General features: G+C 32.0%; 8 protein-coding genes across 10 annotated transcripts; 2 read left to right on the forward strand and 6 right to left on the reverse strand.

The window, feature by feature from the left end:
* Window positions 1-368: 368 nt before the first annotated feature.
* LOC100798881 (UDP-N-acetylglucosamine diphosphorylase 1) lies at window positions 369-9,385 on the reverse strand. Its single transcript, XM_003524763.4, has 15 exons — window positions 8,994-9,385; window positions 8,757-8,811; window positions 8,478-8,629; window positions 6,224-6,263; window positions 4,899-4,991; window positions 4,713-4,825; window positions 4,554-4,628; window positions 3,548-3,587; window positions 3,328-3,410; window positions 3,151-3,228; window positions 2,661-2,804; window positions 1,838-1,905; window positions 1,295-1,409; window positions 924-1,080; window positions 369-731 (listed from the first exon to the last, which is right to left on the reverse strand). The coding sequence occupies exons 1-15, from the start codon at window positions 9,153-9,155 to the stop codon at window positions 634-636; spliced, it is 1,473 nt and encodes a 490-aa protein (XP_003524811.1). The 5' UTR covers window positions 9,156-9,385; the 3' UTR covers window positions 369-633.
* A 2,079-nt stretch (window positions 9,386-11,464) lies between these two features.
* Window positions 11,465-16,193, reverse strand: LOC100796038 (SAL1 phosphatase). 2 transcript variants are annotated; one of them, XM_006579992.4, is made up of 8 exons: window positions 15,943-16,193; window positions 15,617-15,692; window positions 14,382-14,455; window positions 14,083-14,288; window positions 13,032-13,242; window positions 12,844-12,942; window positions 12,571-12,724; window positions 11,465-11,887 (listed from the first exon to the last, which is right to left on the reverse strand). In XM_006579992.4, exons 1-8 carry the CDS (start codon window positions 16,006-16,008, stop codon window positions 11,724-11,726), a joined length of 1,050 nt encoding a protein of 349 aa, XP_006580055.1. In that variant the 5' UTR covers window positions 16,009-16,193; the 3' UTR covers window positions 11,465-11,723. The 2 variants fall into 2 exon arrangements, with proteins under 2 accessions (XP_006580055.1, XP_006580054.1); XM_006579991.4 differs by having other exon boundaries at window positions 12,841-12,942; window positions 15,943-16,181.
* A 3,968-nt stretch (window positions 16,194-20,161) lies between these two features.
* On the reverse strand, window positions 20,162-25,434 carry LOC100796559 (protein RGF1 INDUCIBLE TRANSCRIPTION FACTOR 1). Its single transcript, XM_006579993.4, has 4 exons — window positions 25,098-25,434; window positions 22,676-22,750; window positions 21,923-22,063; window positions 20,162-20,792 (listed from the first exon to the last, which is right to left on the reverse strand). Exons 1-4 carry the CDS (start codon window positions 25,302-25,304, stop codon window positions 20,616-20,618), a joined length of 600 nt encoding a protein of 199 aa, XP_006580056.1. The 5' UTR covers window positions 25,305-25,434; the 3' UTR covers window positions 20,162-20,615.
* Window positions 25,435-40,174: 14,740 nt separating this feature from the next.
* On the reverse strand, window positions 40,175-41,342 carry LOC100797637 (protein ALP1-like). Its single transcript, XM_014775645.3, has 4 exons — window positions 41,262-41,342; window positions 40,958-41,183; window positions 40,717-40,879; window positions 40,175-40,187 (listed from the first exon to the last, which is right to left on the reverse strand). Exons 1-4 carry the CDS (start codon window positions 41,340-41,342, stop codon window positions 40,175-40,177), a joined length of 483 nt encoding a protein of 160 aa, XP_014631131.2.
* A 6,502-nt stretch (window positions 41,343-47,844) lies between these two features.
* On the reverse strand, window positions 47,845-49,793 carry LOC100800463 (60S ribosomal protein L35a-1-like). The gene is made up of 5 exons (NM_001254440.1): window positions 49,727-49,793; window positions 49,261-49,296; window positions 48,876-49,104; window positions 48,753-48,795; window positions 47,845-48,055 (listed from the first exon to the last, which is right to left on the reverse strand). Exons 1-4 carry the CDS (start codon window positions 49,756-49,758, stop codon window positions 48,754-48,756), a joined length of 339 nt encoding a protein of 112 aa, NP_001241369.1. The 5' UTR covers window positions 49,759-49,793; the 3' UTR covers window positions 47,845-48,055; window position 48,753.
* Window positions 49,794-51,164: 1,371 nt separating this feature from the next.
* On the forward strand, window positions 51,165-54,306 carry LOC100799935 (thioredoxin O1, mitochondrial). 2 transcript variants are annotated; one of them, XM_003524765.4, is made up of 7 exons: window positions 51,169-51,416; window positions 51,511-51,576; window positions 51,747-51,797; window positions 52,276-52,355; window positions 52,597-52,641; window positions 53,553-53,647; window positions 54,105-54,306. In XM_003524765.4, exons 1-7 carry the CDS (start codon window positions 51,215-51,217, stop codon window positions 54,112-54,114), a joined length of 549 nt encoding a protein of 182 aa, XP_003524813.1. In that variant the 5' UTR covers window positions 51,169-51,214; the 3' UTR covers window positions 54,115-54,306. The 2 variants fall into 2 exon arrangements, with proteins under 2 accessions (XP_006580058.1, XP_003524813.1); XM_006579995.3 differs by lacking the exon at window positions 54,105-54,306 and having other exon boundaries at window positions 51,165-51,416; window positions 53,553-53,651.
* Window positions 54,307-57,913: 3,607 nt separating this feature from the next.
* Window positions 57,914-60,142, forward strand: LOC102664984 (pentatricopeptide repeat-containing protein At3g16610). The gene has a single exon (XM_006579996.2). The coding sequence runs from the start codon at window positions 57,914-57,916 to the stop codon at window positions 60,140-60,142; it is 2,229 nt and encodes a 742-aa protein (XP_006580059.1).
* A 1,175-nt stretch (window positions 60,143-61,317) lies between these two features.
* Window positions 61,318-62,080, reverse strand: LOC100527246 (putative ribosomal L27e protein family). Its single transcript, NM_001250022.3, has one exon. It carries the CDS (start codon window positions 62,011-62,013, stop codon window positions 61,606-61,608), a length of 408 nt encoding a protein of 135 aa, NP_001236951.1. The 5' UTR covers window positions 62,014-62,080; the 3' UTR covers window positions 61,318-61,605.
* Between the last annotated feature and the right edge of the window lie 9,115 nt (window positions 62,081-71,195).

Below are 71,195 nucleotides of genomic sequence, written 5' to 3' on the forward strand. Positions count from 1 at the left end.
TTGGTGATTCACATAGGACTTGCACTCAGTAAATTGTATAACCAAATATGAAATTTTGGATATTTCTCATCTTATTGTTTCAACCCAGGTGATAATGAAATTAATTTTACAATACGTGGATATGTAGAATATGACTTTCAACAAAAGAATTAGTAGTTAATGAAATATGTAAAATTTAATTTTCCAAACATATAATAAAGCACTTAATCCAAATCTTACATGGATAGTGAATTTGCTTAATGGGCAGGGATTTACATCCCCCTGTGCCATTTCCTCACCACCTCTACTTCCCCAACTACCTCAAATAAAGGGTGAAATTACAATAGAAAAAATTATGGACCATGGCGCTAATTAATTTGTTAAATAGGTAAGGAAAAAGGAAAATGGGGCGATATATTGGAGTCTGCATGGGCAAATAAATGCTCAGTAAAATTATGATACATGTACATTCCTCAGCAACACTAAAACAAATCAGTGGCCAAAAAAGAAAAACCAAAAACCAAAAGCCAATCAGAAACAGATTGGAGAAGATAATATACATTGATACATGTGAATTATGGGATACACAAATTAATCTGGCAACATGTATGGGACTGAGATCTCCCTCAAAAAAGCTGCAGAAACAGGGTGGAACTAAAATGAGATCTCACAAGGTGCATGAAATGTTCTTCCTCGACATATAGGTTCCAGGTTTTCACCAGCATACGAACAGAGTGGTGACACTTCAACACCTGAATAAGGGCAGGGACATTTCATGAAAAGAAAAAGAGTTAGATAAGACCATCATTTTTCTAACAAAAAATATACTATCTCTCCATCTATTTATGTCACATATTCTCTCCATGTGTGTATACATATGTCTGGGTAAGAGTCCGGCCGCAACTATATTTCTTCTCCTTGGAAATAAAGAGTAAATAACCTACCTGTTGCATATAAGGGCACTGAATGTGTTAAGAAGCCACCTGCAGCAACTACCCAACGAGTATGGAGTCGAAGAACAAGTAGTTTCGCACTGTCTGGAGTGTCAACATTGGATCCATTTGCATTTTTCACTGGTGCAAATTCCTCCTCCCGTAACACCTGAAAATGGATGCATAAAATATGCAATAATAAGAGTAGCTCACTTTTGCTCTTTATTAGGGACTCAAGAGATCACAAATTAATGATCAAGTGTTGACTGTTTCCAAATTAGGAGACTAAGAAAATCACTTTAAAATTTGAGGGACCTAAAGCAAACTTGGTCCAAATTTGGAGGACCAAAAAGATATTTAATCCAATTTAGAATTATATTCACCTCAAAAAGTGCAGTTGTAGGAGCATATGGAAATGCATCAAATATAAACTGTTCAAGTTTTAATCCCATTGTATATCCATGTATGGAAGGTATTTTCTTCTCTGCAAGATGATAACTGCATATAAAATCAATCCACAGATCAATATTCATAAAACAGCTAAAAGATTGCAGATTATATGATACAAATAAGTCCAAAGTGGTATCAACACCCTTTTTGACTTCATAGAGAATTAAACCTCATTAATTATCAACTACTGATAAATCAGGCCTCAGAAGAATAGTGATTAATTTTCCTGAGTAATCCATGCGATTTGATTAAACTAGTGAAGTGGATGATCTTTTCTCTACCATCAAATTGGTACCACAGCAATGTAACATTTTTAATTCGATATGGTATATGACGGTATACATTAAGACTACAAGGCTGCATGTCTAGCAATAAGTAAATGTCTTCACAGTTGGAATTCAGAAAACAATAAGAAGCAAGATGGAGGATGAATAATGGGGGCAGGGAGGTTGGAGTGAAGAAGGCAACACACATACATGCTGTCTTTTTCAAGGCCATTTGCCACTTGATTCAGAAAATCCAGAGTGAACATGTGTAAGCAGACCTGAAATCACAAGGTTAATAATGAAGCATGAGTAACAAGCCACTATGATGGCAACCACATGGATGCATAAGAAAGAAGACCTGAAGGAGTAATTATATCTTTCTGAAATATTTTAATACAGAACCTGAAAGCATAAGGTATATAAGATAGTAAGAAACAAAACTGGATGATAATTTTCATCATCGAAACACTCCCATAGTCTCTAACGGTGTATGCCTATTTGGTAAGAGATAATATATGATCATATCAAAGAGCAAAAGCTCCTGTCTGAATCTCACCAAGCCATTATCAAAATTTGATACTTTTGGTTTCCACTTAGTTAGGAAGTGTAGTGATTGGGCCAGGGAGTAGATGTAGTTAGTAGGAACAGTTAGGCAGTTGAAGATGTAGAGGTAGGGAATGAGCTGAAACAGTAGAAGGTATAGAGGAGTGGGCATTCTGACATTACCATTAGGGATCTGAGCATTAGCTTTCTTGGAAAAAGGAAAAACCCTTTGTGAAGGGAAACCTTTGGAAATAAACACAGCGAAAGTATTCTCTCTTCCTTTCTTTTCTCTTTTTTTCTCATCTCTTTTTTACTGAAACCTCAACTCATTTCTAGGTTCCTAACATGTAGGGCAAGAACTCTTCAGCCCCTAGCTTTCCATTCTAGAAGATCATAACCAAATTTCAAGGGCAATGATCCTCAAAGCTTATGGCAAACTGAGTGCAGAGAGGAGAAACAATGAGATTATATATAGGAAGAATAGACTAACATTACTCCAACAAAAACGAAGACGGCCAGTTGCTTGATTGACTGCAGAAGCTAGTGACTGGTCCAACTCACTGTATTCCACTACGGTAAGAGGACCACCTTTACCTCGTCTTACAAACACACCAACCTTTTCTTGTGGATATGCCTGTCATATAATGAAAAAATTTAATATGCAAACAAAATTAATTGAATTATTATTTTTATAAAAAAAAAACTACTTATCATATGCCTCGTGCAATTTTCATAAATTACTGATTCTGAATATTACCAACGAGATATAGAACTCTAAACATATTAGAATTGAACTATACCATAGGTATATATATTTAATGCATGCCTCCACTCTTTTCCTAGGCTATCATTTCTTAAACAGATTGGTTTTATTTCTTCGCACAGAGATGGCAAACATAAGCAATAAATAACTTGACCTCTCAAATTCAGAAATTATTCTACAGATTACCTCAATATGAATTACTTAATTGATCTGTTACCTTGCGGACAACTTTTGCAGCAGCAGCAACACCTTTATCAATGAAGTAACCTAAAAAAGTTGGATCGGCAACTCGAACCTGTTTCACAAATCCTAATCAATATTTCTTTAAATAAGAAGTGATAACTGACAAGGAAAACTGATTGAGAGATAAATAGGAAGCAAGAAAATAAATTACTAGTGCATTGTCAACTCCATAGCAATCAATATACTTAATTCCTTTTGAGGCCATATCCTCCAATAATTTGGTAGATTTCAGAGCTGAATAAAAAAAAGATTCCAATATATTTAATTTTGACTAACCAATATGTAAATTGTAATTGAAAAATGCAGTCTATGTCAGCATTTCAAACTGGAATATGAAAAAAGAACTCGTGTATATAAACCCCACAAGGTACCTGAATACACTCCACCATTCCCATCAGGAGCCTTTGCTACCTGGCTTTAAAAGTTTCAAATATTAAACCACCAGACATGTAACCAAAAAATAAAATAAAAACACAATTCAAAATAGGGTCATAAAAAATAAGAGCTAGAGTTCAAAAGTAGCAAGATAGAACTAAAATTAGATAAGTAAAACAAAACCAAAAGTTGTGAAAAAGAATCGTCCCTTCATGTTTTCATTCCCTAATTAGATACTTTAACATTTCACTGACCTTGAAATTTTGAAAAAGGATGAGTGAGAAAATAAAGGCTTTTTTTTAATAGTTTAGTCTTCTATTAATTTTGTTACTTAAATGTCTTAATCATTGGCATATGTTAAAATTTTAAAAATGTCATGCCATAAGGAGCCCTGAGTACTCCCTAACTATTTCAACATATTGGTGAATAAATTTGTCTTTCCAACTAGCAATCCTCAATTTTAAATAGTCTGTCATTTGACACCAAATTATTTACACAATTCAGCACAAAGAGAAGGATCCAGCTCCTCTAAAATGAGAAAATGCAGACTTGTCAATAAGCTTAATGAAAATTGTTCAAGGAATAGATTCAAGACCTATAAATAGGACAAAACTTGAGGCAATGCATATACAGCATTTTAAATTTGAGCTTGAAAAATGTTGTAACTCAATCCGACCTCCCTATGGCCATATTGCACAGGAACTCCAAGTTTTTATTAATATGTATATCCCCAGGATTTATTTTACAAGACACTTCATCTAGAAAAATTGGCACACACCAAGGTGCAGCAGCAGTCAAATTCAAATTTTGAATACTTAAAAAGATGCAGCAATTGTTCCAATTTATGACATGATCAAATAAATAAACCGTTTATCAACAATAATAGGTTGAATGCTAAGTTCTTGGTACCCTCATTTTTCTATGTTTTTAGTTTACATAAATTTAAGAAAGCAAAAAAGAGAAGAAAATATATTTACAGCTCAGTAAAGAATGAGAGTATACCCTGTATGGAGTCTCCATAATAAATCTACCATCCTTGGAAACACAAGGGATTGTTCCTTGCTGGAAAAAGGTAACCTATATCAAAGAGGTGAGTCCATGGTAAGTAAACAATAGTAAAACGAGTACTAATAGTACATGAAAAAGATTTAGACATCTTACCTGTTCTGCCTCGAGACCAAAAAATTTATGACTTTCAAAGAATTTGCGTGTTGCCTCATCAGTGAATGGACTGGTCATGATGTACCAGTGTATTTGCACTGAAGAAGCAGAATCTGCAATACATAAACTGATGAGGATGTAACCGAATAATGCAAGAAAAACTGAACCAAGACAAATGAAACTTACTCTCATTTGTAGCTTGAGCAGCTAGTCTCTGTGCACACAAAATCCTCTCAGCTTGAAGTTGAAAAAGTGATTTTCCAGATGGAAGTCCAATATCTAAAATATAATATAATATAATAATACAATAAAAAAGATGTATTTCATGATTTACCCTCAAAGCACATTAAAATGACAAAAATACCACAACTTACTTAGACATAAATACAATAGATAATGGGAAAATAAATAAAGGAAAGCTTATAAAAAATGTGGACTGCAGCTACTTTGATACAATTAGGAGTCGAGCTTGGCAGGAATTTTGGCAAGATAAAAGGGGATCGGAAGTTGAGAAGATAGGAAATGCACTCAGAATTCCTATTTATACCCAGTAAAAAAGTTAGTAATCCCGGAATCAGAAATTATTAGATACCTTCTACTTTACATGTAAATATCAACTTGCTTGTAACCCATCCATGCTCAACATTCAACAACTGCCTTTCTGCTATCCATGCCAAATATATTTTGCATTCTTTCTTACCAGAAGGATTTTAACTAAAGAATCTATATATAAATAGAAGCTTCCTGGCTTTCATTTCATCCGAAGAAGTTTATTATCTTCCCAAACTTGTTTGTCTAAAGGAAGTTTCTACAATTGGTTCTAATTAGAATGATTTACCATGAAATATAAGGCTGAGTACATCAATATGCAGTGTGTATATTATAAACATCATTAAAAGTCACAACAAATGAAAAATGAACTGAAAGAAAAGACAAATAGGGAACCATTGGTACAATGATTTTAACATTATATGGAATTTTATAAATTTCCCGGTCCAACAATATTGTTATAGCTATAAACTGATAGGAAACTTCCCTATAGTGAAGAGTTGAAGAGGATAAAGGCCAATCGATAGATCAACTGATCAAGTTTGTAATATGCCTAAAACTTGGAAGGTTTACATTAGGAAGAGAAAAGGAACATGAGAAGGGAACCAGGGATGGGAAGGGATGTGAGGTACAATGGGGTGAGTTGGCAAAGTTAGTTATAGAGGGATGGGAAGAGAGACAACGGGGGAGAGAGAATATATTTTGGGTAAATTTCAGCCTCTGTAGCTTGGACTCTCAACTACAGAAACTGCGAACTTTCTTATATTTTTTTCCCATTTTTTCTACTTGTTTTCCCTACTTATCCAAAAGATATCTACTGTTTGTGTGGAATCTCTTATACATATATAAAAGAAGCATTTCAGTAGCATTGTGCCTCTGTTTCTATCAAACTGGTCCAACACGCCAACTAAAGAAATTTGAGCTTCAATAATTTGCTTTCAATATCAAGTGAGAATACTCACTGAAACATCCTTTTGGATCTGAACTTCCAAGTCGAGTCCCCTGCATTTAAAGTTTTGGGACATTCTTAAGTCAGCCAAACAGATAGAGTGATAGACAATTTGAAATTTAACCGTAAAGAATGAAGACTGAATACTACTTAAAAAAGGTCCAGGTGCATCAGGTCCACTAAAAATATAATAGTGATACATAACTAATATTCTGAGGCTGAACACAGTAAGCATCAAAAGAAATCACGGCAAAAAGATTCTTTCCTCTCATATATCATTTGTAAGTTGTAACATCTTTCACGATACAAGTAAATGTTTCTCCAGATTTACTGAAGGTGCTTGAAAGTCATTCACAGTAAATGTTCAGTGTAAAAATTACCAAGAAGATTTTGATTGAATTATCAAGAAAACCATAAGATAATTCATCAGGCTAACATTTCCAGACTTCATGCTGCAATAAGTATTGAGGAAAAAAACAAACAAATCCATAATTTCTAAAATTGAAGATGAACTAAGAATTGGATCAGCATTGAACTCTTATGCAAATGCATAACCATCACCAAAATTAGTCACATTTTTATAGCAAAAAATAATACTTTGTTCGTGATATTATACTTAGTCTCATGATTAGACAAACAATGCCAACTAAGAAGCAGAAAAAGGAGTCTTTCAAATTTGCTAGTGCAGGTGGTTTTTCAAGCCTTCAAGTTAAATGATCTGTTATATATTAAAAAAAAACAACATTTTATTCAAACACATTTTTTTAACACATTGCTATTGATTTTATTTCATGTGGGTATCATTAAAAAATCACACTCTCTTTTTAATGGAACTCATGCTAAATTCATCTAATAATAGGGTGTTGAAAATAATGATACTAGTATTTCTTAAAATAGAAGTAGTCAATACACATCAAGATAATATTTAGAAATTGGTATAGTCTTTAATCTTTTTACATTGTTATAGATGGTATTTAGAAATTAATTTAATGAATAAAATTTATTTTAATGGTAACGTAAAAAGTATAAATATTCACAATTTTCATTTTAAAAATCATTGTTATAATTATATTTTATTGACAATTTACAAATACTGTTATATTTAATGTTGATTGACGAAATTTAAATATTTATTAAATAAATTAAGAAAAGTAAAATTAAATTTTAATTGAGTAATTAAAAAAAAAACATTGATTTTATTAGATTTAATATGAGACAAGGTTTCATGAAAAAGAGAAAAAAAATGAATAATTCTCAGGACGCATGCACATAAAATAAAAAAAGAAATACACATTTCATGAAAAAAAAAAAAAGGGAGTATGATATCACTTTATAAGAATAAAAAATGAGGCATCAAATTTAATAATAGCCAATAGGAATAGATAAATAATAACAATATCAACAGAAATGATTGGGTTCATGTAAAAGTTACTAACAATTAATAATATCTGAATATTTAGGCTGTATTTTAATAAGATGAGCATTTAGAAATTCCATTAGTTATTCGAGCTATGAGGCTACGTCACAAATAAACTAATAAAGAAATATTAAAAATCAGGAATTATTTTTTCTTTTAAAATAGGGAAAAACATTAGAGTTTTAATAAGCGGAAGTATCATGTTTTAATGTTGATGCCGCTAACCATATGCTATGTATTCATTTTGACGGAATCCGATGAGATGAGAGACACGAGGGCAACCCCATAACATAAAGCAACTTTATTGTGCTTAATGATTACAATAAACCAAGTTAAAGCCACTGCTTTTTACACCCTAAGAAATCAATTATACACCATAACACATCAAAGCAGATTAGTAAAGTTAAAAAAGAATAAACAAAAGAGCATCCGCTCTTACTACACTATCAACCTTTGCAGCCAATGATGTTGCTTTTTAGGGACAATCAAAACGGAAGACCCCCGAATTCTACATTTCTACTTTGTCTCAAACGGAGAAGGTTCACCAAAAGGGTAGGCATTATAACAAAATAATTCTAATAGAAAAAGAGAAATCATACTACTTGTTATCTTTATTATCATAGTCATCACATCAATAATGCACTCTCGGTGTAATAAAGTTAGCATAAAACATAACTGAAAGACACCATTACGGCATGCATTCAAAGATTCTTAACACATGTCGCTGGCATCAAACAATATTGAAATAACACATCATTATTATCATTCATCATCTTCTAATCACTAAATTTCTTTTTTAAAAAACAAAAAAGAATATGTATATGTTCATCAAAAACAGATTAAAATATACCTGGCCACCAGATAAAAGCAACACAGCTAATTTGCCATCAGAAATGGCCTTCAATCCCATTTTCCACCATCTCTCTCGATCCTCTTGGCTTCTCTCCTCCACCGTCGACACACTGCTCTCCGGCACAGGCTCAATGGCCGCCGCCGGCAGTCCTGAAAGCAATCGCAATTTAGTTACACGCGGCAAAACACGCAATCGTTAATCAACATACATGCACGTAAAGAGAAGAATTCGATTCGATCAATTAACAAACACGTAATCACTAATTAACATCCAGACCTTGAGATCGCAGCGAGCACCGAATAATCCGGTCAATTCTCGAAAGATCTAAACTCTGCAACATGCAACAGATTAATTAAACAAAACAGAAACAAAAATCACGCAATAAGGAGGTCAAAACGATCCGAAATTGGAAAATGAGACGAATACGATTCGCAAATCTGAAGTTCCGAACTCGAATCGGAGGCGAATTTGGAGGAGAAGAGAGGGAATTGGATAGGAAGGAATAAAACTTACCTCAATGTCCTTGATGAGAAACTCGCGTTCCTCGTAAGAGAGCTCGTACCAGAGGGCGAAAGCGTCTTCTTGACCGTAGTCTTTCAGTCTCTCGAGGAGAGCTTGCGGCGGCGAAGAAACGGCGCCGTTGCCTTCGAATCCCACCGACGATGGCTCCCTCATTTTTTTGTCTCTCTCTTCAGTTTCGGTTTCGATTTCGATTTCAGATCTCGAAATTGTGAAGAGAGCGAGCGAGCGACTGAGTGAGGTTGAGTGTTGGTGTTAATGTATGGTTGGTTGGTTATGGAGACAGGGGAACAGTGGCGAGGAAGACAAGAATCAAATCGGTAACCACCCTCCTTCGGTCACTCTCACAATGACCTAAATACCCCTCCCTCTTTCACATCTGGATTATGCTGCCGTCATTATCAATTTCGCTGCTAATCTAGTAATTTCACTCACCAAACCAAAATATAAAAAATTAAAATTAAAAAAAGTTTGGAGAAATTTGTCTTTTTTTTTCTTTCTTCAATAGCACTTTACTAAAGTGATTCTTAAGTCAAGATTTGTCACATTCATTAAACCCAAAGTGAACCTAACATATGATATTCTTACACCCAGGGCATCTTGTAACAGATTAGCCAAACAAGAAATTATTTGTTGTTATTAAGTGTACATGTAATTATTTTATCACATCATCTAAACCATTAATATATTTTAAGAATAATATAATGATAAAGTACATTTATATTACATGTTCATATAATTTCACATCAATAATATATATAAATTAAACTTTCGAAGTCTTAAATTTTTTATTAACGTTGACATATGTTTCTTGTTCTGATACTCATGAAGACCAATAGTACTTATCTTGCATATTCTTTTTTGGGGAGGTGTTCTATGACAAACAGATTCTCCTAACTACCAAATAATCATTTCCATTTAGCTGGTTGAAGTCACGAACAGTCACCCAAAATATTTAGAATTCAAGTATCCACCACCACCAAAGTCCACAAGGACACATTTTATTTGTTAAGATAAGATTGATTGGGAAAGACCTAAAGTTGATAATTTTTGTTTAAGCAAGCACATTTCAATAATTTAATTTTGACAGATTACCATAACACACCCAACCGACTATAGCATATTCGAATGGAAAGCAACAGCTTCGAGTTAGGTAAGAGCATATGTCAACTTAATATACACGGATATGCTCTTGATTCTATCAAATATCATAAACGTATCTTGTCATGTCATGAACCTCTCTGATGTGAAATTCCGATTACCCCCTCCACCCTCATGTTCTCCTATCATTGCATATTTTCATATTTTTTACGTAGCACACGTAAGATAGTCGTGTTGCACTGCTAAATCATAATTTAGTTATTAAATGAAAAACTGAAGAAAAAAAAATTGCACATCTAGAAATTTTACATGCATATAACATTGCAAACAATTCATGCATAGCAGAAAGTGACACACTGTGCATATATGCATAACATCGCAAAGACGCAAACAATTCATACATACATGTATTGCTGGGTATATGAGCTGTAGCGTACAGAGTTTATTTAATCTGTAATTCGCACATGGGCTTTATTAAAAAAAGTTCATTTTAAAACTTAGGTTTCTTTAGTCCAGTCCATGTAACTTATAGAGTTTGTGTATGAGTAGAAAGTTGCAAAGGTATATTTGAGATAAATGTACGTTTAGAGAAATATCATCACCCTTATTTTTACTTTCAACTTATTTTTATCCATTGAATTTGTATAGAACCACGCACACCATATTTTTAACTTAAATCCAAACACACGGAATTAGCGGTTGTCATTTCACATGTTAATAAACGTAGGTTTCTGCAGTGCAAAAAAAAACGCAGGTTTCTTTCAGTTCAGTCCATGTAACTTATAGAATTAGCGGTTTTTATTTCACAGGTTAATGGGTTCACCTGTGAATCATTATGATTTTTTTTTAAAAAAAAAATAAACAATAATTTAATATTTGATTTATTTTATTCAAACTATTATGAACCATAAAATTCTCTTTGAATATCTAATATCATTGAATATCTGGAGGTCGAATTCAAGACTATATGTTAAACTGAAAATTTTGAATAACTGCACGCGGGTTGATTCATGATGTTTAGATCATGTTAAAGTATATTGGTGTAATATTATATTTGGTAAAGTAATTCAATTCCTTATGCATACATATATTACTTCCATTTCATTTATAAGTGTATTGCTAGCTCTCTCTCTCTCTCTCTATATATATATATATATATTTTGACAATTGCATGTTTCAAAGTTCATATTTTCTGCGAAACAAACTCAGATTTTGATATATGAGGTCACTACTTGCCATCCTTTCCTTATTATCCTGATATTCGATTACTAAATTTCAGGTTATTTTTGGATCAATATATATTGAAAATTTGAAATAACATCACCTCTGACAAGTTAATCTAGAAGAATTAATTATCAAACAAGTTTAAAATAAGATCTCTCATCTCTGTTTATTAATAGAAAAGGAGAGAAAAGGACAGGTATATAGAAGGAGAAGAAAATAGCAGCTGCAAAAAACCAGAGCACAAATCTGCTGCTACAAAGGAAGTATCAGAGGAAGTCCCATCATTTGTTTAACTTCATCAGAATGAAATATAGCACAATTGAGGGGAAGGCCCCATATAACACGAGCCGACAACAACGTTAGCAAGCTCATTTGTAGAATCATTCGCTTAAATGGAAATCACAAGGATGATGCTTTCTCATTGAGTGCTTCTTTAACTGCTGTCAGAAGTGATGGCATCAATTTCTGGTTTGTAACAATAATACCAGATACAACATCAAGAAACTTTCCTTTTGAAAAGTCCAAAGGGTTCCCCGCAGCATCCATGGCAATACCTCCAGCTTCTACAGAAGTCCAGTTACATGTATAGAAGATTAGAAGCAGAAAGACACATTCACAACATCTAATCTATGCAGGAACCTATACATGTTAATTGTCTATAAAAGGCATAACTTTTGGCATGTTTCATTCTCAATTATGAGTACATATGCCCTTTAAAATAAGAAAGCAGTATATAACTCATCCATGAGAAGATAATATCATATCATTGTATTGACTCTTGAGGAGTTGTGTGGGCAAATAAATTGTAACCACTAAAATATATTCAATACCCCACTCCTCCCAACCAGCAAATATCCGGTATTCTTGTAGCACCTACTCCCTTACAACTATTTTTCTTTATTTAGCAGTTTTTTTTCTTGTTTTTATTTTAGAAACAAAAATTAAATTTAAGGAAAAACAACCATACATGTCAGATGTCTTACTTTGAAGAGAAAGGAGTATATAAAAAATTCAACCTCCATGTCCCCCAACCCAACCTTCCACAGGCAACAAAAAAAGTAGTGCATTCAATTTATGTTTTCATCCATTACACCAAACAAAGATCAATGCTAAAGAACATGATAATGACAAGTCAAACATAATCAGTGAGTTAAATATAACTATTCAGCAGCACCTTAAAATATGTGAAGACTGAAGAAACATCGTACAACAAAGGAAATAATTCATAATAATGAAAAATACACACCAGTCACAACAATGCTGCCAGCAGCATGATCCCATATTTTTTCACGGTATCCTCTGTGAGGGAAACGCAAATATATAGCCCCATCTCCTCTTGACAAAGCTCCATATTTTGCTTGGCTATCAATTCTGACTGGTGGTGCTTTGACACCAAGTTTCTGTTCATGAAGTAATAATGGTCAAGAAATGTCTGCAGATTAAATCTAAAAGAGCTAAATGAAAAACTAAAAAAATATATGAATAAGGAAAAATGTGTTAACTATAGAAACAGTACTACTTCTGCGATTGAGCTAGATAAGTCATGCAAGGAGTGTGCTGCTTCAAAAGATTCGAAAAATGATGCTTCCTCTGGATTATCAATATCACAGACATGCACCTGGATGATCATTTGGTCATAGGACAATTGTCAAGGACATTACCAAAAGTGTAAAGTTTCAAGTAAGACAACATTTTATAAGCACCAACCCTAGTTTGTGTAGAACCGCCCAGTGCTTGCATATATGTTCCATCACCAACTTTAGCAAAGAAGAGACAACCAACTTCATTTGAAGAAGAATGCTGCTGATTAGAGCCAATGGATGCCAGTGGAAGATTTGGACAAGCCAAGACACCCAATACAATTTTGCCTTCATGTAACAAAGCTAATGCTATAGCATATTGATCTCCTCTTACAAACCTATAATGTCCTCTCACAACCATGAGCTACTCAATGACACATACAAAATGATAGCACGGTGACCATGCAAGTGAAACAAAAACTATACTATAGACTGTAAATTAGGAAATTCAATATTTAATCAAATGTTTAATTATTTTGATGAGTATACTAGTATTTTATGTTATCAAATTTTTGTGGCTTCAAAAATATAGATTAACAATTTTCATTTAGCATGAAACAGATATTCCAATTTTCATAAACCTGAACTGCTCTAGACAAATTAAGGGCCTTTGCTTTGAGAAAACATTTTCTATTTTCATTTTATGTTTTCACTTGGTTTCCTGGTAGAAAATGAAAGCAGAAAATAATAAAAAATTGTTTTCCCTATTTACTGTACAAACCTTTGAAAATAAGAAATAAAATAAAAACAAGGTGACATTTTTTTTTTAATTAAAAGTAAAAAAAAAATGAAAACAGAAAACGTTTCTCAAACCAAGTGGTCCTTTAGATAATCAATTTCACCATGCCTGTTAATAGATAATGTCTTTCAAAATTAAAAATCATCTTTATAGTTATATGTATGTTTGAAATGATAGTAAACGGATTTCAACCACTATTTTTGTCCTTACTTCCTAATCAAAATAAGATATTGAATGGCAACTGCAATCTTAGAAAATAATCAAGATTAATAATACTAGAAAAATTTCATGTATTTATGACACGAGATATTACAAACAACTTCATGCTGCAAGAAGATTCCAATTTTTTAGGAAGAGAAACTAATGAAACTTCAACACACAGAAGATAGAATTCATAGGATATTGAATTTTTTGAGAGAAAAAAAAAAAAGATACTCACCCTTTAGTACCATCTATCGGATCCAAAACCCAGTGCCGTCCAACTGAACCACCTTCAGATTTACCACTGTCGATGGCCACAAGCACGTCATCTGTTGTTAAAGTAGAAAAGCTATTTGATCCTTCACTAGCAAGAGTATCATTGACAAGTTCTGTAATGCGATTCAGAGTATCCTGGCCACTTTCCTTACGAAGATCACCTGAATCCTAAAGTTTTAAAATTGGACTTTATACTCAAGCATGGAAAATAAAGCAGAGTTTTTGCATGTCCAAGAAATCTGTAAGAGTTTACAATTTCACCTCCTCAGCTACTAATGAAAATGATTCAGAAGGAAGTTCTCTCTCAAGTATAAAGCTGACCAATGCTTGTGAACCTGCAAACCACATGGAAGCAACACAATTTATACGAAGTGAATCAGCACTACAGTTAAACCTCAATGAATGAGTGTAACAACTAGAAAAATATAAATTGGAAAATTGTAGCAAAAAATGTAAATATTTTTTTTTTTTACAAGTGACTCATATTATAGGCAATGAAGTACGAGCTCAAAATTTACATTATCTTACAAAACAAAAACAAAAAAAGACTTTCCAGAAGCAATTCAAATTGCTACTTTACAAAGGAAATAGGGAACATCCACTTTTTATTGGGGAGGTGGTAGAAAAAGGAATATCCACTAATACGCATGATGACTAGTTTATTATGCTCAAGAGAAATTTGCCCCAAGAACTTGCTGGCTGAGCTAAATGTAATTAGGTCCGGTTTTCGTATTTACAAAACAAATAAAAAATGGGGACACATTGCTGAACAATACAAAGTATGATAGTAATAAATAAATTAGTGAGGGAAGGCGGACAAAGCATTTGGTATAGTTGCATGTTATAACATAGAACTAGAAGTGGAAGGTCTTTCCTCATCTCTGTCCTGTAAGACAAAATGCTTTATACAAGCCAACCTTGGCTTATACATAGTAAACCATCAAACACAATTTACAACAATAGGCTTATACTAGCTAATCATCAGAATTTTTCAACTAAAAGAGATTTTCAATATGGTTTAAAACTAGTACTAGTATGCTAGGACTTATGAATAATTGGTACAGAGATTGTATTTATAACAATATTATTAAAGAACAACTCTCCTAAAATCTTAAGCCTTACTCTCATTGAAGGAATGCAATAGATTTCAAACTACAATGATAGTGTAAACTGTTAAAATTTGTTGGCTCATTCTTGTTAACTGAATTCGTCAAATATTAATGGAACGCATCATCTACAATTTAAAATTCAAGAATGTGAAACATCATAGGACTGGACTTCATCTGCACTATACAATGAGGAAGAGGAACATGAATTTCTTCAAAGGAGTGAAAGGACTGGAACAACAAAGTACCTTGAAATTAAAGTATGACTCTTTTGATAGCATATGTCAAGCTAATAAACTAAAAACATGCCGGAAATGTTGTGATCAGATCAGAAACCCTGCATTATTCATCAAAATATAACATGGCAAGTATTTGAAAAGATAACTCAACCATAATCAGCCACTGTGACAGGACTTTTGTCTGACTTTGAGTGCACATCGGATTGCAGAAGAGCCTTCTGAACTTTCTGCACAAACCACACAACGAAGAATCAATCAGTACCCATAAGCATTTTTTTCTTCATTCAATTCTTCAGGCATTGATCGTTGCAGCACTTAGAAAAAAAGAAAAAAAATATAAAAATCAGCAATTCGAATAATTTTAATAACCGGGTTATGGAATTGCGCAAAAACTAGTCTAAAATTTCAACATAACACATCTAAAAATAAAATAAAAAAATTATGGTAGCAATTGAGATGAGAAAGGGGAAGGGGTGCCTGGCAGAGACGAGCAGCGAGAGTGACTGCTTTCTTTGCAGCGGCGAGTTCCTTCTCGTAAGGCATTGAAGAAACGATTAGTGTTAGTGGCGACGAACGAAAACAGCTTCTCCTTGTTGATAGGGTGGGTTCCAACAATTTCCAATCACTTCTCACACTTATAGCTCTTGCTCTCCACCAAAGTCTTGGAGTGCCCTTCCTTACTCTCTTATTATTATTAATTCTGAATTATTTGCTGCACTGCCCTTTCCACCAGAGCCATGACCTGTGGGCATCTATTGCGGGTTAGAGGTGGGTCGGGCAATTTTTTAGTCTATCCACCTAATTTGTGGGTTAGATAAGTTCAACCCGTGGGTTAGTGGGTCAGTCCGTCAATCCACTAAATTTAAATAATATATTATTTTATTTTATTATTATTATAAATTTATAATTGTTAAAAAATTAAATTTTTATTTTGTATCTAGCAACCCAATTAGCAATTTACATTAGAATAAGGCCCCATTGAATTAGCAATTTGTTAATGGTTCGCACGCAACTCAAATACACAGAGCCTGCACTTTTCTTAATTTCTTAAAAATATAATTTCTTAGTATTTTATTGGTATTTAATATTATTTAATATATATATATATATATATATATTAATAAATTTATCTTTTTTTAAATATTTAGTATCATATTAAATATAATTACATCAAAATTGAGTAAAAAATTTAATTATATTTTTAATTAAGTAGGTATAATCTTCAAACATGTCTAAACCTATTGAAAATTTCTATAATTTGCTCGTTATGTGTATGAATTAAAAAGAAAATAGTAAATATATATTTATAATTATTTAAATTTAAATTCATTAAACTTTTGCATTATAAAATATTTATAAAATAAATTTTTTATTATTTTATAATTTATTATAAATAATTCATTATAAATAAAATTTGTAAGTATTATGAATATCTTTTAAAATTAAACATATTGATGATCAATCTTTTCATGGGATTATCATCATAAAATACAATACATCAAATATTATGATTTATTAAAGTAACTTATCATATATTTTCTTATAACTTATATATTTCATATTTATTAATATTTAAATAAATAAAAAGATTAAAATATAAAATAATTAACTTAACTTTAAAATCATCAAAGATATGAGTATAGTTTTATAGTATATAATCATAATAATTGTTCTTAAAATAATTATAACAATAATGTGAATAAATTTCATATTTATATAATTTCTCACTCACATAATGAATATGAAATAATGGGTAAAAGCATAATAATAATTGTTCTTAAAATAATCATAACAATAATGTGTGTTGTTTTATTTATTTGACTTATTAATGATATTATTTATTTTTTTTGTCTTTGTAGATGAAATTAATGGTGATGTTGAAAAAAGAAGAAGAAGTTGTTTTGGATTTCACAGATTCTAATGTTTAATTTCATTAGTTTAGAAGTTTATTTTTGATAATATTTAAATTTCAATTATCTTAATGTTGAATGTTTATTTTGAAGATTTCAATCACTTTAATATTAAATGTTTGAATTTGATTTTATTTGATTTTTATATTGGATTTTATTTTAAATTGTTTGGAATAATTTTATTTTTTTTACAAAAAAAAGACAGAAAAGTGAATCAGCCCGCATAACCCACCAATCCGTGATGGGTCGGGCCTGACTGACATTTTGTTAGTTCACACAAAAGTGGATCGAGCTGAACTAACCCACTTTTAGCTCAACCCATTATGGACCAACTCACGTAAACCAAACTGACTCGTTTTGAGAGGTATAGTCAGTAAAGGTGTTGAATTTTTCTTACCTATATATATATATATATATATATATTATGAGCAATTCACCGAGTAATTTTATCGGATGAACCATCATTTAGTTCCGGAAAATATAAAATATTGCCACACTAGTCTTTTAAAGTAAAAAAAAAATGTTAATGTGGTCACTTTAATCCATAAATTTAACTATTTATTATCATTTAGTCTTAAAAATATATTAATATTATCACTGGTTACAAAAGTTTTTGAATTTTAAACTAAAAAAGTGACAAATTACACTTTAAATTAATCTGATTTAGTTGTATTATTTTTTTTAACTAAAACGACAATATCTCACACTATGAATGACCACATTGGTTATTTATTATAATTTTATCCTAATAAAAAAATTGTAAGTAATATATTTATGATTGACTGAAATTTATTAAAAATTATTCATTTCGATTAGACTAATTATTCATTTAATGATTATCTCTCTTGATTTAGAAATAAGTTCTATAAAATTGTTGATTTTTAATCAATTTCAACTAATTCAAGAAAATTGTTAGAAAGAAAATACTAAAAAAAGTATCACTAACATTTTTTATATAAAACAAAAGGTTTTCTTTCTTTTTTTTTACTTAGGTGTCAATTTCATATTTTTTTATATACAAATTAATTTATTAATGAGTTAATTATTATTTTAGTCCCTAAATTTTGGTGTATGCTTTTAATAGTCATTGAAATCTAAAAAGTATTTTTTAGTGCTTGAATTTTGACAAATTACTTTTTCTAGCTCCTGCATAAATTACTTTTTTTTAACCACTAAAATTTACATTTTAAAACTGTGACACATAACTTATTTTAACTTGTTTGGATAAATTTCTATAGAACCAATTCTAGGAGAAGAAAATAAAAAAAATGAGATAAATTTTTCCTTAAGCTAAAATGAGTCAACCATTAGTTAATTTCTAGAAATTATCTCATATAATTTCTTTAAAAATGAGAATATATACATCTATAAATTAACTAATGAAAAAATTATCTTAACTAATCATAAAGAAATTCATCTCATTTTTTCTCTTATTTTCTTTTCATAAAAATATTTCTATCAAAATTTACTCAAACATACCCAAAGTATGGAAAGTATTTGGCTTTCATCTCATATATGACTGTGGCTTATTACTTGCCATAGCCACTCTCATTCCTTGGATCCGTTGCTAATGAAAAGAAGTGCAAATTAAACATGCACCAGCTCGTCTTGATTTTGATCTAGGTACTGAGCATATTGGATGGAGGACCATCTCACCAAATTACTTCTTTGTTATTAGCAGATGTACATGCTATACCTTTTACTATTTATTTTCGTAAAAAAAATATAAAGTTCTAACGTAGTAAGAATGGAATAACCAACAATTCAATAACCTAAGTCATTTTTTATAAGGAGACAATTCAAAATAAACATGATATAAGAGTAAATATTTAATTTTTTTTATGCCGAAATTGTAAGAATAAATATTTACCCTTCCAATGATGATAACCTTAAAAATATATCTTGTAAAAAAAGAAAACCATAAATCTTAATCATAGGTAAATATTTACATTATATGAGATGAAAATTTTGTCTGTAAAAACATGTATATATAAATTAAGAGATTAAATTACATTTTAATAAAAAATTCATATGAATGCATATTAGTATCTAAATTACAGAAATACTTGCTTAACATGAAAATATAAATTTTACTTAAAAAATATTTACATCTAAACTAAAAAAAAAATATTTATGTCTTATATTATTTATAAATCATATATTTATTTGTTGTAGATTCATAATGTAAAAAACCAATATGTAAAAAAAAACATGTAAAATCAAGTATATAATATATACATTTCAACCTTTAAAAAAAATGTACATTTCTTTTTTACATACCCCTGTACTGGCTATATATAATGCCCGAAAAAATCTGTCAGTCCTTTACGATATAATACAAGTACCTGTCTATGATTGTACTGGCAAACTCACAGAGATTCGCCCATAAATAAATTTGAGTGAATAGAACATGTTTAAGATTTTTTATATTATTATTTAATTATAAATTATTATATATGATAAGTTCTTTAAGTTTTATAATATTATTTTAAAAATCTAACTAATAATAATTTTTATTAACAGACAATATAATTTTAATTTTTATTAACAGACAATATAGTTCGGAGACATAATCTTGATCAAATCTAAATTTTTTTTATGAGTGATCAAGTCTATATGAATAGCCAAACTCTGTTTCTGAGTAATTGATAGATGCAGCTATATATAAATTTCAATCTTGATCACTAGTAGTTAAAATCCTTTTGATTGAGAATACCAACATGTGGAAAAGAAAAAGGTCACACAGTAAGAAAGGACAAGCTATAAAGTTCCTATTCATACAACAGTATATTTCATAAACACCACACACTAAAAATTTCCATTCCATCAAAGCAAAATTGGCGGCTTCAATAACCACCTTAGATGGTAATGAAAAATTCTTCAAATCAATACAAGCATAATATTTTTTTTCCGGTGTACAGCAATCACACTAAAATTAAAATCTATTATCTCCTACATATTATCCAAATCTTCCCATCACAATATCACTATGCCTACTCTAGTAGTTTGTTGTGTTGGAGATTAATACAGACACTGTAACTCAAGCACATAAACACATAGTGAGTGAGCACTATGCCTCAAATAAGATCCTCCAAAGGAAGATACTTGTGTGTAAGAGAGAGAGAGAGAGAAAATACACACTGCAAAGGTGACATAACTAAAACCTATAAACTCATTTATTAGTTCATAAGTCAATGTCAAATAATAAAATGTACCCATATTTATTTGTTCAACGTTTCGCTAGGAGAGTGGAGCTCTATGGGGAGCCCCCTTTCTCCTGCTTCCAAGAGAGAGGAAGAAGCCATTGGTCTTGTTGTTGTTGTTGTTGGCAATGCTGCTACTGGTAGCCTCAGTATTCGAGCAGGAGGAAGTGGGGACAAATTGGGTATAGCAATCAACTCTTATTTGACCCTCCAACTGCAAAATGTAAAATCAGATTCAATAATGCTTGACAAGCCTTGACCTTCACACTCACATACCATGTGATCAACCTGCTTTTACATAGTAATTTTTTATTGTGGGGGTACAATGTTAATTTTCATCTTCAAAGTATGTTTTTATGATAATGTTGATATGAAATAGTCTTTGTTTTTGTTGAGAGTAATGATTGCTTTTTGTCAAAGTATACACAATATAAATATTATTCTTCCAATAAGATATATTTCATATTTAAACATCAATCAAGATTTAAATTTTAGATCACTTGATTAATTGTCAATTATTTTTGGTTAAAAAACATAGTGTTACAAAAATAAAGCTGCAACATTCCACCGTTATTTATTTGTCTGCCATCACATTTGAAATTTTCAAAGAAAACATACTAGCTAGTAGCTAATTAGTTCCGGCTTACTTAATTATTTAGTCCATATAGTTAGTTGGACAAAATGGTAGTGTATTAGTTCCTATGCTTAAAACCTCTACATTTCAATTCTTATGTAAGCAATTTTTTTATGCTTTAATCTAGTCTTTGTTATTGATTTTCTGACTGTAAACCTATCACAAAATTAAAACATAAGGATTAAAATGTATATAAAAAAATACTTATAATGGGGACAAAGTAGATTCTATATTAATTTTTCAATGTCTGTAAATAATATACAAGTGATACGTAGAGTAATTTAAAAAATATAATTATAAATATAAATTCAATTTATCTTTTTTTACAGATAGAAAATTCAATTTATCTTAAAAAGTGTTTTTTTTTTTTATTCTTGATAAATTTATGTAGTTGGGAACACAAAAGGTCGTCTTCTTGAACTAGAAAGTGACATCAATGCGTTTAAAGAATACTATATACTTTCCCAGTTTCTTAATAGACATAGTAATTAATTTTACTAAAAGAAGAAAGTTCCCTTTACGCCAATATTTTTCATATGGGCATCACAAAGGCACTTTTTAATTGATTAGCAAGAACATGCTATAAAACAAATCAAATGTTGACAAGGTTTAAAAACGTGGATCTTGACCAGTAATTTGTTTTTAAGAGTTAATAGCCAAATAAAAAAGTGAGTGAGAGAGAGAGAGTAACAGTGACATGAGACAAAAACCTTGCATGACAGAGAACAGAAGCGAAAGGGCTCCTGAAGAATCCTGTCACAAGTGCAGCAAGAATTGGCAGTGCCTTTGCATGACCTTGATTGTGGCCTCTGATTTAAGAATATCACTTTCGCACCGTTAATGGTATATGGCTGCCACCCATTCAAACGCATGTTAAACTCACTGTAATTAACTAATTCTTACTACACTTTTACCAAATGGCATTCTGTTATTATTGCTCGAATTATTTTATTACTGTTTTTTCATCTTATATAAGATTGTTTTAATTAATTTATCAATAATTTATATTATTATTTTAAGATTATCTTTCATTTCTTTCTCCTCTTAATTATTTTTTACCTAATTAATTAGTATGACTTCCTCTATTCTCTCATCCAAATAAGAGGAAAATATAATTAATTAAAAATATTATAGAAAATAAATAATCAACATGCCAAACAATTAAAATAAAATTTTATAAAAAGAGACAAATAATAAAATTAAAAATTAGAAAAATACTAACAAAATCTATTTTCTATCCTAACAATTAGTGAACCTTCATTCAGGTAGTAGTAATATTTTTATTTTACTATATATAAACGGAGATAGTATTAATTAGAAACATAAAAGCAACATATATTTTCTATCCTAACAATTACTGAACCTTTATTCATGTAATAGTAGTAGTATTTTTATTTTATTTTTGGGGAGATAAACAAAAGTTTTTGTAATTTCTTGAAATTAGCTAGTAACGTTTGTCCGACCTGAATATTGGAACAATCGACGAGGTTTTCCAGATCACCCAATCGAACCACGTCATGGTAAACATACCTTCTCACCTGTACAAGAATGGCATCCAAAACCTCCGTTAGTGTATACCATTATTAGTCATATGTCTACTTGTTTAAGGATATCAAATTTAAATATATAATTTAGAAAGTGAGATTTTCATTCTTCTTTTTTTTAACTAGATATTTGTAATATTCTATTTCTTCTTATATTTACTGCAATTAACAAATTAAAAGAAACACGCCCAATCATATCAAATTATGCTCCTTTTATCTTTATATGTATAATTGATTTTCTTAATTATTTGTCTCTTTTAATCTTCCTTCTTTTATCTTTATTAATTTGTATGTTATAAATCTCATCTCCCATGGGTTGGGATTCTCTGTTGTGACATTTTCACTGCATGTGATCTTAGCCATTTAATTTATTTATAAAAATATATTATAAAGTTGTGCTAAAATATATGAATGGATGAGACGATAAAACTTTACTCTCTCTTGTTAATTTTTAGTGAAAAGTATCCATTTCTCATCTCCACACAAGTTTTGGAAACCAAATTCTAACTTCTTAGAATCATTTCTAACAAGTTTTTAAATTACTTTTGTGTATGACCATAAGAAATGAGGGAGTGTATGGACAATAGTAACTTTTTTTTATAATCATATTATTATTAGTATGAAATACCAATTAATCTTATTAATACTTAATCTTTGTCATTAATCATAAGATTCAAATTCAATTAAAGAATTTAAACTCAATTTGACTAGGAGACTTATTGCGGGGAACAGTATAATTTAAAAGAAATTTTGGGTTCCTATACAAATAATAATAAACTAAAGAGACACAACGTGAATTGGGAACCATTTGGTCAAACCTTTCGCTTTCCATGAAAGGAACAGCTGAGTAATCTTTGCAGGGGAAAATGGATAAAAAAAAAAAAAGATCTTCCATTCTTAAGAAAGAAACCAAAGCCAAAAAGTGAAAATCAAACCAGACATGGTGAACCCTTCTGGGAAACCATGTATAAGTGGAAACAACAAATACAACGAGACAATACAGGTGGTGACTTCAATTAATCAACAAGAAGGGCAGTGCCTTCAATTTCGGAAAACATTTAAAGAGAAACTGGAATTCTATGGGTAAAAAAAATTCTTTAACATAACATAACAAGTCTTGCAGACAGAATTAATCTATACTATTAATAAAAGAAATATCCACAAATTTTAGATAATTTTATATTTTTTCAGTTTTTAAACTTCTACTATTCTCCTTTGATAACTACTAACTAGTTAATTATTTTTTATTGTTTAACTTTTAAATCGTTTTTCCTTTTTCTTTTATTTTTATTTAAAATATGTATCTCCCGCTAGTAATTAATAAAAGAAGTTGAACCGAGAATTTCAATTTGGTAACTCCTTTTTAAAAAAGAAAATAAAAATGAAACATTATATTCCTGTTCGCACTCAGCCTCATTCATGGAAAATAAAATTTTAACGTAACAGCACTTGCTTTTCTCGTGGAAAAACAAAAGACATCGAGATCAAGCTCATGTTTAATTAATTGGAAATAAGTTAGCATTAGCAACATGATTAATCACGTGCAATGGTTAAAAATGTATAAAATAGAACTAATATCTCTGGTAAGATGTAGTGTGTGTTTGATTAACAATTAGAATATATAGGCTAAATGTATATTTCAATGAGACAAAATCTTGCTTTCTAATTTCATGTTTTGGAAACTGGAAAGTGTTGATTCTCCCTTATAGTAAACTGGTTTCCGAATTACACACCCTAAAAATTGATGTCGAACTTGCCTATAAGAGGATATCCAAAAACGCTGGAAATCATTAATATTATATAACCATTTGGTACAAAATTACTTTTAAATTCTATTAGAAATTTTGAAGCTGTGACAAATCCTCCAAAGTTGCATGTCAAGAAAACATAATCTCAAAGAAAATCGCAGAATGAGAATTTTGAGGGATCGACCATTTAAGATCCAAGGAAAATATCAAATATAGATGAATCGACGAATGTATAGCATGTTTGGATACTTACAAAAATTGATTCAGATGGGCCCAAAATCATGATGATAAGTTGAAAATAACCAACACATGCAAATCAACCAGCTAATGAGTAGAAAAATGACAAGGAAGAGGGTGACCAACAAATTTTTAAATTAGTCCATGAATTTGCAAATATCATTACATGATCATAATATGTGAAAATATATGGAAAGAATGCAATTAGCTGAATGAAAGGCAGACAAAAGAAAGGTATCAAAGAAAAGGTAGAAGAATGAATACTTTATATATATAGATGTGGGTATGTATACTTATAAAAGTGGAGTAGTATATGAATTGAATATATAGGAGGAATGGGTGGAATAGTGATATACCTGGAGAAGGGAATGGGAGCGGTGAGAAGGGAGGCAGTGGGGGCAGATGCTAAGGCAACAGTGCAAGCAAAAGACGTTCTTCTCGTTCTTCTTGTGATTCTGATGGACCCCACAACCACCAAAGAATGTCTCAGCCATAAGCCTCTCAAGCCATGCAGCAGGTTTCACACTCATGTCTCCTCCTGATGCTGCCTCACTGCAATTCATTGATCTTTGATCCCAAACCCTCTCTCTCTCTGCTCAGCCACTCTCAACTCTTAACACTTAACACTACCCATCAATTACCAATCCTCTATATACATGTTGTTTTAATTCAGTCAAGGATAGTAATTTTAAATTTGTGCCATGTCTCTTTTGGAGTACAACATAATATATATATATATATATATATATATATATATATATATATTCACTGTGTGTGGCTTAATTACTTGCCAATTTAAAATTTTAAATAGGTTCTCAGTAGCATCAACAAAATTGACAAATGGGATCACAACAAGAAATTAGATGAGACTTTTAAGAACCGATAAATTAAATATTATATTATACTTTTGCATGAATTGAATCCGGTGATATCTACCTAATTTTCAGCCTTTCATATTAATTTGAATGTGTTTTAGATGAACCATTATAAAATTGTTTTGTAATAAAATTGATTTTCAAGAAAAATTATTTATGTTGGGATGTTTTTGTCTTAAAAAAAAGATTGGAATAAAAATTAGGACTATGTTGGGTTGAAATAACGTAAAAGTTACTTTTTAGGTTTTATTACTTCTAGTCAAACTGAGGCAAGTTTTTTTTAATTATTTTAATTAGTTCTTTTAGCTCTTCGTTGATTGTCGTTTCAATTCTTGTTATAAAATCAAGTTCAAGAGCAGTTAAAATTAGTTATTGTTATTTCCACCATAAAATCAAACACACTCTATGTACAATGTTTGATTTCAATTATACAATGTGTTTATCCATGTCAAAGTAGAAGTGCAAATCGTGGAAGCTTCTATGTCTTTAACGAAATTAACGTGAAAATACAAGGTTATGCATATCTTACCTACAAATCCATGCATGTTATGAGTGCTTTCCAAAGCAATTTATTATTTTTTGTATGTTTGGTTTTCTGTCTCATGCTCTACCTCACACGTCTTTCATGAGTAATATTTTAAATCATTTTTTACTGAAATTTAATATAAATTTAAATCAGTGTAAGATTAAAATCCATGTTTCGAAGTGAAGTGATTTATATTAAGATTTTTTATTCTGAAAACAAAATAATTATACAATTCAGTATATTTTTTTTATCTAAGACACAAAAACTACCTATCTTCACCTTAGAAAGTTGTTAGATTTTTTTAATAAAAAAAAGTAGCCAGAGTTTAATCTTTTTTAATTAATATTATTTTAGAATTTAAAATCTTAATTAGAGTTATTTAGTAAATAACCTTAACCAACTACCTTAATGTATTAAAAAAATCGCCAGGCGATAAAATTATGGATAAATAAAATTAGATTCAGCACCTTTTGGATGGTTTAAAAAAAAAATGAAGCCTTACCTTTTCTCATTCTTTATTAGTGGACTTCGAAACCAAGGTATATATATTGTACTACTTGATACCAGGTCAACTTTATTAGTGGAATCCAAAAAGAGTTACATAAACTCTTTCACTTAATAAATAGTTCTTTATATAAGTAAACTTCTCTCGTATATGCAATCCTCCTCTCTCTTCCATTTTAACAACATTATTAATCGTAAAATATGCAGTTGCTTATTTTTAAATATGAGAAATGTTAACCATATTTTTAACACACTTTCTTTTTAACTTTTTATTTTATTAAAAATTATTAATTTTAATGAATCACACTTATCATTTAATAATTATGTATCTTGATTTAGATATAAGATTCATCAAAATTAATAATTTTAAAAAATTTAAGTCAATAAAATAAATATTTGAAAAAGAGCATTATTAGAATTCCTCTTTAAATATATAGCTTACAATATTAGAGTTGTTGTTAAGAGTTTTTTTACTTGAGAATTTAGTAATATACGAACAAATTACGTACATGTATAAATATACCGACATAATCTACATTGAGTCTTGAAGAATGCGAAACTTTTATACATACAAAAATTTTAACTAGCATTGCTCTACGTGATTATCGTATGTCTAACAAAATATGATTTGTACCGTCGAATCAATCATGGTGGTCAAATTATATATATTTGTTTTCTTCAATGCGTCAGAACTTCACATTATTGATATAAAGGACGTTTCATTCTACAATAACTTTGCAGTCAATCATTCAAAATAATGGAGACAGGTTGTTAAAAATATTTGATTTGCGATATAAAAAGAATTTGATTTGATTTTCAATTATTTATTTAACTTGTTATTTCAATTTATTGTTAAAATCATAAAAGTTATATTCTTGACATTATTTGTGTAGGGGGGGGGGGGGGGGTCCGAATCTCTACTTAAAAACTTAATTGAAGTTGAATCGTTGCCACTAAAAATAATGTACTTTTTGTGTCGCATCAACTAAAAATTATTATTATTATTATTATACTGTCATGGTCCATAAATATATGTCGGACACAAATTCATTACCTTATGCAACAATTACCATAAAAATCAAGAACCCAGTGTATATATACAAACTCATTTGAAACAACATTTTTAACAAAATGATGATTAAGTATAACTTATTTCGATATATATGATGTTAGTAATTGCATAGCATGCCGCGGAATAAAACTGGACTGAAAGTCTCTCAAACAAATCAATTATTGATCTCAGTGCATGGAACAAGGAGAGAAGAGAAATCTCAGACTTTGGGTAAAAAAAAATAATCAGAGATGACTAGGACGATGCTGAAACCGCATTTGCATGTCCCACATTAAAATTCTTGATATTATGCGACCTTATGAAGGTAATTCAACTGATAAAGATAAAACTACTTTTTTTAGTTTCTAAACCTAAAAAATTCTCAATATTATGTAAATTGGAGATAACTCAACTAATAACACTGAAGTATTTCGACAATCTTCTTTAGAATGTAATACGTATGATCACTACACTATCATTTTAATTTATTTTATTGCATTTAACTTTTAGATAAGGCAATCCCTAAACGTACGGCTAAACTTATATTTATAAACAAAAACTCTTGATATTACACGAGACTATATAAACCCACGAGTACGTGGATTATTATGTATACATCAATAGTAGTGTACTAACCTCTCTTATTAAATCTCTTTCTATTCGTATGTATCTATAATAATCGTACGCAACATGTATGGCCTATTCCTGCTCCATTTTTTTTCTTTCTGTGTATATGAAAAAAAAATTCTTTAGAGAAGACACGTACACTATCAAATGCTTCGACCGTGTCAACTATTTTTATTCTTTAAATTCGATGAAACTCTAAAATGAGATATATTCTATTTATTGAATGACTGCAAACACCCAGTGTTGCTGTCTACTAATTTTGGACGGTGTGTCACTCTATTTTATTTTTTAATTTTCAAATTCATCATAATACCGCTGGCATTTTGTAAAATCATACTATTACCTTCTTCATCCTTGACTATAAAATATAGTTGACTAATTTATAATTTACTAAGAAAGTTAATTAATTTAGTTATTAACATTAAATAAGTTTATAATTATAATAATTTTCTAAATTTATCTTTTATTTAATTAGGAACTTATTGATTTTCTTCAATCTCCATAGAAGAGAGAAAAAGATAATTGAGGATATTTTAGTTAAAAAATAATTAATACACGAGAAATAAAATAAAATCTTATAATAAGGGATAAAAATATTTATTAATTATGTCTTATAATAAAGAAGTATAGGACAGGAGACTCAGATGGAAAACATTTTTTAAACTAATGCACAAGGTGGTAATAATTATAACAAAAGTTAATGAAGTTTGAAAATTGGTTTAGGGTGGGACAGATGGGTGTGAGATGTATCTCTACTTACTTGATTAGTACAACATGATGGAATTTATAAGTGGATTTGGCAGAAGGGGTTCCCCTAAAGGTGCAGAGCTTTGTCCGTATTCCCTCAAAGCAAAATTTGAATGTGCTATGTGTAGAAATGGAGTGGAATCTAAGGATCACATTTTTGTATGTGGCGTTTTTGTTTGAAGTGATGGGGGTACATGCACTCTTACAAGGTCTCACTTTCTACAATATTTTGGTGCTTGATGGTATGCAATCGGAAAAATATAAATGTCTGGGGTGTTCGGTTTGGTATGCTGTTATTTGGGTTCTGTGGGAGAATAGAAACCAAATTATCTTCTCAAACAAAAAGCAAGATGCAGCTGAGATGTTCCAACCTATTCAGCTTTTTTCGTGGAAATGGGCTTCAGATAAGTTGCAGTTTTTGTACCCTTTCTCATGTTGGTGTGGTGACACAAGTTCATGTTGGAACACACACTGTTCCTCACTCAATTGCAAGAGATGCAATTTACTCCCTCTTACATTCACTCGTGTATCACTCACTGTTTTCAAGCAAAGAATTACACACCTACACACTAGAAATAGCATTAGAGACTGAGAAAATGATAGAATGAATAATCCTCTTTATTAAGATGTATGTATGTCTTTTTATACAAGCAAAACAGAGTAACAACCCTTCACACTTAGGCTAGCACTTATAACAGAATTTTAAAATTCTGTTACTCTCTCTTATATTCAAAGTACAAACAAATTTACACCACACAAAACAGAATTAAACTCTCACACCCTTCCTTAATTCTGATCTCCTAAGTTCATCAAGCCAATTCTCTCCCTTAACATTTTAAACCTCTCCCCTTTGAGGGGTTTGGTTAAAATATCAGCAAGTTGATCAAATGTGCAACAGTACTCCACTTTCAATTTCTCTTTGTTCACTTGATCCCTAAGATAGTGAAATCTTGTTTCTATGTGTTTGCTTCTACCATGAGAGGTTGGATTCTTTGACTGGCTTATAGCTGACTTATTATCCACAAAAAGCTTCACTCCATCACTCTCCTTGATTTTTAATTCTTGTAATAATGTGTCCAACCAGACAGCTTGACAAGTACTCATTGCAGCTGCAACATACTCAGCTTCACATGTTGATAGAACCACTATGGATTGCTTCTTAGAACACCACGATATTGGTGTTGCACCATACATGAATATGTAACCTGTAGTACTCTTTTTGTCATCTTTGTCTCCTCCCCAATCCGCATCAGTATATCCCACCAATTCCTCTGAGTTGCTATTGTCTTTATTTGGAAATAAAATTCCAGTATTGATGGTCCCTTTTATGAACCTTAGAATCCTCTTGGCAGCTAGGAGATGAGGAATTATGGGTCTTTCGTATATCTACTTACCAGTCCAACAACAAATTCCAAATCAGGTCTTGAATGACCCAAGTACCTGAGAGAACCAACAATCTGTTTGAACTCAGTTGCATCGACTTTGTCTTCCTTGCCCTCTTTTTCAAGTACAAGACCTGCCTCAGTTGGTGTTGCTGCTGAATTACATTCAACCATGTTGAATCTCTTCAATATTTCTGTTGCATACTTGCTCTGGTACATCAAAATTCCTCTCTCAGTCTTCTTGAATTCAAGTCCAAGGAAATAGGATAGAACCCCCATATCAGTCATTTCAAACTCACTCATCAATTCCCTTTTCAATTCTGCTATTTCACCTTCATTACCTCTAGTGATCAACAAATCATCCACATAGAGGCATACAATAATGATATTACCTACTGATTTGGATCTTACATAGACTCCAAACTCACAGCTACACTTATCAAAGCCAATCTTCATCATAAAACTGTCAATTTTCTTGTTCCAAGCTCTTGGGGCTTGCTTAAGTCCATAAAGAGCTTTTCTCAACCTGAGAACCTTTGACTCTTGGCCAGCTATAGAGAATCCATGTGGCTGAGTCACATAGACCTCCTCATCAAGAGGACCATTTAAGAAAGCACACTTCACATCTAGTTGGTGCATTGTCCAATTCTTTAGGCTAGCAATTGCCACTACTGTTCTAATTGTCTCAATTCTAGCAACTGGTGCAAACACCTCTCTGTAGTCAATCCCAGCTTTCTGTAAAAATTCTCAGCCACAAGTCTAGCTTTATACTTGACCACCTTGCCTTCTGGATTTGTCTTAATCTTATAGATCCACTTCACATCAATGGGCTTCTTCGATTTTGGTTGAGATACCAGCTCCCACACTTGACTTTTCTCAATAGATTTAAGCTCTTCTGTCATAGCTTCAACCCACCTCTGATCAGTCATAGCATCTTCAAAATTTATTGGTTCTGCTTCAGAAAACAGAGCAAAATGTACAAGATTCCCATCTGCACTTACATCAGCATCAGACAACATTTCAAAACCTTGAAATCTAGTTGGTTTGGGTGCATTTCTCTGGGGTCTCACTTCTCTTTGAGTGGTTTTACCATTCCCTTCACTTGTTTCTTCCTCTTCTGACCTTATCATTATTGAAGGTCCCTTCATTTCAGTATTCTACTCCCAGTCCCAGCTTCTAGATTCATCAAATACCACATCCCTACTGATTATTATCTGCTTACTCTTCAGATCAAACAGCTTATAGCCTTCAGTTGAGTGATATCTGAGTAAGATCATTTGTTCACCTTTATCATCTAGCTTCCTTCTTAACTAATCTGGGATATGCCTAAAACAAAGTGATCCAAAGATTCTGAAATGGCTCACATTTGGTTTAGCACCACTCCAAGCTTCTTCAGGTGTTATTCCTTCCAATCTCTTTGAAGGGCTCCTATTCAAGATGAAGACAGTTGTAGACACTGCCTCTCCCCACAAGTACTTGGGCAGACTCTTGCCTTTCAACATGCTCCTTACCATATTCATTATGGTTCTGTTTTTTCTTTCTACAGCTCCATTATGTTGAGTTGTGTAGGGAGGAGTTACTTCATGAATTATGCCTTTTTGATCACAAAATTCTTGAAATTCTGCAGAAACATATTCACCACCACCATCTATTCTCAATATCTTGATCAATGAGCCACTTTGCTTTTCTGCCATATTTTTGAACTTCTCAAAGACTTCAAAGACATCACTCTTCCTTCTTATTAGGTAAACCCATACTTTCCTGGTCAACTCATCAATAAAGGATATGAAGTATTTGTTTCCACCAAGAGATTCAGTCTGCATATGGCCACACACATCAGAGTAAATCACTTCAAGTTTCTCCTTTGCCCTGATTGGTACATTTTGTTTGAAAGTGCTTCTTGATTGCTTACACTGTAAACAGTCATCACATACTTCACTAGGAGACTTGATCTGAGGCAAACCCAACACCATTTCTCTTGAGTTTAGCTTAATCAAATCTCTAAAATTTAAATGGCCAAATCTGTAATGCCATAACCACTCTTCACTGTTTACTGTAGTGGTAAAACACTTCTGTTCTATCACATCAATCTCAATTTTAAATGTTCTATTTTTTGAAAGAGGGGACTTCAAAATGAGCTTGTGATTTCTATCAAACACTCTCAACATCTTGTTTTCAAGCTTAGTCATAAAGCCCTTTTCTAATAATTGACCTAAGCTGAGGAGATTACTTTTCATACGTGGTACAAAAAGTACATCAGTGATGCAAGAATGACCTCCATCCTTTTTTTTGATAAGGACCTTCCCAATTCCTTCAGCAGTCAAGATTCTATCATCAGCAAATTTGACTTGGCTCTTCACAGATTGATCAAGATTGAGAAACCACTCTCTTCTTCCTATCATATGAGTGGAGCAACCTGTGTCTAGGTACCAACAATTATCACTTGCCCCTTCAATTTGAGTAGTTACCATTAGCAGTACCTGTTCAGTGTCATCATCTTCTTCTTGAGCCAATTTTGCATCATCACCTTTAGGTTCTCTTTTGTTATTGGGTTTGCTATAACACTCATCAGCAAAATGCCCAAACTTTTGACAGTTAAAGCATTGAATACTTCTTTTGTCGATCTTCTTTCTATTTGAAGAGTTTTGGGAATTGGATCCCCCTCCTTTCTTGTGGTCCTTATCACATTTCCCCTCCATTTATTGCTCTTTGCTTCAGTTTTCTCTTTCTTCCATCTATCACCATGCTTCTTTGGATTAGACCGTGCTTGCAAGGCTTGTTCACTTTTCTTCTCATTTATCCTTTCATTCATTCTCTGTTCATGAGATTCCAAAGATCCTTGCAATTCCTCTAGGCTAAGCTCTTCAAGATTTTTGGATTCCTTGATGGCTACCACAATATGGTCGAACTTAGGTGGCTTGGTTCTAAGCACCTTCTCTACAACTGATTGCACAGTTATCTTTTCTCCATAGCCCTTCATTGAATTCACCACTGTCTGCACTTTTGTGATGTACTCAGCAACTGATTCATTCTTTTCCATTTGTAGTAGTTCATATTGTCTCCTTAGAGTTTGCAGCTTGATCTTCTTGGTTTTTGTGGCTCCTTCATGAGATTTTTGTAGAATGTCCCATGCTTCTTTGGAGGTTTGAGCCATTGCTATCTTTTCAAAGTTAGCAGCATCTACACTTTGGTGCAAAATAAAAAGTGTCTTGCAATCTTTCTTTTCTTTTTCTCTATCAACATCCTTTTGTTGATCTCTTGCTCTCTCTCCCACAGGTATATAACCTTCTTCTACGAACTCCCAAACCCCTTGGAATCGCATTACCACCTTGATCTGAATCTTCCAATTTTCATAGTTCTTTCCTGTGAGAACTGGTAGATTTGCAGGAATTGAGCCAAATACTGCAGCCATCAAAGAACACCTCCAAGAACCTTTCTTTAGCGATTCTTGCCCCTTCTATCGAAACCAATGCTCTAGATACCAATTGTTGGAACACACACTGTTCCTCACTCAATTGCAAGAGATGCAATTCACTCCCTCTCACATTCACTGGTGTATCACTCACTATTTTCAAGCAAAGAATTGCACACCTACACACTAGAAATAGCATTAGAGACTGAGAAAATGATAGAATGAATAATCCTCTTTATTAAGATGTATGTATGTCCTTTTATACAAGCAAAACAAAGTAACAACCCTTCACACTTAGGCTAGCACTTATAACAGAATTTTAAAATTTTGTTACTCTCTCTTATATTCAAAGTACAAACAAATCTACACCACACAAAACAGAATTAAACTCTCACAGTTCATGTATTTTATAATGATCATGGTCAGATAGCGGGATGTGATTTGGAAATCAATTATCATGGTTTTTATTTTATGTTTATGATTTCATGCCATTTTCTTAATCCTGCCTAGGTTAGCTTTGTTATTCTTAGCCGGTCCCAAGCCCGGATAAAAGGAGAGGGTTGTGTTAGGCTTTCGACAGCCAACGTAAAATTTTGTCGAATCTCTATGACATGGATCAATTACGTAATAATGTGAATGCTAGGTCGTTGCCCGGAAGCAACGCGCTGTATGGCTCGAGTACAGTGTCAAAAGAGCAAGGGCCGCTGCATCGCCGCCCGGATGTAGTGAAAAGTAAGCAAGGGTTCCCACATTTTCGTGAACGGGTGTGGGTAAAGAAGCTAGTTCATGACAGGAGGATTCGCTTTGGTACATGGAATATAGGCACACTTACTGGAAAATCTATGGAAATAGTGGATGTTATGGTGAGGAGGAAGATCAATTTTATGTGCATACAAGAAACTAAGTGGACAGGTGAAAAAGCGAAAGAATTAGACAACTCGGGATTTAAGCTGTGGTATACAGGAAAAATCAAATCAAAAAATAGGGTAGGGATTATTGTGGACAAGGAGTGGAAGAAGGATGTCGTAGATGTAAGAAGAGTAGGAGATCGTATCATAGCCTTAAAATTGGTAGTGGGACAGGACACCTTTAATGTTATTAGTGGGTACGCACCTCAGGTTGGGTTAGCAGAACACTTTAAGGTAAAATTTGGGGAGGATCTAGAAGGGGTACTTCAGGATATACCCCAAGGAGAGAAAGTTTTCCTAGGAGGGGATCTCAATGGACATGTAGGTAGCGTGGATAGAGGTTTTGAGGGGGTGCATGGGGGTTTTGGCCTAGGGGAGATGAATGGGGAGGGTAAATCCATCTTGGAGTTTTCGGAGGCTTTGGATCTTTCTATAGCCAATACATGGTTTAAGAAAAAAGAGGAACATCTTATCACTTACAAAAGTGGAGGGACATGTTCTCAGATAGATTTCTTCCTTATCAGGAAGTCTGATAGGAAGTATTGCTTGAACTGTAAAGTTATCCCGGGAGAGAGCTTGACTACCTAACATAGAGTTTTGGTTATGGATGTAAGAATTAGAGATAGAGCAAAGAGAAGAAGTCCTATGGTAGCACCAAGGATCAAATGATGGCACTTGAAGGGTGAGAAACAAGGAATCTTCCAACAAAAGATATGGGAGGGATGGTGTGGACAATCACAAGGAAGTGAAAATGATATGTGGAACAAGACGTCCCAAGAGATTATTAAAGTGGCTAAAGAGACGTTGGGTGAATCTAGAGGTTTTGGACCTAGGGGTAAAGAATCGTGGTGGTGGAATGAAAGTGTTCAGAGCAAAGTTAGAGTAAAAAATGAGTGTTTCAAGGAGTGGTCTAGGTGTAGAAATTCTGAAACTTGGGATAAGTATAAGATAGCTAGAAATGAAACCAAAAAGGCGGTGAGTGAGGCAAGAGCCCAAGCTTTTGACGGACTATACCAAGCTCTAGGAACCAGGGACGGAGAAAGATCTATATATAGGCTTGCTAAGGGTAGAGAGAGGAAGACTAGAGATTTGGATCACGTAAAGTGTGTTAAGGATGAAGAAGGCAAAGTCTTAGTGCATGAAAAAGATATCAAGGAAAGGTGGAAGGTGTATTTCCAAAACTTATTTAATGATGGATATGGATACGACTATAGCAGTCTAGACACAAGAGAAGAGGACCGGAACTATAAGTATTATCGTCGGATTCAGAAACAGGAAGTAAAGGAAGCGTTGAAAAGAATGAGTAACGGTAAGGCGGTGGGGCCAGACAACATACCTATTGAAGTGTGGAAAACTCTTGGAGATAGAGGTCTTGAGTGGCTCACCAAACTCTTTAATGAAATTATGAGGTCAAAACGCATGCCGGAGGAATGGAGGAGAAGCACGTTAGTGCCAATCTATAAGAACAAGGGGGATATACAAAATTGTGCAAATTATAGGGGAATCAAGCTCATGAGTCATACCATGAAATTATGGGAAAGAGTGATCGAACGGAGATTAAGAAAGGAGACTCAAGTTACTGAGAATCAATTTGGTTTCATGCCGGGAAGGTCGACCATGGAAGCGATTTATTTATTACGGCGGGTGATGGAGCAATATCGCATGGACCAACAAGACTTGCACTTGATTTTTATTGACTTGGAGAAAGCGTATGATAGAGTGCCTAGAGAGATTTTGTGGAAAGCTCTAGAGAAGAAAGGGGTTAGGGTTGCATATATTCGAGCTATCCAAGATATGTATGATAGGGTATCGACTAGTGTTAGGACACAGGGTGGAGAGTCAGACGATTTTCCCATCACAATTGGTTTGCATCAAGGGTCAACCCTTAGCCCCTACCTTTTTACCTTAATTCTGGATGTCCTCACGGAACAAATCCAAGAGATAGCGCCGAGATGCATGCTATTTGCAGATGACATAGTCCTCCTTGGAGAGTCGAGGGAGGAGTTGAATGAGAGGTTGGAAACTTAGAGACGAGATCTAGAAACACATGGCTTTCGCCTAAGCAGAAGCAAATCGGAGTATATGGAATGTAAGTTCAACAAGAGTAGGAGGGTATCTAACTCAGAGGTGAAAATAGGAGACCATATTATCCCTCAAGTCACACGGTTTAAATATCTTGGGTCTGTAATACAGGATGATGGAGAAATTGAAGGGGATGTGAATCATCGCATTCAAGCAGGATGGATGAAATGGAGAAAAGCATCGGGGGTGTTATGTGATGCAAAGGTACCGATCAAGCTAAAGGGAAAGTTTTATCGGACTGCGGTAAGACCGGCGATTTTGTACGGAACAGAATGTTAGGCGGTCAAGAGCCAACATGAGACTAAAGTAGGTGTAGCGGAGATAAGGATGTTGCGGTGGATGTGTGGTAAGACTCGACAGGATAAAATTAGAAACGGAGCTATTAGAGAGAGGGTTGGAGTAGCGCCTATTGTAGAGAAGATGGTGGAAAATAGACTTAGGTGGCTTGGGCATGTAGAGAGAAGACCGGTAGACTCTGTAGTGAGGAGAGTAGACCAGATGGAGAGAAGGCAAACAATTCGAGGCAGAGGAAGACCCAAAAAGACTATAAGAGAGGTTATCAAGAAGGATCTCGAACTTAATGATTTGGATAGAAGTATGGTACTTGATAGAACATTATGGCGGAAGTTGATCCATGTAGCCGACCCCACCTAGTGGGATAAGGCGTTGTTGTTGTTGTTGTTGTTGTTGATTTCATGCCATTTTCTTGAGAAGTTGGTTTCTGTGACTCTATCTGGGAAAATAATTGGTTTTGGGTTCATTGCAATACTTTAGGGGTGTTAATTGTTTTTTTATGGCTGTTAGTACTTTGTAACTTTTGAGATTTTAATAGACATGAGTTGTTGTTGCAAAAAATGTATTTTTGATTTTTATATTTACAATAAAAATATAAAGTAAAAGTAGTATTGAACTATTGATTGATATTATTTAAACAAATTTTATTTTGTCAACATACTTTTGAAAAAAAAAATCTAAATGTAAATCACATTGGAGTAAACTTATTTTTATCAAACTTAAATTTACAACATATTTTTATTTAAATTTATGTTTGTAAACTTTAATCCAAATATGTATCATATGCGTAATAATAATTGAAGCCAAACTTAATAACAAATGGTGATTCATCAGCATCTCTCCTTTACAAATAATCTATTGATGTTTTATTATTTATTTACTTATTTTCTTCTTATCACGTCATGTTACGTATTATATTTATAATTTTTTTTTTCTCTTGTTAAGTGATTATTGGATTTGAGGTACCTAATCAGGTCCAACTCAAACTTTTAAAGCACTTTTGAATTATGTTGGACCAACGCTAAATGCAAAGGTTGACCAGAAAGGAATCTAATTCCTAATTACTCTTACCATCTTCATAATATTTTTTGAAAAATAAAAAACATAGTTGTAATTATTTTCTTGCATTTTAATTTTCAAAACATTTATAACCGCAACATCATATTTGCTTCATTTTAATAGCAATTGTGAGTAAAACTAATGTTAATTACATCAATCTTTGGAAAGAACAATCCCCTAACTTTGTACCTAACTATGTGTTTGGATGAGGAATTTAAAGATTTCTAGGAAATTCAAATTCACAGCATTTTGATTGCTTTGATTTAAATTCATTTCATTTTGTAAATATTTTGTTTGGATGAGGCAATTCAATTTCTTCAATTTCTTGTATTTTAATTTCCTTGTTTGGATAAAGTAATTCAATTTCAATGAAATTCAAATTTTCATTTTTAAATATTTATTTAAAAATTAAAATTTCAATATTGAATGAAAATAAATATGAGTCATTTTTTAAATAGTTTAATATTCAAAATAAATTTAATGTTATAAAATATATAATAATAAATTTTTTTAATACTTAATAATTAAATAATCAAAAAAAATTTAATGCTAAACAATTTTGAATCTTATACAATATTTTTGTAGTAACACAAAAAAACTTGGATTAAACAATATTGCAAAATTAAAAGATGAATGATATGTAATTCTTTATTCTTGTTTAAAAAATTAATTACCTAGTCTTGCAATAATTTTAAAAAACATATTAAAATTAAATAATTATGTAATTTAAGGACAATTATCTCGTACAAGATTCAAATGATATTAATTTCATTGTTCGCACGGGAAGAAAATTCAAATTGTTAATAACGCATCAAATTGTTAATAACGCACTAACGCATAAACACGAATCAACACAAGCATTACAAGGTCTTAATTAATCAAGTTCCAAACAAAGATCTTAAACAAGAATTACAAGGTCCAAATTGAAAAAAAAAAACGTTCTTCATTCCATAATCTTCATTCATCATCAAGTGTAAAAGGTCGAGGAACCTGAATAATTAACATCCAATGCTGCCATTTAGGGGAGAAGAAACAAGATAATATAAGTCACAAGAGGAAAGATAAATAACTAAAGTGAAAATATGAGCTCAATTAGGCATAAAAAGACACAAATTTATAATTTGAAAATTGAAATTGGAAATGTAGACAAAAGGTTACTCACCAAGTTTCATTCTCCAAGATGTGTTAAAACATAGTCTGTCTTTTGGTGAATTGGAAGGGCTTTCACAATAGCTAACTGTTTTGGATCGTCAGCTAACCATTTAATAGCTTTAGCCCATTGTTGTCTATTAAGATCTGGTATCAAAGCTGCCTCACGTAATACTTCTTGAATATCTTCATCATCAACTTTACCATCCATTCACTTCATTTGTTTCTCTACTCATCGCTTCATCAGCATCCATAGCAGTTTCAGCTCCATGACCGGTGGCTCTATCTTTAGCACACAAATCCACTATATCATCCCAATTTTGAAGCACCTTGTATCGAAACGGTTTAGCCGATTTATGCGACTGGAAAACAAAGAAAAAGTCAAATCCAATCTACTTTGAATAACAAATAGCAACATATTAAAGAATACTTACAGTGCAATATTCATTCCAAGCATTTTCATTCTCAACTGTGATCATGTGCTTAGTGCCATCCCAATCAAATCCACTCTGGCCAAGGATGTCACTTACAATACCATACCACGATCTCCATAATTTGATACGGTTTTTGACATTATCTGATGTGACATTAACATTGAAGCTTGTAGATAACACTGCGGCTGCAGCATTCAATGCTGACCTTTTCCAACCTCCATCACCCTTGTTGCCCAAATTCCTTTGATCTCTAAGTACATCAGCCAATACACGTTCCATTTCCAAATTCCATGTAAAATAACTTCTTGTTTCCTCATTATTTTTTCCTAAAACTTTTCTTTTGTCCGTCATTTTTTCATTAGATGACTCCATTGAAGTTAATGTCACTTATTCAACCTGCACATAACAAATAGTAGATATGACCTACTTTATTCATTTGACTAGTCCAGTGCACAATCATAGAAAATATTTCAAGCAAAGTTTTTATGCAATAGCAAAGTACATAAAAGTCTATCTTCAATAGAAAAGTACAATAGTAACAAAGCACACAAAGTTTGTCAGCAATAGCAAATTACATTTAAAAAAGAACTATCCCTAAGCAAAGTTTCTCCTAACTTGATAGTTAGCAAACATATTCATAGCTAATGTATCTCGAAATCTTGTCCATTCCTCGGTAGCTTGAATAGTTGTGATATTATCTATGACATTATTTTGAACTTCTTCCCTTGATTGATGGACTAACTCTTCATCAACAACAGATAAAAATTCTAAGTCTTGAACTTCTAAAACTTGATCAGTTTGTTGTTCGTCTCTTATGAAATTGTGTAACACAAAACAAGCATTGATAATTCTTATTTGTGTCTTTATATCAAAAAATGAAGGAGTTCTTAATATACTCCATCTTTTTTTCAAGATCCCAAATGACCTTTCTATTGCATTTCGGGCACTTGCATGACGAAGATTAAATAACTCCTTATAACTTTGAGGGGTGTTTCCAATCCACTCATTGAGATGATATCTAGTCCCTCGATATGGTGCTAAAAATCCCGGACCATTGGTATATCCCGCATCCACAAGAAAATACTTACCTACAATGTTTAGAATAACAAACATAGACTTAAACTAGACCAAAAAAAAAGAAAAAAATTATTTCTAAGAAATATTACCAGTTGGAATTTCAAGTTTGTTTTGATGACGTAATGCATCTCGTAATACTCGAGAATCTCCTGCAGACCCTTCCCACCCAGGTAACACATAAATAAACCTTAAATCTGGACCACAAGCAGCTAACACATTTGTAGAGACATCACCCTTTCTATTACGATATCTAGGTCTCTCATCAGGAGAAACTGTAACCGGAATATGAGTCCCATCAAGTGCTCCAATACATCTCTACAAACAAGACAATTTTTTTAGATTCTAAGAAAATTTTATAATTAACTAATTTCTCCTAACAATTGATAAACTTACCTCAAACCATCTCCACTTGTTTGCTTTCGCACCTTCTAAAGTACAGGGTTGAAAATTCAAATAGTCTTTGCTCACTTTCATTACCGCTCTCAAGACATCATTGAATTGCCTACTTATGGTTTCTTTAGATCTACAATAACTAAATTGCACTACCATATATTTTAGGTTGTGAGCAAGGATATGTAAAAACATTGCTACTGCTTCAGTTGTTGGAACATTTCTTGTTCTTACTAATCCACCCTTTTCTTGTAAAATTCTACAAAGGTTAAAAAATGCATTTTTACTAAGCCTCAATTGTTCAATGCAATCTTTATTTTTTCCTCTATAAAGACGATTAAGGAAGCTGTGACGTTCTAGTTCCCAATTACGGGTTGGTTCCTTAACAAAATAGTTATTATGATACCATGTCACTACACCAATGACCATATGAACAACACAAGCAGCAGCTAATAAGATTATATTCTTATACTCTTCTCTTTTACGTTTTCTTGAAGTCATTGCAGTGTCAACTATGCTATGATCCATTTCTTCTCAATCCAAACTGCATGATAATGATATAAGATAATATGTGCATATATTATTTGGAGATTTAAAACAAATATCTAGGTAAAAGATGTAAAACAATAATACTAGTGCAATACAAAGATGATCAACTAAAAACAATGATACTATTAAATAAGATATGAATATGATGTGAAAAATGATTGAGGAGACATGAAAATGTTTCTCAGAGATTGGATTCAAAATGCGTGGATAGTTTTTTGTTAATAAAAGAAAGTGTACAGTTCATTTAGAAAGGATAGATGGTAAATTTCTCTTCTTTTTTCCTTGGGAAGTTGGCAATTTCTTGTTTAATTTGAGATATTTTGGAGACAAGGTTGAGATATTAATCAATTAACAACTTAAATGCTTCCTCTGTCAAATATAATACAGTATATAATTCGAAGGCAGAGAAAATGAATACAGTATATAATGGATCACAATATCACGTTCACAAACAACAATATTTATCAAAGCAAACCAAATTACTACTTCAATTAAAATATAGGAGTATTAATAAGAAGCATGCATCAAGGAATGTAAATAAAAGACAACACACAACAGTCATTCCAATGAAAACAACTTAGCCCACGCATTTCATATTATTTTGTAAGATTAATTAGATACCTCTCCAGCGTTCACCGTAATGACATGCGGAGTAAACCAAGATCCTGGCCCTGCAAAAAGATTCCATTAGAGGATACCATCACATGCACAAGAAATTCAACCTTTAACTTCATGAGTGAAACAAAGGAGATCGTGCACATTTTTTTCAAATAATATAACATGTAGATATCCAATAGAACAGTGGACACAAGCAAATAAGAAATTAGCATATTCAGGACAAACAAAAATAAAATAAAATACACATAAGAAATGGGAACAACAGCACATGACACACGGACAAAAGAGTAATTTTGAAAATCAGGGAATCGATAACCCGATGGAAAAGGTCCCAAATGTAAATTTTTTTACTTCTAATTTTAATTTTTTATGAAATTAATTAAATAAATGAATTTATACTATAATTTATTGGTTTTGTATTGTAAAAATTATATATCTATATAAAAATATATAAATGGGGCATTTACTTTTGATGTCCATTTTTATTTAATAGATTTTGCTCCAAAATTAATTAAGAAATTATTAGTTCCTTCTCTTCCATTGCTCATGCACCCAACCTCAATTGTTATCACAGTAAATAAATTAAGGAACAAGTAATTTATCTAATATTTATATCTTGTTATATTTGTGGGACCATCAGAATTTCCTCTCTCCACTATAGTAGCAAGACCTATTCGTTACTGTTTGTGCTACTTTCATTTTCCAATCTTGTTCAGGAGGCAAATTAGATGAATTCCAAATTGTAAGTGTTACAACATAATGATAGTTTATGAATTGACTTAACCTTCTTTGTACTTTTGAGGTTAAGCTGACTAATTTTATGTTCTTCATGGTATTTTTGTTTGGATAAATCTCTCCATAAATACTTATGAGAGAAGAAAATAAAAGAAAAAATGAAATAAGCTTATCCATAAACTAAAACTAGTTTATGCATAGGTTAAAAATTAGCTTTTGGAGAAGTAATATCAGAAAACTTCTACTCATTAGCTTATGGAGAAGCTTTTTCTTTTTAATTTTCTTCTCCTATTAGTGCTTATAGAAAAGCTTGGCATTGTTGGTGTTTGGAGGAGTAGGAGCAGTTCTTGGAAAAACTCCGGTGACAAGGTCTTGTCGTAGGGTTCTGGTTGGAGGTTGCATGGCTATGGCCATAACATTTGGCCTCACCAAATTGATTGGCTCTGCTGATCTTTGAATGTCATTGTTTACTAGTCATTTAAGTACAATCCCATATTAGTAGTAATGTTTTTTTTTTGGGGTCGTGCTGTGAGTAATCACGGTAGCTAGTATTACTCTTTGATAGATCAAACAACAGAATTCTAATATTTCTTAAGCATACTAGCTAGTATTACTCTTTGATAGATCAAACAACGGAATTCTAATATTACTAGTTACCTACTATTAATAATGTACGTTTATAACAATTTACTTTGAAGATTTTTAATTATTTTTTTAAAGTAACGAAGAACTAAATATGGATCATCCTAGCAATATGACCTTTGGCTGGAGCATAAATAATACTAACAGAGGATTTCTTTGTTGCTTTCATTTTTCTTTTGTGAGTGCCATTTTTTCTTTTCAGTCTTTGGAGTGGTCCTTGATTGTTACGCTTCAAGATGATGATGATCATGATGAACTATCTATACAACCCAGGCCAACTTAACTTTCAAGTTATCCAAGAGACATCTGTAATTAGACAAGTTTTTTTTCTTTCCCTTTCAGTTAAAATGTGGACTTAATTATTATTTTTTGTTTGAAATAAAATGTGAACACATCAGTGTCAAGCCGGCTACCTTTTCATTACTTTAATTTCTCTTTAATTTTTAAAATTATCGTGGCAATTAAAATTTTATCCTAAAGTTCTTTTTGCCAGGTTAGTTAATTAATACAACCAGATGAAACATTAATTAGCACATATCGATTATGACTTCTGTAAAAAGGGAATTCAGAGTCGGGGAAAAATTCAAATATTCACGATAGTGATTTTGATGAATACTAATATTTTTTACTTCAACAGGATAAACAAATGATTATTTATGACCAACCAGTTTATAAAATCTTCAATATAAACATATACTATTAAAATAATTTTACATGCAAGTGATCCCATGAGATGGATTTCAACCAATGATAATTATGAAAGGCACCAACAGGTAATACAACAACGGAAAATGTCATACTAGCTTAAACTTACTGTTTGTGCAGACAGATAGGTTGGGATTCTATATCTGGAGAAGATCATTCTATTTCACTCTTGAGAGGAGAAGTTTTTCAAGCCTTGGCTACCTTTGATCATGATAAAACACAGCAAGAAGCATTACACCGCTTTCAGATTTTGTTAGATGGCAGAAATACTTCTCTGCCTCCAGCCAACATTAGAAGGGTAACATTCATAATTTTTTTACAAGACATTGCTTCATTGCTTTGATTCTACTTATTTTTGACATGTAGACTTGAAAAATACTTTCAGGTTGCTTATGTAGCTGTAATGAGGAATACTACCACATAAAATAGGACTGGATTGGAATCCCTATTGAGTTTCTATAGGAGTACTGATGTATTGCAGGAAAGGGAAAAATATTACGTATGACACAAGCATTTAAACTAAATGCAACTTCTCAAATTCCATAATCCCCATTATAGTAGCCAAAGCGCTAAATCACTTGATTAAATGTTGTTATAAATTCATGCAGGTTCTATAGCATCAAGTGCAGATCCAAATGTAGTTATAGAAGTTCTGAATCTTTTGTTGTCTGATGCGGTATTATAATTTTCTTATGCAATTTCTTGTTATAAGAAGCTGAAATTCCTTCCTGTTTGACCTTTTTTTATTTGATTTCTTCTTAGATTCCAGATCAAGATATTATTTATGTACTAGCAGGAATAAGCAATGAAGGCAGTGAAACTGCTTGGAGATGGTTGAAGGTATGTGCTTCCATGGTAACAAGTTCTTAGTTGCTTTTGTGCTTTCATTACTAATATACCATATAATGTCTATAGGAGTAGATCGGAAAATAGTTCTGACTTCTGAGATTCATCTAAAACTAGTGAGGATTTGATAAAGACCACATTCATTGAGGTCAAAAGATTCATTTTGGGCATGACAAAAATGAGCAATTGATCAGTTGACTGCAAATAATTTTCAATTGCAGTCTTGGGCCAGGCAGAACTTGTTATGCCCATAGTTGTGCCTCAATAATAGTATCATTAGTTTGCTACAGATATCTAAAGATTTATTGCAGTAATGCTAATCTCTTCTAAAAATCAAAGGATGTATTATTTACTAACATATTTTGGTGGATAAATTTTAACTCCAAATCATCATGTCTTTTTACTATTCCTAAAAATACAGAATCAACAAGTAAATACCATCATATTTGAGTAAGATGCTCACGCTACCTTCATAGCATTGCAGATTTATTAATGGCAACAGAAGCCCTGAGATAGTCATGGGTGGGATTATAATTAGGAAATAAGAATAAGCAAAAAGCTTCCAATAGATTAATTTGGGGATGACCATCTTTTTAATTGTATACAATGTGGAATATATTTGTTATGCATATAGGTTACAGTTTTAGTGGTTTTAATGATTTTGTCAACCAAAAGTGTGGATTAGTTGCTCCTCAGAATCTATGAAATTATCTTTTAACTAGATAGTACTGTTTTGGTTTCTTTCTAAAGTAGAGTGTACATCAACTCTATCAATGGATTTTTCTTCTTTTTAGCTGATGCCTATTCAACATCTTTTTCTCCATCTAAACAATTCAAGGTTTCTCTCTTCTCCTAGCTCATCCATCTAGAAAGACAATTTAATACAAACAGTACTCAATGCAATTAAATACCTCAAGCCCTTAAAGAAGGGCTAAGGGTGTGAAGTTGAAGTAGAGTCTCAGAATGTTTTTTAAGAAAATGTTGAACTTCAACTAGATCTAGGAAATTTCTATCTATTAACAAGATGGAGTAGTTATCTAAGTTGCTTGAAGAAGCAACAGCAAGAAACCAGACTGAGGGAAATAAGGATCTTAACCACAATGAGAAGGACTATTTGCTTCCTAAAGTAGTTGAATTCTCTGAAGAGAATAGACATGGGGGAAAAGACACATCTAAGGTAGAGCTTTCAGCCAATGAAGGACTCAACTCAAACAAAGCTTACAGGAATAAATCATTGATGACAGAGAAGTGGAACCTTGGAACCAGAGGAATAATTCCTCCTTGTCTTTTACCCCTTGTCTGCAATCCATGGTAGCAACAGGGTCTGTTCTGCCCATAACGCAAATAATTATAATGATGGGCAGCATAAAATGGAAGTTACAATCATGAAATCGTTGTTTAGATAAGAAGAGATGCTTCATAAAACAAACAGATCCAGAGTTGGTGGCAGTGGTTTGCTTCATAAAACAAACAGATCCAGAGATGCTTCATAAAACAAACAGATCCAGAGAAGTTTCAATATAGGCTTTCAATCTCATAGAAAATGAAACATAAATCAAAAAAATCAAGCAACCCTTATAACTACAAAAATGAAATCAAAATCAAACAAACATAAACTTGAAAAAAGAAAAAAAATACAGAGATGAGTGAGGGAGAGAGGAACTTACCAGTGAGAAGAAGAAATGCCACGGAGAGGGACGCTGCTCAGAGGGAAAGAGAGAGAGAGAGAGAGTGGTGTGCTGAGAGGTAGAGAGCTCGTGCGTGCGATGAGGGAGAGAGCTCGTGCGTTCGATGAGAGAGAGAGGTTCGTAGCGTGGTGTGAGGGTTATGGAGAATTTTAAATTCTTTGCTTTTTTATGAGAATTTCAAATTCTCTGAAATTAGCATATGAAAATACTTTTAAAAATGACAGCATTTTAATTACTTTTAAAATACCCCATCCAAACATATTACAAATGTAGTTGGTTAAATCCCCGGGATTTTGCAATATGAATACCAAAAAAAATATTTACAGCTGAATCACGACACACCTCTCTACAAGCAACTAAAGCAGAATGAGCAGAAGCAAGGTGGAATCCCAGTTGATCTTTCAGCAATCCTCAACGGGAGTCAAAAAAGTAATTATTAAGTGATCCATTAAATTACAATATAAATAACAATTTTACTTATTTACCGACAGAATCTTCGTTGCTTTTGATAAGATAGAATATCTACACCATTGCTAGAATTACAATTCGATTTTATATTGATTATTCATTTAAGATAATGTGGTATATACAATTATCAACTACCACTATTTCGTAATCCCACTTAAACATACCGAAGACATAAGTTTATGCCTTTCAATTCTAATTTATACCATACCAGCTGGATATCTGACATTACATGTCTTCAAAAAACTATTTCTGATATAACACGCACTACTACGAAGGATACGGGTGGGTATTTTGTCAAATGTAATAATCGGTTAAAAAAATGCAAACATACGAGCTAACCAAATCCACACTTAATAGTAACGAATATATAATCTTCATAGACAATAACCAGGATAACTGAGAAAACCATTCTGTCCCATGAACGTCTAAACAGTAAGAAAAATTCTCAAAAGTTGACAGACGACAACAAAATTATAGAAAATGAAACAAAAATCCTTGTGCCTACAAATCAGCTGGGACTTCTACTGAGCGTTTTATCACCTGAATCTGCAACAAAAATTTCCATGTAAAATTAGGGCAAGTACACAAAATCCATGAAGATAAGTAGAATTAGTTACATCAAGGTCATGGACAAATCCTGATACCATACAAACAAGCATCTGACCACAAGGATAAATTGGAGAGTTTCTTTTCACTCTTTTTATTAAAGCCGGAATACATTTTTCATAACTAATGAATAACATCATAAAATGTACAACTGTATCAACCAGAGGCCTCCTTTCAAAATTCACCCAAAAAAATCATTATCAAAGAAACAATGGAGGACATGAAACAGTTATCATAAACAGTGTAAATCATAAGCTTCATGTAGCATTGCAAACAATAAACAGTATTTCTTACCAGCCCTAATTTATTCTCAAAGCAAAAAATAGACGGTTACACAAACCAATGATGCATATTATATTTACCATTATTTGTTGCTTCTCTTGGCTAACATGTGTAACAGTAAAAAATATTGTTTTATAACATCTGTTATTAAACTAGCAACATTGGCATACGGTGTTACAGATAAGAGTGTTAATAAATCTATAAAAGGAAAAAACAAGTGAACAAGTCAAGCATCGATGTACAACAGATGGATAATCAACATGTATGTTATATAGACATTTGGAGATCCAAGATGCAGTACATCCACAGACAGAACACATGAAAAAAAACTAATTAAAGTCAAAGGAGGGATTACCTCATATGTTGCTTGGATACATGAATACTCTTACTCGGGCTCCCTGGAATGCATCCAAACTCAAAAAGGTCAAATACCATTAAGAAAACCAACATAATAATACAAGCAATGTCAAATTATTACCATTGATTTGGGTGGAAGGTTCGACTTGAATTTTGCACGGACAATACCACTGTTACCATGAGGCCTTGTAACCTTGCCCCATATGCAGCGGTAATGGCTTCCATTCTTCTTCACCTTAGCCTTGTAGATATAGGCCATTTTCTTGCCAGCATACCATGCTACTTCTTCTTTGGCATTCACACCCTCAATTTGGATCAGGGATGTATTTGGATACTGGTTTGACTTGGACCTGAAAAACACCACCAGCTTATCACAAACCAGACACCTTCCAAACTAATGCAACTAAGCATCTTCAAACCAGACATTTCATTTACAAACAACTAAACATAAAAAAAAGGGAAAGCAAAATCTTGATAAAACTAGCAGGGCAACAAGAAGTTTTTACCTTTTGTATCCAAGGATTGTACCCCTCACGTAGAGTCTGAAGCAAAGGCAAAAAAGTACAGTGTTAGCCTAATTTCAACTAAAAATAAAATAAGATCAACCAAACCCAAATTAATATATTCCCTAAAACCCTAAAATCTAAAATGCTACAACTACAAAAAACCAGTATTGAAACCACTTTATTTTGCTGTAAGTGAAAAGTAAATTAATTTCTCTAGATCATACATCTTTCACTGAGACTAGCCATGAAATCAGTGCCGGTTGTAACAGTGACTACATTCCAATTCTAACAACCATCACTAAACCATACCCTAATAACAAATCAAAAGTGCAAATAATGAAGGAAAGTTTTTAAAAACAGAGCAAACTAATCAATTTAATGATTGACAACGGAATTTCGAAAGAAAAAAACTAGAGTGTTACTGATAGAGCGTGAAATTGAGAACTAGGAACGAGAGAATGAATACCTGACACGTTCTCCTTGGCGTCCCTTCACCATTGCAGCTGCACCTACGAAGAAGCGACACACAAAAACAGCGACGACGGCGTGTAACCCTAGAACTTAGTCAGTGTGGATTTGTAGGGTTTTATAGGAAAAGCATCGAGAGACACAACAATTGGGTTTTGAGTGGTAAACCCGGCCCAGTTTTATTAGGCCCAATGAGAAGTTTTGAAGTATTGACCAAATAAAAAAACTTAATTGGGCAAAAAACATTGGTATTTTCCAGATATTTTGCATGCGATTTCCATAGCTGATAAAACACCAACTATTACTTTTTTTTAATAAAACACCACCTATTACTAAATATAAATGCTTGGGAAGTTTATGATAAATTTTGAAGAATTTTGATTTAAATTGCAAGACTATGGTTTAAGTGAATTGTTTTTTTGTTTTGAAAAACGAGAATTTGAAGCTTCCACTCTCAATAAAATTTAGACTTTATCTAATGGGTCAAACAAATTACTTTTATGGATTTTTAATCTATGTAAAGGAGAGACTAATTAAAAGCTTTAGCATGTTTGATGCTAGTTTTTATAAAAACTTTCGGCAGCATTGCTAGTTTTATCTTTAAAAAACATGTGATAAAATCCAATTAACGCACATTGGACGTATAAAGAATAAGAGCAAAAAATTGCGTTTAAAGTAAAGGACATGATATATTATCTACATTGTCCTGTTACACTTAATAGAATCTCATCAGACCATCAAATTTCAATATTTTTTATATTAAAATTATGAGATTTTTAAGAGTTAAACATCATTTATATCTTTGATTATAACAATCTACCACAGTTGCGATGACAACTCATATTAAAAAATTTGTCATAGCTATAACATAATCATGTAAAAGGATATCAGAGATTAAAAAAAAAAACATGATAAGTTATGTGCAAGTCAAAATTTATCACATGAATCAAAAAGACTAATTAAAGAATGTAGACTTACCCCGACTCCAACATTTTATCAAAACATATGTATCAAAGCAAAAAACATTAAAAAATTATAATTACATTTTCCCTAACATTATATATATATATATATATATATATATATATATATTTTAAAGGATTCCCTATCATTATATAAAACCAAGGTTTAGTTATTTTTGTGAATCTTAAACTTCTACTAATTTTTTAATTAGATCCCTAATTTTTTTCAATTGATTCCTATTTGCTTTTTAATTAGGTTCCTCCATTAGGGACTTATTTTTTTAAAAAAAAAGAAAAAGAAATAGAAGCTCAAGTTCCAATTGAAAAAACTTAATTCAATAACCTAATTGAAAATTATCAAAAAATCCAAAGATCTGCACATTGATTTAACCTAAAATCAACTGAACTTAAAAATATCGTGAAACCAGACATAAAAGATAATTTCAATATATACTTTAAAGAGACAAACATATTTTATTATATGAATTAATAAATTTGAAGTGAGAAAGCAAAGCAAAGGAGAGATGGCGAGACTCTTGGTGGTTCGATCCTTGGCGCTTCGGCATGTGATAAAGAATAGGGGTCGCCCACTCTTCTTCCACCGTCTTCTTCTCTCTCTCCCTTCCAAATCCTCTCTCTTCGCCACCACCGCCACCGCCACTGCTTCCTCTCGGCTCTCTCTCCTCCCCTCCTTTCACCACTCTCGCTCCCTCTCCTCCGCCGCAGGTCCCTCTCTCTCTCTCTCTCTCTTACATTCTACGTCGTTTGGTTTTTTATATGTAGTAATAACTGAAAGTCCAATGTTGAATCATTTTTGCAGCTCCTTCCGACGTTGTCCTTGTTAATTCTGAGGAAGAGTTCAACAATATCCTCACCAAAGTCCAAGGTATGTGTTCTCTGTATTTTTTATTTTTTTTATGATTTCTAGCATTTCACTCTGATACAGGTTTTCAAATGTACTCTATTGTGCTTTTGTTCTGTTATTTTCTTATATGTATGTGAATAAATCAATGGAGAGAGCTGACTTCTCTTTTCTGATTAATTTCTGTCGAATAGATGACTCGTTGCATGCCATCTTCTATTTCACTGCGGCTTGGTGTGGACCTTGTAAGTTCCTGTGACTTTTCTTTTTGTGTTGTTGACTCACATAATTGATAAAGTCATCGTATAATTTTAATTGAAAGGAATATTTGGTGTATGATACCAAACACTAAATTACGCTGAACTCAAAAGAAGCATGCTTTGTGATGTACTAAAAACTGGAGATTCTGATAGTAGGTTTTGTCTAATAAGATTATGTTCCTAACCCCCTCATCTTCATGAATGCTCAAATTGAAAAATCCCCATGAGATCTCTTTATTGAAAACTTCAAATTTGCAAACAAGATTTCTGCCTGTTCTGGTCGTAATCAGTCTTTTGTTTAATCTGTCATTATGCTTGTGTTAAAATTATGTGGATGACACATGTAATGCCCATTGACAATCTGCTGAGAGGTGGTGTTCGTGCTTCATCATTTGTATTTTATTTTTTCTCTAGCTGTTGTATTCTAAAGAGAATTCTCACAATTTTTCTGGTTTCTGTTTAGGCAGGTTTATTTCTCCTATAGTTGGGGAGCTCAGTAAGAAGTACCCTCATGTAACAACATATAAGATAGACATTGATCAGGTATGAAATAAACCAATTTGTCAAATTTAGCCTTTCACTAATTTCATTGGCAACCCTTAGGTTTTTTGTTTTGAGGATCTGGTGGTTTCTCCCTTTTTGTTTTTGGTTTTCCATTAGTTTTTTGCATGTTAAAATTATGTTTTTGTATTGACGTCAAAATTTTCTTGCTTTATGGTATCAAGAGTTTGCTATGTACCAAGGTGGCTTAATCAACCATTACTTTTTTTTTCCATCTACCCAGGAAGCAATTCAAGGCACACTGGGCAAGCTGCAGATTTCATCTGTGGTAATTTATTTAACATTTTGTTAGAAATTTATGTGTTCAGATAGTGTTTGTGGCAATGAAAACTTTTTCACATATGTATACAGCATGATCTGGTTGTTGCATGTGAATCATGTTAGGTATTCATTAAAGGAATATGGCTGAGAAATTTGAAACTTCTCTCCAGCTATTTAGTTGTCGTTTTTATAAATGCATGTCTCTTTTTGTTTGTTTACATCTTTCGGGTGTTGCTTCAATGACCTCTGTTATATTAAACTTTCTTTTGTCTTCCTTTTGCTCCTTCAATAGATTATTATTTCATTAATGAAATGGTGAAAACATAATGTGGGATAGACTTTTAAATCTTTTGATCATAGATGTCATACTCATATTCTAAGACCTAGTTGTAATTTGTATAAATACATGCTCAATTAGGTAAGCTATGTTTTCATTGTCAATTGTCTTTAATGTGCCTTATCAGTTTAAATGTGAACTGATTTATGTGTCATTAAACAAGTGTGCTACAGTAGCATTGATTTTAATATCAATTTGTAATTATGGAGTCACTGAAGATTTTGGCAATTTCAGACCATAAATCTCTGCAAAGCTTTTGGTAACATGAAATTCATGACTTGAACTTTTAAGATTTTATCTCTTCCCTTGCTTGATAACTTTCATGTAAATTAAGGGTGATTCTGGCTTGTTTCTTCTGTCATTAATGACATGCACTGGTTGAACCCCGAGTGATTCAGTTGTTTATATATAAATAAAGACATGTGTCATTTCTTTCTCTCTCTCTCTTTTTTTTTTTTTAAATTCAGTGGAGACACCCAAGAATTTGCTTTATAATGTCTGCCCTTGCAAACTTGTATCTTAAATGTTTCTTCGCTGCAATATACCTCCTCCCATAATAACAATATTTTTACCTTCTGCAGCCAACACTTCATTTCTTTCAGAATGGGAAAAAGGCTGATGAGCTTATAGGCGCTGATGTTGCGCGATTGAACCATATCACAGAGAAACTTTTCAAGTAATCCTTCAGAGTTAGCTTCATGTTATGCTTTCTAAATATGATGCATTCACTGTGAGGCTGTTGTTTTCCTCCTTCCATTAGGTTTAACGTTGGTGGCTTTTCAAGTTGTAATGTTCTGTTCTGGATGTGATTACTGATCTGTTATATATTGTTGCTTACATTTGTTTTCCTTTTGTAATTATACATTTAGGTTTGGACAGGTCGCACACATATTCAAACCTACAAATTTACAATTACAATATATGCATGTGTAAAACATTCTTGCTTTGTAATTTCACTCACTGTAATCACTTGATCACTCCATTGCCTAGGTTGGCCCCCCTGCCACTCAAAAGAAACATTCTGTTTCAATCAATTGATATGCTTCTGCTTCTCACTGGATTTTTTGGCCAGCATAAAATTTTATTGTCATATATATGTTGAATTTTGGCTAACTAAGCTTTCTGTGTTTCAGGAAGGACTGACTTTGAATTTTGAGCCGGGAATGATGATTGCTGAATGGACGATGAAGAGCTGTGGTTGCTTAGAGACTGTCTAGGCGTCCCTTTTGATATGCTGGCGTCTATGGCTTGGTTTAATATTGAAGTGTTTTGTGTAGGTCTGTAAGACATGGGATATTTGTTATACGTAATTTTATATAGAAGGAATATTGAGAAGTTGAAAATTCTTAAAACTTACATCATTCTAATTTATCTTCTATATTACCCTTAATACTTAATTGCTGTATTGTAGGATTCATAGTTTTCATGTTTTCTTTCATGGTTTTTGAGCGTCATTTAAAAAAAATGATCATTTGAGGTCAAGCTTTGTTCATTCCGAGCGACCTAGTACTATGCGAAATACAATACGAGTTTCGTCTCAGGTGGACTTGCTTGTCCAAATCATCAACCTGAACGTCTTTTTTTTTCCTTGCGTATACTTTCCCAACTAAGTTTCTTTAGGCTCTGCACACCACAAGGGTTTAACGAACGAAAAACAAAAACTTTAAATGTTATATAGATATTTTCTCAACTGCAGAGAAGGTGCATGAAATTTATATAAAATAAGCTACAAAAATAAAATAAAGAATAAAAGAATGATTGCAATGAATACAATTTCAGCATTCTCTGTCTTTGGTTTCAATCATCGTTAATGTCTTGTATACGTACAAATAGAACCTTGATAGTTGAAGATTGTAGACTTGGAGCTCTGAGAGATTAATATTTTGATTTGCATAAAATCTATGCAGACATTGAATATGTTTTTTTTATTATTATTGATTTGCATCAAATATATTTAAATTTAAATTTAATGTATACATGAAAAAAAAATCTTAATTATATTTCTTTTATATCAAAACATTATTCATTTTTTTAATTTGAAAGTATAAAATATTATATTTTTATTAACCGATAACATACTAGAACAAATACTTTTTGTTTATTCTTTTATAATTATTGTTTTTCATGTTAACATACTCTTAAATATTTAAATTTAATATTTACAATTTTTATACAATGATATTTAAAAGAAATCTATCTTAAATATTTAAATTTAATATTTACAATTTTTATATAATGATATTTTAAAAAAATCTATCAAAACATTCTTATTTTTTAATTTGAAAGTATAAAAATATAATTTTTAAGCAAATATATATTTTACATATATTGCATTAATCCATAATTTCATAGGTTGCATGGAAAATCATATTCAAACAAATTCATTTGGGTGATTTCATTTTATAATAATTGTTTTTTATGTCAAGAGAATATATATATATATATATATATATATATATATATATATATATAAGTGAGGGTATATTTATCGTTTCAATATATATGGTTTTTTTGTTACATTTCAATATATATGATTACTATATAATAGCAATATCATCTGGATATTATATAAAAAATAACAATCTTAATATAGATTCAAACTAAATCAATTAATATATACGTAAAAAATAATGAATCTGATATAATCTTAATAAGCAAGAAAATATATATCCGTAAAACCTTTTAGTTTTGAAAACAAATCAATCTGAAAAGAAATTTGTGTAATAGTTGGAGCAATTACTTTGATTATCTTAGACGTTATTAGAAAAAAGTGCTTTAAAATTGAGGATCCTATATAATATCAATGTGTTAAACAAATATATATTTTACATGTGTTGTGTCAAATCATATTTACATACTCGAATATTTTACATGTGTTGAGAATTAATTTGGTTTCATGCCGGGAAGGTCGACCATGGAAGCGATTTATTTATTACGGCGGGTGATGGAGCAATATCGCATGGCCCAACAAGACTTGCACTTGATTTTTATTGACTTGGAGAAAGCGTATGATAGAGTGCCTAGAGAGATTTTGTGGAAAGCTCTAGAGAAGAAAGGGGTTAGGGTTGCATATATTCGAGCTATCCAAGATATGTATGATAGGGTATCGACTAGTGTTAGGACATAGGGTGGAGAGTCAGACGATTTTCCCATCACAATTGGTTTACATCAAGGGTCAACCCTTAGCCCCTACCTTTTTACCTTAATTCTGGATGTCCTCACGGAACAAATCCAAGAGATAGCGCCGAGATGCATGCTTTTTGCAGATGACATAGTCCTCCTTGGAGAGTCGAGGGAGGAGTTGAATGAGAGGTTGGAAACTTGGAGACGAGCTCTAGAAACACATGGCTTTCGCCTAAGCAGAAGCAAATCGGAGTATATGGAATGTAAGTTCAACAAAAGAAGGAGGGTTTCTAACTCAGAGGTGAAAATAGGAGACCATATTATCCCTCAAGTCACACGGTTTAAATATCTTGGGTCAGGATGATGGAGAAATTGAAGGGGATGTGAATCATCGCATTCAAGCAGGATGGATGAAATGGAGAAAAGCATCGGGGGTGTTATGTGATGCAAAGGTACCGATCAAGCTAAAGGGAAAGTTTTATCGGACTGCGATAAGACCGGCGATTTTGTACGGAACAGAATGTTGGGCGGTCAAGAGCCAACATGAGAATAAAGTAGGTGTAGCGGAGATGAGGATGTTGCGGTGGATGTGTGGTAAGACTCGACAGGATAAAATTAGAAACGAAGCTATTAGAGAGAGGGTTGGAGTAGCGCCTATTGTAGAGAAGATGGTGGAAAATAGACTTAGGTGGTTTGGGCATGTAGAGAGAAGACCAGTAGACTCTGTAGTGAGGAGAGTAGACCAGATGGAGAGAAGACAAACAATTCGAGGCAGAGGAAGATCCAAAAAGACTATAAGAGAGGTTATCAAAAAGGATCTCGAAATTAATGATTTGGATAGAAGTATGGTACTTGATAGAACATTATGGCGGAAGTTGATCCATGTAGCCGACCCCACCTAACGGGATAAGGCGTTGTTGTTGTTATTGTGTTTTTTTAAGAAAATCTTAAATATTTATATTTAAATTTAATATAAATAACTATTACATGAATAATGTTTAAATTTCTTTTAATGTGAAAACATCCTTCAATTTGAAAGTAAGAAAAATTATATTTTTTAAATTATTATATATTTTCAATTCATCACAAGGTTATTTATATTATGCAAAAAGACTAAAAATAATATTTTATAAATTTTAGGAAATAAAAAAATAACTTTAAAATTTAGAAGATTAAAAAAATGACTAACATATTCAAGTCTTATAATTACATAAATATTTTTTCAACTACATAAAAGGTGCATGAAATTAATATAATATAAGCTACAAAAGAATAAAAGAATGAATGCAATGAATACAATTTCAACATTCTCGGTCTTTATTTCAATCATCGTCAATGTTTTGCATACGTACAAACAGAACTTAGATAGTTGAAGATTGCAGACTTGAACATTTTGATCTGCATCAAATCTATGCAGACATTGAACCTGCTTTTTTTTATTATTATTGATTGCTTTATTTACGGGGATATATTCCTATATAATTCTTTTAATCTAAAGAAACTTGACAGTTGCAGGGGATAAAATAAGAATTTAATTGGAATAGACTTACGGTATATAAATTTTGTTATATTATCATCTAATTGTATAATTGAAACTATTTATGTTAAAAAATTATAATTCAAGTAATTTGTAGTTAGTTAGTTTTTAACAAAAGTAATTTCTAATTAGTTTATTCGTTGTAATCTCTTACCTAAGTTTCATTGGTACGGATCAAACAAATATTTTATTTATTTATTGTAGTAACATTTATTTTCTTTGAACACTGAATATTATGAGCAGCAGAGACACGCTGGTTTAGATAAGAAACAGAGTTGCAGCATGAGGTTCTCCTTTGCACACTGCGGGCACCAACGAACTCATGCTTCCCCTAACAATGTAGCCACGCTTTATCATCATTCACAACACCCAACACCTATTATCGTTTCCTTGCCTCAGACTCCAACGCTTTCAAAGGACCACCGTGGAAGCCGATTAACCAAGTCCCATACTCAACCACTCATCGACCTCTTAAAGTCCTGCGAGGAAAGTGTCTCTCTTAAGCAGGCTAATTGCATTCATGGGCACGTTCTAAAATCGGGTTTTGGTGACCATGACTTGTTGGTGCTTTCGAATCACCAAATTCATGTGTACTCCAAATGCAATGACTATGAAGCTGCCCGTAAGGTGTTTGATGGAATGCCCCAAAGAAACGTGTTTTCGTGGACTGTCATGATTGTCGCGTCCAATGAACATGGCTACTACCGTGATGGGGTGGAGCGGTTTTGCATGATGATGGACCAAGGCGTGTTGCCGGATGGTTTCGCCTTCTCTGCTGTTTTGCAGTCATGTGTGGGGTATGATTCGGTTGAGTTGGGTGAGATGGTGCATGCCCATGTTGTTGTCACGGGTTTTTTTATGCATACAGTTGTTGGTACCTCTCTTCTCAACATGTATGCAAAGTTGGGAGAGAATGAGAGTTCAGTTAAGGTGTTCAACTCCATGCCAGAGCGTAACATTGTCTCCTGGAATGCAATGATTTCTGGGTTTACCTCTAACGGTTTACACCTACAAGCATTTGATTGTTTTATCAACATGATTGAAGTAGGGGTTACTCCTAATAATTTTACATTTGTAAGTGTTTCCAAGGCAGTTGGGCAGTTAGGTGACTTTCACAAGTGTCTCCAAGTTCACAGATATGCTTCTGATTGGGGATTGGATTCCAATACTTTGGTTGGAACAGCTCTTATCGATATGTACTGCAAGTGCGGGTCTATGTCAGATGCACAGATTCTTTTTGACTCGAAGTTCACCGGTTGTCCAGTTAACACGCCTTGGAATGCAATGGTAACAGGTTATTCACAAGTTGGTTCTCACGTAGAGGCTTTGGAACTGTTCACAAGAATGTGCCAAAACGATATCAAACCAGATGTGTACACATTCTGTTGTGTGTTTAACTCAATTGCTGCTTTGAAGTGTCTGAAATCCTTGAGGGAGACTCATGGGATGGCTTTGAAATGTGGATTTGATGCAATGCAGATTAGTGCAACCAATGCCCTCGCCCATGCATATGCCAAATGTGACTCACTTGAAGCTGTAGAGAACGTATTCAATAGAATGGAAGAGAAAGACGTAGTATCTTGGACAACCATGGTGACTTCATATTGCCAATATTATGAATGGGGAAAAGCCTTGACCATCTTCTCACAAATGCGCAATGAAGGTTTTGTACCCAATCATTTTACTCTTTCAAGTGTCATCACCGCATGTGGAGGTCTTTGTTTACTAGAATACGGCCAGCAAATTCACGGTCTGACATGCAAGGCTAACATGGATGCTGAAACATGCATAGAAAGTGCTCTAATTGACATGTACGCCAAATGTGGGAATCTAACAGGAGCAAAGAAGATTTTCAAAAGAATATTCAACCCAGACACAGTTTCATGGACTGCCATAATATCCACTTACGCCCAGCACGGTCTTGCTGAAGATGCCCTTCAACTCTTCAGAAAGATGGAACAGTCAGATACAAGGATCAATGCTGTCACATTGTTATGCATCCTTTTTGCCTGCAGCCATGGGGGAATGGTGGAGGAAGGCTTGAGAATTTTCCATCAAATGGAGGTCACCTATGGTGTGGTACCTGAAATGGAACACTACGCATGCATTGTTGATCTCTTAGGCCGTGTTGGCCGGTTGGACGAAGCTGTGGAATTCATAAACAAGATGCCAATCGAGCCAAACGAAATGGTTTGGCAAACCTTATTAGGAGCATGTAGAATTCACGGAAATCCCACGTTGGGAGAAACTGCAGCTCAAAAGATTCTATCTGCTCGACCACAACATCCTTCTACCTACGTTCTTTTGTCCAACATGTACATAGAATCAGGACTATACAAAGACGGGGTTAACTTGAGAGACACAATGAAAGAACGAGGCATTAAAAAGGAACCAGGATATAGTTGGGTTTCCGTGAGAGGTGAGGTTCACAAGTTCTACGCTGGAGATCAAATGCATCCACAAACAGACAAAATCTATGCCATGTTAGAAGAGTTAACATCCAATATCTAGTCCATGCATCGTCTAGAAGCCGAGTTCAGCTTCATATTGTAACATATGAATTGCATTTGTTGATTCATTTTAAATTTCAGTTACACTTTTTTCAGATCTTTAATATTGTGAAAAATTGTGAATAACGATAGTGAAAAGTTGTAGGATACAAAATGTAACTATTATGTAGAAACATAATTTGATCATATTATGTAGCATAGAGCCATAGACTTTTTGTTTCTACATCATTATGTATGGGAATGAGTTTGGAATGGGGAAGGTGGTAGCGGTTAGAAGTGGGTATGCCAACAAGATTGATGGGATAGTGACATCATACGATTCACACCCAGGCCATGAATGATGGGGAAGCAAAGATTTGGAAGTGTCTTTCGCCGGATACAAGGTACACATTGGAATCAGATTAAGAGTTCATGAATAATGTAGTTTGCTAATTTGCCCCGTAAGTGACAGTGTAAAACAACTGGGAAACAATATTTGATTACTTTTATGATTTTTTAAATGAATTAAGAAGGGTTTATAGGAAGATTCAGTGCCTGCTGAATGCTGATGATGGTAAGACTGAACACAACCGCCGGAATGTCTCACCCTTCCAAATTTATTCTGATAGTTTGTTAATTTGTTTTCTTGAGTAAAAACTAATTTTCCATTCATCAACGTAAAATGCTTAGTGGTCACTTTTTTTTCGCTCTTAATCTTCTGATGAATGTTCAAGATAATTTACAAGCATCTCCTTGAAATACACGATCACTAACTTGTATGAATTGAAAAAGAGAATTAGCAAGAGTTTCAACTATTATATGGACATCTTTTGTCATTGACTAATTTGTACAAATGATATAAAATCACTGTTTGCTTTATGCGCGTTTCAACAAATTAATAAGGCTATAATAGACCTCGCAGGGATGGACATATCAGTAGTAGATCACACATTCAAATCTGCAAATTTACAATCAGAGGCACTAAAATGTACACTAGTTTAGATGGATAAAAAAAAAGAAAAAAGGGGAATTCCGTGTCAACAGCACTTGCATCATCATAAGCATATCGACATTGCTCACTGAATATTAGCTGATTCATATCAACATATGAATTGAACTTGGTGATTCATTTCAGTAAACTTCTGCCACAAGCTTTAATATTGTGGAAAATTGCAAACAATTGCAGAAACTTAGAAAAGATATTGGGGCTAAAAACGCAATCAAAACAAAAAGTGCTCATCAAACAAACTAGAAATTTTCATATCCGAATTGACACATTTTATGCGAATGACTCGGTATCAAAATATGTTCGCATTCATTTCCCCCGTAAATTAAAAGGCAGAAATATTAATTAACAAAAGTCGGCGACGATAACAAATCTAAGAGCAGAATAATAGTTTTGATAAGATTTGCAAAACACGGATACAATATATTAAAAGGCAACATTCCGAAAACCCTAATAAATAAAACCTCACGCTTTCGAAATCAGAATCTGAGTTTGGTGAAGAACCACCTATTCTTGCCGGTCTTGAACCTCTCCTCGAGGCGCTTCTTGGTCTCCTTGAGAGCGGTAACCTTCTTGTCCTTGGTGGCTAGAACATCGGGGGTAACAGCGTCCTTTAGATCCACGTCGAGCGTGTAGCGCGTGGGCATGAGGTGCTGGTAGTTCACGAGCTTCACGAAGGCCTTAACCCTAGATTTCTTCGCGGTCTTCTTCGCGGAGTCCTTCTTGATGACCTTGCTTGGGTACTTCTTTATTCCGGCGACGAGGCAGTGGCCGTAGGGGCGCTCCCTGGTTCCCTCGTCGAAGGTCCTCACGATCACCGCCTTGCGCCCGGCGTAGCGGCCCTGCAGGACGATCACTGCCTTGTTAGGCTTCAGGAACTTCACCATCTTCTTCCTCTGCTTGTGATGGATGCTCTAGGGTTTTGCTCTCTCTGTTCTGCTGCTATTGCTCCACAGGTACACAACGAAACCCTAGCTTAAGTTTTTATATCCACACAATACCGATAGGCTTTTTTCCCGGCTTCTGGGTTTAGGCCCATTGTTAAATCCACTTCAGTTTTCATATCAAGTTAGTATATAGTGGGCCAGCGTTTTTTCTTTGGATTTTTCACTTTGGGCAATTACTTAACGCATCCAATTTTATGTTTGGTGCAACACCAAAATATGTAAAATCCCCATCTTACCCTTTTCATCTTACTCACTCTCTTCTTCTCTCCATCTTTCTCTTCTCTGCAGACAGCACTTGTGTTGATCCTCTCAACTAGGACGATGGCAGCTCTAATCAAGTCATGATGATTATTTCCAAGGGACAATGGCACTATTCAAGCACGAAGTGGTGTCTATTACTGAATGAGAAATATGTAATACATTTTATTATGGATTGCTCAATCCGTAACTATATTATGGTGGTGTGACTGTGTGGAGGTGACGGGGTGAAGTCGTGCCCATGCGACACACAGATCTAGTGTGTAGAGGGCTCGCACGTTGGAGGGAGGTGACAACAATCGTGTGTGCAAATCTGGGTGGTGCAAAGGTGACTACAGTTTGCATCTTATGGTGTTATTGTTGGGTGACGCATGCACAAATTTGGGGGATGGAGGTGGTGTTGTGAAATGGAAGGAAAAGAGGGTGAATGGTGGTGGTCACACAAAGATGGTGGATAGGAAGGTGATGACGCGATGCGATGATGATGTTGTTGTGTTTGGTCGCGTGGGTACAAGGGTGATGGTGGCTCAGTGAAGGTTCAAGGAGGAGGTGGTAGGAGATAGGAAGCAAGTGGAAGAATAATGGTAAAAAGGAGATGATATAATTTTTGAATGTGCATTAAGTAATTACCTCCACGTTGTTCCTATAATAAATAACAAATGTGCAAATTTAGAAATTACTAGAAGGTTATCTCTAATTGTCAAAACTTAAGATACTCACTTTGAGTATCTTAAGCATATTAAATTATTTTTAATTCTTAAGAAACTTTGGAAATAGGTTGCTTATATAAGATATCCACTCTGAAAACTTAAGAAACCCATATTGTCAACTACACTTCATCCAACAACAAAAGAAAATAAAAAATAAATTTCTATCTTAAAAAAGTCATCAAGCATCTTTCATTGAAGACGATCTAACATGCAATGGAGTAAGGGAAAGAAAAAAATCACAAGAATGATTTTTTTATTTTTTATTTTGTGATGGGGGGCTTGTTAATTTCCTTTTGCTGAACTTAGTTTCAATTTTAGTCTCAGTTTAATCCTTGTCATTTGGTGCAAAGCAAAATCATTTCATCTTAATTAATAATTTCAAATTCTTCTAAAACAAATGCTAGTCTCTTTATATAAAAAAAAATCTTCTAACGGCATGTTTTATTATTTTTTTTTTCCTTAAACTAACCTTAATGGTCAATCTAGGTCGGGCCAATGGGCCAAGTCAGACAAAAAATAATAGACCCAAATTGAACTAAACATATAATGGCTCAAAATTATTTAATTTTTTTATATTTTTTAAAATTAAAAAAATCTAGTTAGACTAATTGGATGGACCAACAAATTAGGCTAGATAAAAAAAAAATACAATCATAGGTCAGATGGATAGTTTTAACAACTCTACCACTAATGCATGTGGAGGTAATAAAACAAAGATTTTTCTACTTGCATGTGGGGTTGTTGATGGTAGGCGTGCGAGCGTACAGAAAGCACCCTATGCACACTACGCAGTTTAAAATGCTAGAGGGTGCTTCAGTGCCGCCCAATACTAATCATCACTTGTTCAGTGAAACAATTAGACATGTTTCTACTTTTTTTTAAGTAGAGTATTACATGTGTAATTAACGAGTAACTACATTAATTAAAGGGAAATATCAGTTTTATACAGGATTCTTCTCACGATTCTTGTAGATGGATAAGACACTTCAGTTTTCGAATCATAATAATACTCATTATTATGTGAAAAGTATGATGGAAAACACATTAATAAGTGCACTCCACATATGTGAGACTTTTGTGAATGTAGTATTTTTTTTTTTAATCACAACAAGAATCAAACATTTTAGAGCTGCAAAATTAGAGGAATTAGCATCGGTTTGTATAAATTTATTTGTTGAAATAAATATTTATTTATTTTTTAGTATTTTTGTCTAATTTGCTTGTGCTTAAAAAATTATGCTTATTTAAAAAAATTCAATCTACTTCTTAAAAATGCACTTACATTAAAAAAATATTTGTTTTAAAATTATTTTTAAAAAAATTAAACAAATTTACCCTTAATGACACTAACTAATTTTCACACTTTAGATTAATGAGAAACTAAGTTACAAAATTTATAAGAGAATCAAATAATAAGTTGAAAATTGTATAGGAAATATATATTTAACTCAAATTATAATATCACAATTTAAATATTTTCAAACATATTGATTTATTACGAATTTTAATTATAACAAAAATATTTTTTAAAAAAATATTATACTATAAATTTTAGTTATATAAAAGTAAGTATTGTATTTATGATATGCTAAGATACTAATTCAACATCACAGTTCAAGCACTGTAGTTCAATTAGTGCTTGATTTAACTGGTCATTGTTTTAAATTCAATTAATGCTGCAACAATGACACATCAAAACATAATGAGACACAACTATACAAGAAAAGTTTGTAATTATTTTGTCACGAAAAATTGATTACCATTATGCTTATACTGCTTCGTTCATCTTACTTCTTTTTTTTTAAAAGAAAATAAGTATACCATTATAACATAAATCACATTTACTGGAATACAATTCCTTGTACCATTGTTCCTTTTTATTCACAATAATCTCTTTCTATTACGATTTTATCGAACAATATTTTGAGCACCTACTTTTTCACAACAATAATAATATATGATCACTTCTTAAAAGTTAAAAGTCCACATTGTTTTCAATAGAGTTGTTAGCCTTGTTCTGGTTTCGGTTAACTAACAACTTATGCTTTCAACTAACTTGTAGAAAGCTTAAGCATATTTATTTATTAAAGCAATCCTGCCTTTAATATTTAATATTTAATATATGGATGCAGATATTACACCTGATTGTAACTTGCTAAAAATCCCTTTCGACGAGGGAATTTTAAATTTTAAGAAATTTAAAATTCTAAGAATTTAAAATATTTTAATTGAAATTTTTTTATTTTTAAAATTGTGTTTGGATAAAAAAAATTAAAATTATGAGGATGAAAAAAAATGAGTAACTTGAGAACGAAATTTCAAAAACTTGTAGATTGAAAGAGAAAATGAAGATTATAAAAGACATATAAGAATTTTTTAAAAAGTTCTTCTATTTTTAATTTCTTATTTTTAGAAGGAAATTAAAATTTCACAATTTTAATTGTTTAAAATTTCAAAAATTTAAATTTTTCATTAAAAAAATTCAAACAATGAATTTTAAATTAAAAAAATTTAAATTCTTTGATAAATTAATTTTTTCCGTTAAAATTATCTCAACAAGATATATTAATGTTTTTATTCATATTAGCTCAACAAACAAAGCAAATTATAATATATAGTAGTAATTTTGTAATGTATTTCTTACACCTGAGCCTGAACCGAAATTACTGTCACCCTCGAACAATTTGAGAATTTATATGTACAATTTGATGTGGAGAACCGAAAGCTCACCACAAATTTGCCGTGTTGAATGCATCTATTTCTTGGTTCCACACTTTCATACCCAACTTTGACTTTATTTCTCATATTTGTATTGATTGTTGTTCTTTTAGGGGTCATCGTTTAATTAATTATCGTATAAGTAAATATAAATATTTACATTGTTATCTGATTATAAAATATCATGAATATTTTTCCTTTGCTATCTAAAAAAATATCATGTATAATGACTTTATTTATAATAATTATTTTGAAAAGTATATCAATGATAATTTTTTAATTAATTGACAGTATAATTTGTTTTATACTAAAGTTGTATAAACTAAGTTCTTATTATATTAAGAACCAACAAATATTTTATTTTGTCTACAATTAATGTGTTTTCTCTACAAAAAAAAAATAACGAGAAACTCTACCAAAAAAACTCAATTAATGTGCTTCGAAGTTTCAACGAATGCCATAAACAACAATGACAAAACTCGATAAAGCAAATTTGTTTGACAGTTCCACACATTCCGCTCATTAATTAGTTGGTCTTGTGCAGCAACCGGATCCAAAAATATATCAAAGGGATCGGGTTTTTCTTTTACATAATTATTTAAATATTTATTTTTAATAAATAATTCTTAAAAATATTTTATTACTAACTTTGTGGATAAAATTAGAGATATGATCTACTGTTAAAAAAATTAAACAAATATTAACTTAAAAACTTATTTTTCTTATATATTTTTTTATTAATATTTTTTAATTTTAATATTTCTATTTTTTTTCCTCATATACTCCCTTGGATTCGTTTCTGGTCTTGTGTAATCTGTCAAAGTTGCAGCATTTAATTTGGCAGGAAGTTTCAAAATGCAAATCAATTTGATCAATAGATGGGACCGTATGGCACATTAAGAGCGTGTGTTGTAAAATTATGTTTGAGGCAAAACTAATTTTACCAACAGATCCATGCATGTTTAATTTGGTTTACCATCGATCCAATTTGTTGAATATGAACTTTGAGATAAAATCCAATCGACCAACAAAAACTAAACGCAAAAAGAATGATGTAGATGCTTTTGCTAACCTCATTTTGCTAACAACATAAGGTTGCAACGGTTACACAACCCTTACTTTTTGTGCTCATTTGATTTCTATTTGTTGAATTCATATTAAAATGTGTGTCATAATATTTTCAACTGCAAACAAAAAATGTACTAACTAATTGTTACTGACTTAATTCACTAGGGTTGATCTAATGATGAGGGATTTGAGATAAAATGGATATGTTTACAAGTTTAAACTTCAGTATAACAATTACATGCGAAAAACTACTTCTCACCTTAAATTAAAATGAGACTTGTTAAAAAAATTAATCTATATTTTTTACTACTTCCTTCTCATCATGTCTTTTGATGTTTAAGGTTATTGGATATAAATTAAAAAATATTTAATGAAACTAAATTGTTACATTTGACTAATGTCCTCATTTAGTACCTTGATTTTTTATACTTGTATCACTTTTAGTTTATACTACTTATATATAAATAAAATATTATAAATCATTAAAACTAAGAAAACTAGTGATCACATTTAATATTATCATAAATTTAAATTTTATTTCAAAAGTGTTTTTAAGTTTAAATATTGTAAGTGATGATCTAATTTAATGTTAAAATTTATAATTCATTGAATGAATATCTAGTAAATAGAATTAACAATAGATTAATGATATAAAAGATATTTAATTCTGAATAAGTTTAAAAATTGGTCATTATTGCTTATAATTAAAATCAAAGAAAAATATTATTTGTTGCTTATATATATATATATATATATATATATATATATATATATATAAGACCTAAGATAATATTAAATAAGAATATATTTGAGAAAAATGCATTAGTTAGACTTTGAAATTCTAAAATATTAAATGTTCTGGGGGAAAAATAAAAAGCTAAATAACAAAAGATACGGGAAGGAGATAATAATAAATTAATTTTAAATCAATAAGAGCGTATTTGTTAAAAAAAATGCGTTGACAAGTAAATTACTAGCATTTTATACGACTAAATAAAAGGAAAAAAATCATACACTTCTACTCAATGTTTTTATCTCAGTTTCTTTTCTAAACGAAGAAGACCGTTAGTGTGTGGATGCGAATGAGCGTTAATGGTTGAATTATCGGCTTGATCATTCAGTTCTCTCCTATTAGAGTCTTTGCACATTGTCACATTCTATGCTTAGAAAAAATCAAGAAAATCTGAATTTAGGTTATGGCATGCAAATGTGAGCGTAAGAAAAAGCTGTTTTTGTGGATACCACATCTGATGATGTGCCACATAGCACACTGTTTTTGGTGGAAGATAAGGTATTCTAATGTTCCCCTTTAATTTATCTTTCCTTTCTAATGTAAGTAGTAGTTTTCATTTAGATCTGTGGAGCCTCGTCTATCTTCATACTACTATTTTTATCACAAGGGCTAGTGGAGAAAAATGTCATCTTTCCAACAAAAATTGTCACGTACAATAAAAATGGCTTTTGCTTTTCCTCTTCATTTTTCTCACTCAACTTTTCCCTCGGGACCAAAATTTGGAAGTCTATTAACCCATTCATGATTGTTTACTTTCAACAACAATCACGTAATCATTCACTAAATGAGACGAGGAACATTGACATAAAAAGATTAAAAATTTGTTTAAAAGGTAATGATAAGAGTTTTCCAGACTAAATAAAATAAGTTTTTTTTCCCCAATATATGTATATATGTAATTAAAATTCAAGATTAAAAAATTTAATATAAACTTTAAAAACATAAAATGTTAATGTTAAAAAACAATATGAAAAGAAACCATAAAAGAAAATTTATATTTTTTTATAGAATATATTAAAATAAATGTTAAATAGCAGTGCGGATGTGTGACATAAAAAAGAAAGTATGTAATAAAAATGTCTTTGGACCAATTTATAGAAGCTTCCCAAAACACTTTGTTCTAATAGAAGAAGATTTAGCTTTGGACAAAACTGTAAGCAACAAGGTATGGGGTAACGTAACCGAATTAAGATTTTTGTTTTCTTGTTCTTTGAATGAAAGACATGGATTAAGGCTGTGAATAAACTAAGTAGTTAAAAGTATAACTTTATTATTATTGAACGAGACAAAGTAATTGCGTCAGTACACATGCATATGTGTGCATAAAATAAGCTTGCGTCTCTACTTTCATATTAGGATTTCTCTTTATTCGTCGTGGTAGTGGCAACCAGATAGAGTAATTTCTGATTTTTGTTTGTCTCTACCATATCTTAATCTCGTGCAAGTTAGGTTTTGTACACTAGAAAATGGAAGAAGAAAAATGAAAGAGGAAGAAAAGATAATAAACCATCTCTTTTCTTGTTTGGTTACTTGGTAAGTGAAGACAAGGGAATAAAATGTTAGATTATTTTAATCTAAGAGTGTCTTATGTAATTATGAAATGATTTTAATAAAAAGATGTGTAATGTAATTGTTGTTAGGCTTTAAATTATATTAAAGTCATTGAGAATTGTAAAATAATTATCTTTTTCTCACTATTTTGTTAATAGATTAGCAAACAAATTAAGCTATAGATAATAAACTAGCTAGCTCATTTAACTTTTTATGTTAAGGAGGCTTAATCCCTCCCAATCATTGCCCATTGTACCTGATGATATACTGTCCGCGACCTGTGGCTGTGGGTGCTATCTTCTGAATAAAAACATTATCCCTTACTTCAAAAAAAAAAACAGAGGATAGTTTTTAACTTAAGAAGATAAATTTTAAATAGGGTTACAATACCATTAAAGTGAGTAGAGAATTTAAGAAGAACAATATATAAGTTCACGATAGAAAATTGCATTATGAATCAGATTAAATTTTATGAACTTTCTCACAGAAATTATAAAATATAATAAATGAGAAAATATATATTATCTAAAATTTTATAGTATAATTTTTTTATGTTGAACACTAGAAAATTATACATAATAATAAAATTATGCTTATATAAAAAGTAAGTGAAACTCACATATTCTGCATTCTTTCTAAAATGAGAAGAAAATGAGAGAGAACATAATTTTTATATTAAATGGCTGAAATATCCTAATGTATACTTCTTTATTAGAGATATTTATGTCATTTTACATGCATACTTGACTTCCTTTCCCATTAAACAACTTACAAAATCATTTTACTTTCCATTCCTTTTCTCTCCCTTTATTTCCTCGTTTTCTTCCCTGAACAAAATATACCAGTAATGTGTGTATATGTAGTTAAAAAATAGTTTTTTAGGCGCATCAATCATAATGGATTTAATTCTAATGAATCAACCCGTTTAAAACACAATTTTCAATTTTGGCTCGACTAAAGTTTCATATTTTTAAAAGGTTTGTCGCAGATATTCAACCTTATAGGTTGTCTTAAAATTTAACAAGCCTTTTAGAATGCTTAAATAATGTGCCAAAAGAATTGGACAAAGTGTCAACAATATACAAACTAATCAGTAAAACTCACAACAGTGTCCACAAATTGGATTGAGTTAGTTTTTAGGGAAAAAATTAAGATTTCAATCCAACCACCTCGATTTTGCTATTTGGTCATTTATTGGTCTAATTTTAAAACAAATCCAATCCAATTTATTTTAATTTAGATTAAAATGTTTTTTAGTTTTTAAAAAGGAGTCTATAAATGTTAAATAAATGATAAAATATACAAAATTATTTAATATCAAGCATCATATATCTCATATATGGACTCATAACATAATTTAGAATATATCTTTAAATTATACGTTAAAGATACCACCTCTTAAAGAATGATATACTATATACCAGATAGTTTATGGTGATCTTTGTTTGTTCTTTCTTTCAACTGAAAAAAAATCTAAATATTAATAATTTTGAATATAACAAAGTAGAATTCAGTTTGTATTAGTTGAGCCAAACCCGCAAAGCTTTAAATAATTAAAACAAGCTCATATCTTATTATTCAAAAGCAATTCAACAATAGAAAGTCCTCTTTTTCATTCTTTATTGAGACTTTAGAGGGTAAATCTATAGCACCCTACATGAGGTTTTTAATTAACCAGCACGTTACTCGTGATAGTTGAAAAATCTAGTTTAATCATTAATTTGATTGAACTAGTGAGTTAGTGGTTCAATAGGTGGATCAATAATTGATTTGATATATATTAAAAATTAAAAATTATATATATATATTTATTATATATAAATATATAATTAACAATATTTGTGTAAGAAAAGTTTATTCATATTTTAAAATCTAAAATAATAATTAATAATAATAAAAGATTAAGACGACGTCCTAAAGGTTCTTCATTTTTTTTATCCTCATCTTTAACCAACTAAAATAAGGTAATTTAACTAGTCAAATTTAACCTGATCATCTAAGATAAATTGCCTGATTGATTTAAT

The sequence above is a fragment of the Glycine max genome, chromosome 5 (assembly GCF_000004515.6).
Source record: "Glycine max cultivar Williams 82 chromosome 5, Glycine_max_v4.0, whole genome shotgun sequence".
Classification (NCBI taxonomy): Eukaryota; Viridiplantae; Streptophyta; class Magnoliopsida; order Fabales; family Fabaceae; genus Glycine; species Glycine max.

Bases quoted from the DNA above. Each gene is read 5' to 3' on its own strand.
- LOC100796559 (XM_006579993.4), bottom strand. From the start codon at position 25,304: ATGAATTGCAGTGAGGCAGCATCAGGAGGAGACATGAGTGTGAAACCT. The intron at 22,751-25,097 runs GTATATCACTAT...ATTCTTGTACAG, and splicing joins GCTCCCATTCCCTTCTCCAG to GTGAGAAGGTATGTTTACCA. The intron at 20,793-21,922 runs GTTTTTGTCTCA...TACATTTTGCAG, and splicing joins TCTGTTCTCTGTCATGCAAG to TTGGAGGGTCAAATAAGAGT.
- LOC102664984 (XM_006579996.2), top strand. From the start codon at position 57,914: ATGAGGTTCTCCTTTGCACACTGCGGGCACCAACGAACTCATGCTTCC.
- LOC100798881 (XM_003524763.4), bottom strand. From the start codon at position 9,155: ATGAGGGAGCCATCGTCGGTGGGATTCGAAGGCAACGGCGCCGTTTCT. The intron at 6,264-8,477 runs GTATATTTTAAT...CTTTAAATGCAG, and splicing joins TGCTTTTATCTGGTGGCCAG to GGGACTCGACTTGGAAGTTC. The intron at 3,411-3,547 runs GTACCTTGTGGG...TTTTTTATTCAG, and splicing joins GAATGGTGGAGTGTATTCAG to CTCTGAAATCTACCAAATTA.
- LOC100799935 (XM_003524765.4), top strand. From the start codon at position 51,215: ATGGCGAGACTCTTGGTGGTTCGATCCTTGGCGCTTCGGCATGTGATA. The intron at 51,798-52,275 runs GTAAGTTCCTGT...GTTTCTGTTTAG, and splicing joins TGCGGCTTGGTGTGGACCTT to GCAGGTTTATTTCTCCTATA. The intron at 52,356-52,596 runs GTATGAAATAAA...CCATCTACCCAG, and splicing joins ATAAGATAGACATTGATCAG to GAAGCAATTCAAGGCACACT.
- LOC100527246 (NM_001250022.3), bottom strand. From the start codon at position 62,013: ATGGTGAAGTTCCTGAAGCCTAACAAGGCAGTGATCGTCCTGCAGGGC.
- LOC100797637 (XM_014775645.3), bottom strand. From the start codon at position 41,342: ATGAAAGTGAGCAAAGACTATTTGAATTTTCAACCCTGTACTTTAGAA. The intron at 41,184-41,261 runs GTAAGTTTATCA...TCTTGTTTGTAG, and splicing joins ACAAGTGGAGATGGTTTGAG to AGATGTATTGGAGCACTTGA. The intron at 40,880-40,957 runs GTAATATTTCTT...TAAACATTGTAG, and splicing joins CAAACTTGAAATTCCAACTG to GTAAGTATTTTCTTGTGGAT.
- LOC100800463 (NM_001254440.1), bottom strand. From the start codon at position 49,758: ATGGTGAAGGGACGCCAAGGAGAACGTGTCAG. The intron at 49,105-49,260 runs GTAAAAACTTCT...GGTGTTTTTCAG, and splicing joins ACAATCCTTGGATACAAAAG to GTCCAAGTCAAACCAGTATC. The intron at 48,796-48,875 runs GTAATAATTTGA...GATGCATTCCAG, and splicing joins ACCTTCCACCCAAATCAATG to GGAGCCCGAGTAAGAGTATT.
- LOC100796038 (XM_006579991.4), bottom strand. From the start codon at position 16,008: ATGCCTTACGAGAAGGAACTCGCCGCTGCAAAGAAAGCAGTCACTCTC. The intron at 15,693-15,942 runs GCACCCCTTCCC...TGGTTTGTGCAG, and splicing joins TCGCTGCTCGTCTCTGCCAG to AAAGTTCAGAAGGCTCTTCT. The intron at 13,243-14,082 runs GTGAGTATCTTT...AGGACATTATAG, and splicing joins CCGATAGATGGTACTAAAGG to GTTTGTAAGAGGAGATCAAT.